This window comes from Coffea eugenioides, unplaced genomic scaffold (assembly GCF_003713205.1).
Source record: "Coffea eugenioides isolate CCC68of unplaced genomic scaffold, Ceug_1.0 ScVebR1_2434;HRSCAF=3460, whole genome shotgun sequence".
NCBI lineage: Eukaryota > Viridiplantae > Streptophyta > Magnoliopsida > Gentianales > Rubiaceae > Coffea > Coffea eugenioides.
Genome location: NW_020862921.1, coordinates 1,512 through 73,600, shown reverse-complemented (window position 1 = coordinate 73,600; position 72,089 = coordinate 1,512). Strand labels below are relative to the sequence as shown.

The following is a 72,089-nucleotide window of genomic DNA, read 5'->3' as shown; positions in this document are numbered from 1 at the left end:
CTGTATACACTTTTCTTCATCCCTTCAATTTCTCGGCTGTTTTCTCTTCTTCTGAAGGATTGGCACTAACCTCTACTAAAGCATAGCCGGACTGCTCCACCTAGAGATGGCTGAAGGAAGTGGAAATGAGGAGACAACTCTTGAGCATACATCAACATGGGCAGTGGTAGTTGTTTGTTTCATCTTGATGAGCCCAAACAATGTACTATATATATACTATACCTCTCGCGGATCGTTGCTAATAATGTACAATTACGTTACCTGACTTTTAGCATTTCTTTCAACTTGTTAGGGATGAGAGTCTTTTTGTTTGTGCACAAGAAAGTCTTTCAAGTTATTGTAAATGAGAATCTTTCGGTACTTTATTGGGATTTTAGTACTTGCTTTGAGCACTTGTTTGCGATTTTAGTACTTGCTATGTTTGTACTTGTTATCGACTTTTAATTCAATGAATTATATTTGAGTATCGACTTCTTCTTTTAAATTGCTATATGCATTCTGCTCTTTGAGATAATTTTACAAGTCCCTTGGGATTCTGGTTGATGGAATGTACAGCAGGGAGGACTAATTGCAGGTTGCTTCCATATAAAAAAAAACAGGGAAAAAACTCCTGGCAATTAAAAGTGTCAGCATAGCTTAACTTCGAAAAGCACTAATGACAAATGGGCATGTCGTCCAAAGCAGTGTAAATTCACATGGCTACGTGTCCTTAAAGTCATATATTAAGACAACTAAAGATGCCTTCATAAATTGGATATACTACTGATCCGCTACTGATGTTCTAATGCTATACGGACACTTTCGATTATCACAAAAAAACGTTTTTGTTGGCAGAGGGAATGCTATAGCAGCATGGTTTTCCTGACACGTTTGAATGTTGCTAAAGATTTGAGGCTATCCCCACATTGGAAGGGACAACACTCGCCCTAGGTGTGAGGATAGATAAAATGTCAGGTTAAATTGTCTATACTGACACTTTTAAATGCCGCTAAAGGCCATTTTTGTTGTAGTGTTATCTACTTACATCTTCCTTTGTCCATGTTTTGCAAATATTACCTAGAAACAAATTGAGTATCACTATCTTGACTTGGGTAATACTACATTGTTTTCCATGCATCTGGAATTTGGGGCTGCTAAAGATATGAATTAAATTCAGCTTTTATCATAACAACTAAATCAGAAAAAAAAAAACACTTAATTTTTGACCTATGAACAAAGCTTGTTTAGCTTGTTCCATAGTAACAAAACTAAGGTAGGTGAATCCATTAGTTTACTTAGTTTCAGGATTCATCATTAGCTTGACATTAATAAACTCACCAACTTTATTGAAGATTTTTCTCTGCTCAGGCTCAGTAGCATATTTGTTCAGGCCCACAAACATCTATTAATGATTGAAACTACCTTCAAAATGTATTGAATCAAAGAACAAGTAGTTGTAGACAACTCAACGTGCAAAATAATTACAAGCTCAAGTAGCACGTATCTCGTTTAAAAGATATCCATTGAAGCCTATTTTGGACGAAGACTTCAATTTATTTGACAAATATACATAATGAAAATTATGAAAAATAACAACTTTTATCAATCAACTTTAGTTTGATTCCTAAATTCATCATAGATCCAAAATTTAGAATAGGAACTAAGTAATAGATCTAAAATTCAAAATAGGAACTAATAGGGTGTAATTTATTGTATATTTTGATGTATAAGTTGCTAGTTAACTATGCTATTTGAGTTTTATATTGAGTAGAAACTAATTAATTTTACTCTTATATTGTTCTAATAGGTGAATAGCTCAACTGGACAGAAAATGGACTAAAAATGTAGCGCGAAGAAGCAATGGAAGAAGAAAACATAAAGAGTAAGATGGGAGTTGGCCAGATTGACTTGCTTCAATATTTTGGCAATAAATTGAGCTACCAAGATCAAATTGAGATGATTCTTAATTCGTTCGGAAGCTAAGAGAGTTCTCTATAATTCTTATTCAGAATTAAAGTTTGGCTCTCATGTTTTCATACCCAAAAGTCCAAATTACTAAATTATAGTTTCGTTGTGATGCTTTTCGGACCAGTTTTTAGTACTTTGGGCAAATCTCAATGTCCATACCTCTAAATGACATTAATCTTGTGGCATTAAAAATCTAATTCAAAAGGCTACAACTTTCATGTTTTGACCAAGAGATGATTTAGCCCAAATAGAGTTTTTTGACTTCAAAAAGGATCTGTGCATCGATCCCAAGAGATCTGCCCGATATTGATTTCGGTCTTCTTGCTAGTGTTTCTCTAGTCCCAATTCCAGCGCCAGAGTTTAGGCAGGAGTTCATTGGAAAAAATGAACGAAATTGTCATTTTTTAGTTCCAATGAACCCAATCCTACCCTGTTTGGGATAATACTTTAAGAAACTATAAATAGGGGCTATTTATGATGTTTTTCGGGAGAAAACACTTGCATATAAACATTAGTTCTAAGATTTTTCTTTGAAATTCAAGAATCAAAGTTAGAGATCAAGGCACAGGACTTAGAGTTTCTTCAACTAGGAAGTTCTATATGCTTTTTATTCTAAGTCTTCTATTTTTCAATATTGAAGTATTGTTTACTCTTACAGGTATGATGAACTAATTTATATTTAGCATTAGGGTTTTATGATGGAGTTTTGATTATTTATCTTAGTTAATTTCTTACCTTTTGCCTTGATTTTTTTTATTTAATTATATATTTGTGATTGGCCACCATGGACATCTTTTTTGGAGTGTATTGAATTGAAAAGCGATGTACAACCATGCACTACATAAATAAACTTACTTAACCTAATCATGACACTAGATTAGAGTTCATATGATGTAACTATATCACCTAAGATCTTAAAGAGTTTAATTAAATACACATGATATCGAGAGAGATGTGAGATTTAATAGGCAAAACTTAGATGTATCGATACATAATTTAAGATTCTTGCGTGTGATACATTCTTACCATATTAAGAAACTAACTGGTTAATTAACTCAAACTCTAGATCAAAATTTGAAACCCTAGTCTTTTGCCGTTTGTTTTCTCACCTCTATCTTATTTGATTTGATTATTTATTTAATTTCGTGAGTAGTGATTAAAACACACTTTGAGTTCAACTTTTGTTATTTTTGTTAGAGTAAATAAAGTAGAAAATTAACTCGTTCCTATGAGTTTGACCTTGAAGGACTCCTGATAATTTATTACTATGATCAATCATGTGTGCCTGTAGGAATTCTTCGATTTGGAACTAAGTAGAAAACCAGAAACAACCAGGCTTCTTTAATATTTCAAACAAACAACCCAAAGCAAAAAAAAAAAACTTAGAAAACAAATCTTTTGCTGAATAACAAATTAAAAGAAATCATAACAAAAGAAGAGAAAGCCAAACAATTCTGAAAAAAGTAGGATGAATATTTTCAACCTATTTGACAAATCAACCAATTGAAAAACATTCAAACTATGACTTTTTGCAAAAGAAATAACAATATTTTATAGAAACGATTTCAGTTTATCACATAAATCAATCACAAATTTTGTAGGAACTAAAATTTTTTGCATTTAAAATCACAAAAGTGAAAAGGGAAAACCAACTTAGAAACCCGAAATATGCACAATTGATGAACCCTGAATCCCAAAAGTAATGACGAAAGAGACGCAATCAAAAGCCCGAAGATAACTAATTTTAGAGCACAATTAGAAGCTAGTGTTCACGTGAACCTTTATTGCTTTTTAGGTTAGGTCTCGAAAAGTTCGGACGTGCATGAGTGGAAACCCTTGGCATGCGCAGCAATGGCGGCTGGTGGCTCATCCACGGCGGCGCTTCCGACCTTGGCGGATGGAACTCCCTGCTCACTAAGTGCGGCAAAATCCTTTGCACAATTGTTCTCTTAGCCTGCCGAATCGCCAATACAGGTGAAGACAGCAACAAGGTATAAAGGTGAGGCGGCTGTTATCTTCTCCAAAGCAGAGGTTGATAAACTAGCAACTCCTTTTCGCTGGGCTCTGGTGGGGAAATTCTCGCACGGACGTCCTAGCCTAGAAGGGATTCGCAAGTTCTTCTCCACACTAAATTTGAAGGATCAAGTCTCCGTTGGGCTCCTGGACTATCGTCATGTTCTTCTCAAGTGTTCCGCCGAACAGGATTTCAACTTGGGATGTGGGATGTGGCAACTTGGGAAGTATCCGATGCGAGTTTTCCGTTGGACTAGGGATTTCCATGTGAAGAAGGAGTCAGCTTTGGCTCCTGTTTGGGCATCTCTGCCGGCCCTCCCCATTCATTACTTTGACAAACATTCGCTATTCTCCATATTAGCTCCAGTTAGAAAGCCGCTATTCCTGGATTCGGCAACCGCAGCGGGCACGAGACCGAGTGTAGCGCGGGTTTGCGTAGAGGTAGACCTGCTGAAACCGATTTGCTCCAGGGTGTGGGTGGCTGTTGAAGGAGAGCTAGGCTTTTGGCAAAACATAGTGCTTGACGATACACCCAAATATTGCAGTGCCTGTTGGAGATTGGGGCATTTGGTGGAGGAGTGTAAGAAGGATGGTGCTGGGGTCATGCACAAGGGTAAGCAAACTCTTGTACAGCAGCAGGAAGCTGCGGATGCAGCCGAGGTGGCCAGGGAAATACCTGCGGGTGCAGCGAAGCCTGGGGGGATTGGGGGGCACTCCCCGTGACGGAAACGATCCCAGCTATGCTGACCGAAGCTCAGCCTCCCACCCCTGCTAGTGGATGTCCAAGCCCAGAATCAGCAGCTGCGGCAGCGGAGTTGGTGAGCAGGGAGGACGCGCTGACACCCCCTAATCGTAGCCAGCATGGTTGTGGGGTTGCTGATGTGCATTTGGTGTGGCTGGAGTCGAGTGGGCAAGGTGATGGCACATCAGAAAGGGTGGTTCGTCCTACATCTCAGGTTGCAAGCGTGGGAACCTCGTCTGAGGTGGTGGAGGCTGGAGCAGAGAAGGCAGCAGGTTATCTGTCTCTGCAACCCAACATTTCTCCCCTGCAGGGGAGTAGGCAAGATGATGGCGCACCTGAACGGGATCGTCCCACAGCTTTGTGTGCAAGGGAGGGAGTCACGGCTGAAGCTGGGGAGAATTTCATGGCAGAAGGGCAAAGTGCGGATGATCAGATTCCAATGGCAGCAGGCAACCTATCCCCGCGACCCAACATTTGTTATGTGGAGCTGCGTATTTCTCCCTTGAAAGAGCTTAATGTTGATCAGTCAAGGGAATTGGAGACATCTCGCAAACAAGGAAAACCAAAGGGAATACGGGCGCTATTTCCGTCCGACAGGGCAGCTGCGTTCCACCTCAACATCTTCCACAGACGTATACCAGGTTCTTTCCCATGATTAACAGCATTTTTTGGAATTTTAAGGGAGTTTCCAAAGCTCCCAATTTGAGACGTTTGAAAAATCTTATTCGGTTACATAATGTTCAGTTGGTGGCTATTTGTGAACCGAAACTTGATGTTGCTAAAATTGAATGCATACGTTTAAAGTTGTCGTTTGATGTTGTAGTTGTAAATTCGTCGGCAGATATCTGGGTCTTTTATAATTTTCCCTTAGTATGCTCTATAGCTGGGAATTCTCAACAATATATCTCCCTTGCTGTCCATCATCCGTGGCTACCTCGCTCCTTGCTGTTTTCTTTTGTACATGCCAAATGTACATTGGAAGAACGCCGGGAGTTTTGGCAAGCACTTTTGGTTGACAAACCATGTGACCAGTCATGGTGTATTTGTAGGGATTTCAATGTGATCATATCCCCTAACGAAAAAAAAGGAGGTCGGCCTTTTTGTAGCTCTGAGGGGTTGGAGCTTATGACCTTCATGGAGGAGGCCGAAGTTTTTGATGTGAGTTTTTCTGGCTCGAGTTTCACTTGGTGCAACAATCGCCAAGGCAGGGCTTGGATCTGGAAGCGATTGGATAGGCTATTGGTTAATGGGGAGTGTTCTGAATTACTGTCAGTCGTGTCGGTCACTCATTTGGCTAGACACCCATCCGATCATGCTCCGCTGAAAGTATCTTTCACTTCACGTACAGATGATAAGCCTCATGCGTTCCGTTTCCTAAATGTGTGGACATCTAGAGCATCTTTACTTGATGTTATTCGAAACACTTGGCAACAGGAGTGTCACGGTTCCCCCTTGAGGGTCTTATGCTCCAAGCTACTTGCTGCAAGGAGAGCTATCCAAGAGTGGAATAAGAACTCGTTTGGGAATATTTTTGCTGCGTCTCGTGAAGCAGAGGCTTCGGTGACTAGGGCGGAAGCAAGGTTGGACAATGAGCCATCGGAGGATGCCCAGGTGGAGCTTAATCGAGCACAAGCACAGCTTAACCATGCGTTGTCAGTGGAGGAACAATTTTGGAAGCAAAAGGCCCGGGTTAAGTGGCTCCGGCATGGTGATCGTAACTCTAAGTTCTTCCATGCCGCCCTAAGGCAGAGAAGGTTGCAAGGGGTAATTCATCGTATTAAGGATATGAATGGCATATGGGTGGAGGCGGAGGAAGACATATCGCGTGAAGCGGTACGCTACTTTTCTAACTTATTTTCTGCACCGACGGAATCCTCGTCAGAATTATTGCACATGATCCCTGTCAGCATCACGGCAGAGGAGAACAGTAGCTTAGAGGCTGATCCGTCTATGGAGGAGGTGAAAAGGACTATTTTTGTAATGGACGGTGACAGTGCAGCTGGCCCGGATGGCTTCACGGGTAAGTTTTTTACTTTTGCTTGGGAGGTGATTGGTCAGGATGTATATAATACAGTTTTGAGCTTTTTCTGCGGGGCTGAGCTCCCTCGATTTATTACATCTACTTCTATTGTCTTACTTCCGAAAAGACCGAACCCTCAGGATTTTTTGAAGTTTAGACCGATTAGTCTTTGCAATTTCTTCAATAAAGTATTGTCTAAGATCCTTGCTGATAGGATGGCTGGTATTCTACCTAATGTTGTTTCACCCCAACAGACGGGTTTTGTTAAGGGCAGGAATATAACCGAAAACTATCTTCTCGCCCAAGAGCTAATGTCAGGGATACGTAGATCGTCTAGGGGAGGAAATGTAGCATTGAAATTAGACATGTCCAAGGCATATGACCGTGTATCATGGGGATTCCTCATAAATGTACTGCGGCGGTTTGGGTTTGGGGAAAGATTTATTGACATGGTATGGAGGTTAATCTCTAATGTTTGGTTCTCGGTTATAATTAATGGAGCTTCTTATGGCTTCTTCAAATCAAGTAGGGGTTTACGGCAGGGGGATCTACTATCACCCGTGCTATTTGTGATTGGGCGGAGGTTCTTTCAAGGGCATTAAACAACCTAGTGGTACATCATGGCTATCGGGGTTTTAAAGTCCCGCTAGGCTGTCCTCCTGTGACACACTTGGCTTTCGCTGATGATGTACTGATATTTGCAAACGGTTATGCTCGAGCCCTATAGGATATTGTGCGGGTGCTAGAGCTTTACCAACAATCCTCGGGTCAGTTGGTGAATGGCCAAAAAAGTGGGTATATCGTGCATCCCTCCGCACAGGCTGCTCGACGGAGGGTAATTGAGCATATCACTGGTTTTCCAAGGCAGCAAACACCTATTCGTTACTTGGGGTTCCCATTGTACTTTGGGAAGAGTAAGGCTTCATACTACAGTGAGGTGAGTCAAGCAATACTCGGCAGAATCCTTTCATGGAAGTCCAAGGTTTTGTCTCAGGAGGGTAAGATCATTCTCATCAAACATGTTCTTTCATCTATCCCATTGCATTTACTATCGGCCGCAGTAATGCCGGTTTCGGTGTTCAGAGTAATTGAGAGGGTTTGTGCGGGCTTTTTATGGGGCTCGACAAAGATGGAGGCCAGGTATTGTATCCGCTAGGAGCAGTTGTGTTATTCGACGGAGGAGAGGGGCGTCGATTTTAGGTTATTAAGGGATGTTTACACAGCCTTCTCTTATAAACTCTGGTGGGAATTCTGTACGGGAACGCCTTTATGGGCACGGTTCTTACGTGCGAAATATTGTAGGCGTTCTCACCCTTGTCAGGTAGAGCTTATTGCGGGTGCATCAGCAACTTGGAAACGGTTAATCAATGTCAGCAGGGAAGCGGAGTTGTCTATGCAGTGGTTGGTGAATGCCGGGACCTGTGACTTCTGGTATGATAACTGGCTGGGCAACGAAGCTCTTTTCCTTAAAGCCCCAGTTAAGGGGGATTTATCGTTTAGGGACTTTTTGGTAGATGGAAGGTGGAACTCGGTGTTGCTAGCACAATACCTCCCAAGGGACATCACAGCCATGATCCTATATCATCCGACCCCGGAGGGTAAGAGGCCAGATGAGGTGGTGTGGGTGTCAATACCTTCAGGAAATTTCTCGTTGACCTCCGCTTTCCAAGAGGTAAGGCAAGCTCAGAACCCTTCTTGGATATTCCCCCACATTTGGCTCCCTCAGCTCCCACTGAAAGTCTCTTTCTTTATGTTACGTCTATTGATGCGGAGGCTACCGCTGGATGATATATTGGGTAAATTTGGCTTTCAATTACCTTCAAAATGTTTCTGTTGCTTCATGGCGGCTGGGGAAGCGATTGACCACATTTTCTCAACGGGCCAACTAGCGGTAGAGATTTGGGACATCTTCAGCACCCCGTGCGGAATAGGTCTACCTACAGTCCCACTGCGGGAGAGATTGGTTGCTTGGTGGCTGTCTGCGCGTTCGGATGCTCAGAGACGTTTTGTGGTTTCTATTCTGCCAAGCTTCATCTGTTGGCATATCTGGAAGGCACGGAACAAATCAATTTGGGAAGGGGTCAAAATGACTAGTGGGGAGATTTGTCATGGCATTCTCCAGGACATTACCAAGGCGGTTGAGGTTAAATTTCTGCATGTGATTGTAGCGCGGAATTTTGATCAGTTCTTTGAAAGGCTATCTCAGCCGTCTTCATTACGTTGGGTCTGTTTGGTTAGGTGACAGGCAGCTGGAAGGGGGTTCCTATCCCTGAATACGGATGGGTGCTCGAAGGGGAATCCCGGAATAAGTGGTGGATGTGGAATACTACGGGAGTCAAATGGTCGGGTGTTAGTGGGTTTCCCTGAGGGTCAATACTAGCTTGCGCGCTGAAGCATTAGCGTTATTAACGGGGCTACGCTTATGCTCTCAACGAGGCTTTGTGCAGGTTCGAGTGCAGACAGACTCGCTGGTACTAGTGGGTATATTACAACGGCAGTTCCAGTGCCCATGGCACATTCAAAGGGAAGTGCAGCAAATATGGCAGTTAGTTGCGGATCCTACACAGTTCTCCCATTGTTTTAGGGAAGCCAACAAAGTGGCTGACATATTAGCTAATGTAGGTATCCTGCATCCGCAGGATCCTGTAAGGGTGTATCACCACCTCTGTTCTCTTCCACGGCTAGCGAGAGGGGAAGTTAGGATGGATATGCTAGGCTTTCCCTCTATTAGAACTATCAAGGGATCATCTTGACGACCAGTCTAGTGCTCGGCTTCTAATTTTTTGATTGAGCAATAAAAGTAGTGTTTTTTGAAAAAAAAAAAGAAGCTAGTGTTCACGTCAAAGTAACTGAATTTGACAGATTATGAGTCCAGTGATGAAATTACCAACCTTATTCAAGGTATATGCAATAAAGCTAGGTTTGGAGAATAACAACAGCCTCACATACAGGGAAAAAAACAAGAGAGAAATTAACAGGTTAAATAATGCAATTCCAGTTACAACCATATATAGTTCATTTGCAGATGAGTATGTAAATCTATTCCTTGTAAACTAAAAAAATACCCAAAATGAAAGTAGGAAAATTGATAAGAGCGCCGCCAATCTTGTGACGAAACTCGTAAAAGACAAGCCCTAAATTTTCAAGATTTCAAGAATTTCAAGATTCGAAAAGTTTGAACACAAGAATTCAAGAAACCTTAAAGATTGTTTCAAGATCTTTAAGAAGTTCTGGAATTTAATCAAGAAATTCAAGAAACTCAAGAAAGATTCAAGAAACAGACATAAACAGCCAAGATTTCCCTAAAAAAATTTCCAGAACTTTAAGAACGAAAATTTAGGGTTTCAAGTATCAAGTGCAAATAGCTCACACAACCCAAGACTCATGAAGAAACCCTAGGTAAGAACTTTGGATTTCCAAGAAATACTTTAAACATAATTTTTTTTCGAGATGAACAATAACACGGATGAACAGTACTATGAATGACTAGTAACTTCTTTTTTTTTTTTGACTCAAAAGACAAAACCCTAGAACTCTAGAATAAGAACGACAAAGACACCAACAAGAAAACTAAAAGAGATATAACTTTGATACCTTCAACTAACTCTAATACCAGCTGATACATTCTTCTCCTTATTTCAAATATAACTTGTAGCACCACAAGCCCCGAGGATCTAGAATGGATATCAAGGTTTAGACAGCGGAAATCAAAATGCTCAAGGAATGGCTCAAGAACATTTGATTGGTAGATGACGCCAGAATCAAAGTGACTATTTGATTAATAAGTCGATAAGCGCCTTAGCACCACTTTAAGGTGTTCAAGGATGGCTCATAAAGAAGGCAAGAAGGAAACAGGCATGTTTAATGTTGGAAAATTGGTTCGCTCTATTGTCTTTATTAATCAAAGCAAAGAGTTCGACTATTTATAGCTAAAGTACAAATCCAAAAGGGCCAAAACTTAACTACTTAACTAACCAACTAAGAACTAACTAATTAAGGCCCAACTTAAGTTTTAAACTGACCAAATTATTTTATTAACCTAAAAGGCCCAAAACAACTCAATTAAAACCACAACTATGTGGTTCCAACTTACATGCAAGCTGGCACAATTTATTATTAACACAATCGACTAAATAACTAAGAAATTAAGGTCCTATTTGATAACCCAATTTAGCATTTAAATATAATGGATTCAGATCTTAATATTTTCAGACATATTTGATAAAAAAAATTGAACATCTAAATTAATTCAGTGATACCAAATTTCCTAGGTAAAACTTACTCTAAAAAATAAGTGATAATGTGATATACACTCAAATGTATTTGATTTAATACTTAACAATTCAATAATTTAATGGAATCAAATTTCAATTTTTATATTTCACTTTTATCAAATGCTCCTAAGAGAAATAGACAATGCCAACTTAGTAAAGTATCTGCTCCTTGATCTGCTTCATGAATTAGGGTTTTGGGCACGGATTTCCCATCAACATCTTCAAAGTCTTGATTTGAAGCTTGGTTTTGCAAAATCGTGAACTTGAAAACCCTAGGAATTTGAGAAATTGATCCCTTTGACTTCACTGAAACGAACGTAATAGAGGACATTTCACCATGCTCGAATTCTAGCAACAGGATCAACACTTGGACAACTTTTGTGCTCCCATTAACAATCATCAATGAACTCACCTCAATTAAAAAGAGAAGCCATACCTGCATCCAAATATCACAAAAGAAGTTAATTTGATTTTAGAGACCCGTGATATATATGAAGCCTAACAAAAGCACAAGAGAGAAACGGCCATAGCCATTCGTTCAACGTGGAGGAGTAACTAAGGTAATGGTTATGCAGAGAATGAATAAGTAATTTGATTGCAATTGCAGTTTAATGGCGAATACTATATATCCATGAAGAGGCAAAAGAAACAGCACGTCCTTCTACTAAAACAGGCTGGAATGCCTGTATACCTAGAGTGGGTGCTCTATTCAGTAATACGAGATGCCCCTACATAACTTCCTGAAGTATATCCCACCAATGAGTGAAAACCCAACTTCTTAATAGTACTTAATAGTATTTAAGAAGAGCTTAATAGTACTTATGCAACTATCTGCAACTAATGTCACATAATAAAGAATCAAAAAGGATATTTCACTTTCTCCGGCAGAAGGAAACAAAGTCAACACTCAAACTTCAACTCCTTCTTATACAGTATAAGGATGATGTTACACTGTTTAGAAATGATTATACTACCCCTTCAACTTTTTAAAGAAGTTAACTCTTAGAATTCAACCTTCTAAAATAGTTCCTCGTGCAACTATTAGTGCCTGATGAATTCAACCTCCTAAAATAGTTACTCGTGCAACTGTTAGTGCCTGATCCCATCAATGACCACTATAAATTCAATGTATACAGTATCCAGTTTGAATGTATGCGACATGTGTAAAATTTAAAATTTAAATTTAAATTAAGATTAGTTCTTTTACATGTAGACCTGATAGTGTATACAATGTCAGTTGTAGTATGAAGGATAAACAGTTTCGGATTTTTGCCTTCTCTATAAAGAAAATTATTATGTAGATTAAATTACTACATTAAGGAATCTGTTATTATCCTCTATTGGTAATTAGTTTAAATTCTTAATAACTACCACACCTACCACACCTACAATGCAGGTGTTGCTTGTAGTATTTATGAAAATTAGCCCTAATAAACATAAATAAAATGGACAAACCATTATGACCATCTTAGAGATTTTCAAAAATGGGACAATAACAATATCTAAAAAGTAATGAAAACTAATAGTATATAAAGCCAAACTACCTTTTATTGATTGCATTAGTGAATTTAACTCTCAAACTTGATGTGTAATTCTACTGTCTAAAGTTCCAATGTTAATTAATCTAGATATTGAGCATCAGGCACAAATAGCAATGCCAAATTCACAATTGAAACGTTATTTGGATTGGAAAACTTACCTAATATTCAACCAGGAAAGGCCAAAAAATAGCTTTCAGATGATGACAGAGCATCTTGCCCCAGTTTGTCATAAAATATTCTGTAATTATATATCTTTCAACAAAAACAAAAGGAAAGAACTTGGTTTTTTGCCCAAAGTTGAAACAAAGACAGTAATGCGTAATTGTTTATATCATCTCTCTTATCTATTAATTAGATAGGCAAAAGCCAATGCAATAACGGTGTATGCCAATTTTGCTAATGTCTTGGACTATGTTGAAGAGGAATGTGGAATTATTTGACTATGTCTCTTTCACCCAAAAAAAAAAAGCAATTTTGTCGCCCAAAGTTGAATAAAAGACAACATGTGTAATTTTTATATCATTTCTGTTATTTATGTAGTTGCAGGACCCACAATTAATACCACAATAGTTAATTAATCACGGAAAAAAAATAGCTTCAAATATCGTAATGTTTAGATAGCCAACACCATTAGCGGCTACCAACTTATGTCACTTTTGCTGCCGTCTTGGACTACTTTCAAGATGAATCTGGTTATAACTCACAGGAGTCATGCTTTTTCTGTTTTCTTTTTAATTTTCTTTTAACACAGGAAGAGTGAGCAGGGAGATTTGAATCCAAAATCTCTAAATTATGGAGTCTCAAGCTTAGCCATTAGACTATAGTCTTCTTAGCATGCGAATCCCATAGCAACACACAATGCAAGCGTTAATGGTGATGCAAAAATTTTGGCTGTCCAGTTTAAAAGTATGGTGGTATTTTTTGTTGCAGGTACAAAGTATATGGAAAATGAAAGGATGTTTAGGCTAAGCATTGTTTAATTCTAGTTTGAAATCTGAAATTATTAGTGCAATTTCTTGTTTCATTTTGATGTCACTATTACATGAACTCCAATCCTATCTCGAAGACAAACCAATTATTAGGTAATAGGTTTGATTTCAATGGATGGCATGAAATTACACAACTTAGTTAATGAAAAAGTTTATCACATTCCAAACCAACTATTTGGCAAACCTAATAGTTAATCTTTAACCAATGAAAATATTTCAAATAAGATCTATGTAACCTACTAATTCCACATTAAATGAAATCCAAATAAAACTTGAGATCCATATTTGTCCAATTGATGATATTTCATTGATCAAAAACCAATTGCTAGATTTGCTAAGCAATTGATATGAACCGTGATAAATTTCTCTCAATCATTAAAGTTCTGTAATATAAATCAACTTGCAAACTTAAAACTGAATGGGAAAAATTTTTCATTAATGAAGTTCTATTTATAGCTTCACCTAATTGTACATTGAAATCCATACGTGCATTTGCAAACCAAGCAATTACAGATGGATGTGCTTATGTCAAACTTGACCAATGTGCCAAAAGCCGCGCCTGAAACATGTCTTTCCTCCAGAATGGAGACCAGGGAAGCATATTCCATACTACAAAGACATGCAAATCAAATAATTACAAATAAATTATACTAAGCAGTGGAAATTTAAATGATTTACCTCCAGTCATTATTGTTGAACAGAGTTTAATCCTTACAACTCCCTTGACTTCTTGCCTTATTCTTGTCTATGTGGACAAAGAAACAATGTAGATGTGTAGAAGAAGAGAAAAGTAGAAAGAGAATTTAGAGTAAGGATCTTCTAACTAATACCTAACCAAAAAGTGTACAACTGATGAAATGCCACAGGCTTTTTGTAGGTTAGGTTAGGGACCCTTATTGGTAAATACAAAAATCCCTAGGATTTCCTTCCATCAAGGAAATCTTGTCAAAATTTATAACTGAAATAATATTTTCTGACTAATTGATTAATTTGATTGATTAATAGATTGAATAAGACATCAATTAACAGTAGATATCAATCAATCATTAACAAATGAAAGATACTAATTAATTATTGACAAAATGTCAATCAATTAATTAGAATATCAATCACCAATCATTATTTAATGAGAGATACTAATTAATTATTAACAAAATATCAATCAATTAATTAAAATATCAACACTTTAAAATCAATCATGTGGGTCATAATTACCAAAGGAGGCAAGTCTTACAAAACATTCCAACCATTGACCTTGAGGAAGTTGCAGGCTTGAACAAGCTGAAGTCATTGAGCAGTTATGAAAGCAAGCCAAGAATTTGGATTCTTTCAGGTTCATAGTACTAGTTATGTTTGAACTGAAAAACTAAACATAATCCTTGATGATGATTGTCTAAGACCATTATTTGGAACGCATTATCAATCTTGCTACTCATAAGTAAATGCTGTCAGTTCAGGTCATTAATCATGGAGTTTCTGAAGGCTTAATGGAGGAGACAATGAATGTTATCCAGGAGTTCTTTAGGCTGCTAGGCTTTTACTCCAACGACAGCGACATCAGCCAAATCTGTAGAATCTTCTCAAGCACTTTAAATTATCACAAAGAAGATTTTTACTACTGGAGTGATAACGTCACACACAGTTGCCATCCTGTGGAGGATAGTATTCAATCTTTGCCCGAAAAGCCTACCAGATACCGGTAAAGCCTCTACATATGACCCAACTTATTTAAATAAGAATAAAGTTAGGAATTCCGTTACAATGATTAGCACCACAATTCATACAACCTTTTTTTAGGGATGTCATAAGTACATAATGTGTTGAAGCACGGAAGTTTCTCTTGAGGATTTTGGATCTGATTTGTGGAGGATTGGGAGTTTGGGACTCATAGGCTACTTTGAAGATGAGCTAATCAAAGTTCAGCTGTTCTTAGACTGGGAATGCCAAAACACTATGGTCTTAATCTCATAACTATGCTTCATCAGGCACAATACTTGGACTTCAGTTCTTCAGGGAAGAAAACAGTGGGGTTGGTTTTGAACTTTTGCTTGATGCATTAATCATCATTTGTGGTCTCCTATTAAATGTACGTATTATCCTGAAGCTCATTGAACTATAATTCTTGCCAACAATCATGTATACCCCTTGCTAGGTATCCATCTTTTTCGTAAATGATACGGGTAATTAGTAATGATTTGTTCATTAGTCCTAAACATCGAGTGGTAACAAACACAAAAGCTTGAACAACCATCGCAATGTTCTTGGCTCCATCTAATGATGTCGCAATAGAACCTGCAACGGCTTTGACTGACAAAGGAAATCCTCCTATTTATACTTTATGGAGCTTTCACATACAAAGAGTTCCGTAGCTCCTAGCTACCTTGGGCAAGATATTAGGAATGCTCTAAATGCTCTAGGATGCTTAAGAATGCAGTGGAATGATCATGGTGTTTGTATGTCATTTGTCTCGAAATAAAATACAATAGGAGTAACTCTGATGTGAAATATGCATGTTTTTCAATTAAATGTTCTAAAGATCAACCTTGCTCTGTTAATTTTCTCGGTACCAATGTTGAATAAGTCATAAAGTTAACTTGGATCAACATTTTTTTCTAAATACCTTCCTACTCCTTCCCATGCCCTTTCAATCTCAATTGTTGTGTACAAAATTTAAATCTTGAATCTGATAGCGAAGAGAATTCAATGAGCCTTCCCCTAATCACTAGGCAGACGCCAATGATAACTTGGATCAATGCATTACTATGAGAATGGTAAATTTATATCACTATATAAGAACGGTAAATATATGATCTCCTAAAGGTGCAAGGAAATCTGTCTTTCAAAGATGTTATTGACAATGGTGAGTGGAATATAATCTTGTTGGGTCAACTGCTGCCAGTGGAGGTTGTTCAAGAAATTGCGGGTATGGCTGTTCCTTCAAGGGATGTTCCAGATGCCATGACTTGGGTTGTATCTACATCGGGCAGGTTCTCTTTATTCTCTGCTTTCCGGGAGATACGGGATGCTTTGTATTCTTCATTCATGTCTAAACAATGTTGGCATACGCAGGTGCCATTGAAAATTTCATTTTTTATGTTGCGATTGATCAGGGGTGGGTTGCATTTGGATGATGTGCTGACTAAGTTTTAGTTTCATATGCCATCCAAATGTTTTTGCTGCGTGGACTCTGAAGCTGAAACAGTACAACAATTGTTTTTGGAAGGGGAGCTGGTGATGGTCATGTGGAAGTTTTTTGGATCGCCTTGTGGAATTCGTTCTGCTGGAGATCATTTGCGTGTGGTCTTGGCTAATTGGTGGTATAAACCAGCCAAGTCCAAAAGATTAAAATTTATCTTTCGTCTTTTGCCTATTTTTGTCTGCTGGAATTTATGGAAGGCAAGGAATATAGCTTTCTACCAAGGAATTCTTGTGGATTTTCATTCGGTGTGTCGAGCGATTTTTAGTGATTTGAGGTCTGCGTATTGGATTAAGTTCAGGGAATTTCACAATATTATGTCTTGGCATTGTTTTTTGGAACTAGTTGAGCAATGATTGGATCATTTAACATCAGGATTTTTTTTGGCAATCCCGCAGTGGGGGGTGTTGAAACTCAATATTGATGGATGGTCGAAAGGAAATATTGAGTATGCAAGGTAGGGAGAAAACAAATGGCAAAAGACTAGGGTTTCAAATTTTGATCTAGAGTTTGAGTTAATTAACCAGTTAATTTCTTAATATGGCAAGAATGTATCACATGCAAGTACCTTAAATTATGTATCAATACATCTAAGTTTTGCCTATTAAATCTCACATCTCTCTCGATATCATGTGTATTTAATTAAACTCTTTAAGATCTTAGGTGATATAGTTACATCATACAAACTCTAATCTAGTGTCATGATTAGGTTAAGTAAGTTTATTTATGTAGTGCATGGTTGTACATCGCTTTTCAATTCAATACACTCCAAAAAAGATGTCCATGGTGGCCAATCACAAATATATAATTAAATCAAAATAAATAAATCAAGGCAAAAGTTAAGAAATTAACTAAGATAAATAATCAAAACTCCATCATAAAACCCTAATGCTAAATATAAATTAGTTCATCATACCTATAAGAGTAAACAATACTTCAATATTGAAAAATAAAAGACTTAGAATAAAAAGCATATAGAACTTCCTAGTTGAAGATATCCTTATTTAACTCGAACTAGAAAATCTCCGTGCGTGATAAATTTCTGAGTCTTCTGGACTTGAAAGTAATTTTTGAAAAATCACCTCTTTTATCACTTTTTGCTCCACTTTCCTACAATTAGCACCAAATACAAAACATAACTAGAATCAATCAATTAATACAATATTTAGCTAAATCAAGGGGACAATAATTATAAATTGAATAACAGTTTTGCACCTTATCAATTCCCCTCACACCTAGATCATGCTTGTCCTCAAATTTGAAAAACAACAAATCAAACAAACAAGTTCAAATAATGGTTATCACTCAAATTACCCATTGCCAAGATACAATTAAAACACATGTCAAGCACTAGTGGTTAGTCTCCAAGATATCTCTTTGGTTAGCTTTTATAACCAAAAGACTCTCCCAATTTCTGACTAACCAATCTAAGGATATAAAATATTCAACTAGAATTTGTTAGCAAATGGTTCGACTATTAAACAAAATACACTTTCACATTTTTCACTATTAGCACATTTTTTTCTTTTCTAAAATATCTCCACACTTGAGTTTTTTTTTTTAATTCGAGAGAAAAAACTTAGTCCTTAGCCATTCAAACCTTTTGACGCAAACTCCGACATCTACTAAATGAAGGAGCCTGGTTACTCAACTCTCATCGCTTAATGACCACATACTCATAACTATCACCACTTTTTGACGCGAAAGTCGACACTTTTGGTGAAAACCACCAATTAATAGGCAACGATAACCAGCGGAGTATGACCAAATATGATTCACAGATTAGCGACAAAATAAAATTAAAGATCACAAGTCCGCTTCATCTCCCAAACATGGAGAACTAAGATTAATAGTTGAACCAATTTACATGAAAAATGACAGACAAATATTTACAATACCTAGAAAAGTTAATCAAAAATGGTAAAAGTCACAAATCTCAAATATTCACCAGAGAGACATGCTTAGACTTAACCATGCCATACTTGATACATTACCACATAAAACCTTAGTAATAGAAAATTTTGAAATATCTAGCCATTGTTAATCAGGAATAACCACAAAAATATGCAAGAAATGGCAAAAATTGGATAAAATTCGACAAAGTTGAACAAAAATTCCAACAAAAATGCCTACACTTATACTTTTCTAATATACTATCATATACTACCCCCCACACATACATCTTACATTGTTCCTAATGTAAGAAATAAAAAAATAAAAGTAGAGAAAGGGAGCAATGAAACTTTCCTGATCATTAGGGGGTGCTGTAGCATAGCTATAGGTGAGAGCCAAAAGACATGTGAAGCTCGACATTGGCCAACCGACCATCCATTTGATGGACTTGTACATGCAAGTGAGAAATCTCCTTTAGTGGTGCACCAATTCGGCCGACAAATTTTAGGGGCTACAATTGCTGACGGTGAAGCAAATTGGAGGGGGATGAAATTGCTCCAATAGCAACGGTGACCTTTCTTGGGACATAATAGTCGATGGTGAAGAAAGATGGACAGCTATGGCAAAGAAAATGGAAAGGGAAGAAAGATAGAAAGAAAGAAGAGAGGAAAAAAAAGAAGAGAGAAAGAAAGGAAAGAGAAAAGGAAAAAGAAAAGGAAAGAAAGAAAGAAAAAAAAATGTTTTTGTCTCTCTGTTTTTTTTTACTTCCCCCTTGTTGGAACAAGACGTGGGCATGTTTTATTGGTTGAAACTCTTCTGATGATAAAGTTGACTAATGACAAGTTACAACGTGCCCTCTAGGCGCGTGCGTGTCATGTTGCCTTGTCGGCCTTCAAACTCGAAACGTGAGCTCTCCAGGCGAGTAGCCGTGGGCACGACATAATGGTGTAAACGTTTTTGATGGTGGAGCGGATTATTATCGCATTACCATGAGCCCTCTACGCACGGGCACGTCCTGTCGGGAGGAAGTCTTCTAACCATTGAAACATCAAAAATGAAAATTAAACACACCAAATATGAAAAACATAAGATAAATATAATGAAACTAATAATAAAAATAAACTAAAAATTGAATTGGGTTGCCTCCCAATAAGCGCCTTTCTTTAATGTCTTTGGCTAGACATTGCTATGCTTGTTCACGAAGGATAAAATCTTATAGCTCGTTTCAATGTTTCATCCTCTATGTAATCCTGGTAACCCTCGTAAATAGAATGATCTTTAAGCATACTAGTTGCTTTCTTCCATTGACTAGTAGCTAGCACCAAATAGTTAAACAGTGACCTTAACTCTTCACTTGCTTCTCCATCACGAGCACTTATCAGTTCAAGATATTTGACCATATCAACTCCTAACTTATTCCTGCCATGAAACTCAAAAATTTCTGATATAACAAAATTTATCACACTAGCAGAAATTATAGAATAAAAGACAGGGTAATGTTGGCTAGAGAATGGAGAAGATGTCACCATATTTGAGAATTGTTTACTGAATTCATCCACTCGAACAATTAGAGATTGGGGTTTTATTTTTTCATTCTCAACTTCCTTTTCAACTACATCTGTAGATCCTTCTCCTAGGGACTCTTGCAGCTCCTCATCACATGTTAGAATAATTGCACTCTTATCTTTCTCAAGATCGATAATAGTATGTGAGGACAATTCTTCACACATTTGAGAAGCCAATCGCATTATTCTTGATGTCAATAAACACACTCGATCCACCAGGTTGTGAATGTTCATTTGTGTCTTTTGATGAAATCGACATGTGTTAGTAGCTAGTGATTCAATCATTTCTTCAAGAGACATACCTGGCGTAGATGATGGTTCTTGAGACTCTTGCTGTTGAAAATCCATTGGCCTTGTCGCATAATTAAAATTGGAATTATCTTGCCATCCTTGATCATATTCATTTGAATAAGGGTCATACAACGTTTGAAATCGGGGTGAAAAATCTCCAAAAGTATCAATTAGGGCATTTAGGCCATCTTGAAATATGGGGCACCTATCAATTGAATGATTTGAGGCATAACAGAATCCACAAGTTGCAACAGCCAATCTTTCTCCAAAAAAGGTCAGTGTATCTAAATATTGATTATTAGAAAATACTGGAGTCTCATTACTCCTTCTAAGAATAAAATCCAATCTATCACAAAAATATTAAATGTTAGCAGTCATAAACTAGTAAAAAAAAATAATAATAAGAGAAAAACAAAAATAAAAATAAGATGAACTCCAAAAGAAACAAATTAATTACGTACCAGATCCCGGCAACAGCGCCAAAAATTGACGGGTATCGATCTTATGCAATAATAATTACCTACACAAGATAAATACAAATTTTTATATATAACAGTGAGTAGGCTCGAATCCACAGGGATTGGGGATAATTTGTTTCTTCTAAAGTCCCGAATAGGGGGAATTTTAGAAAATATAAAAATAACTTAATTAACCGCCTAATATAACAACTAACGGAAATAAATAGGAGTTAATCAACAGTAGATACGATTCTAGTTAAAGGTGCAACTTTTCAGACATAATCCATTCAACTGATCATCGATGGAAAGATAATTCAATTACTCATTAATAGATTGGTTATAGCTATCAACAAACTCTGACAACCAACTTTTCCTTACTTTGTTGATAGGCAAGGTACAACCATTGACTCTTTCTCTAACTAAGAAACAATTCTAGGTACGACCGTAGGATTTAATTCCTTGATTGCATTAAGAATTAGAAAACCCAACCCTGACCAACAAACACGCTACTTAAGTTAGATCATATGTTTTCCTAACATAGGACCAATCATGCAAATCGCCACTGGAATAATTACGGATTCCACCCGTTAATCTAATAGTAGATTATTAGGTTAATTCGAATGTCGGACCCTTAACATTCAAATAACACAACAATCATAAGAAGTTAAATCAGAAAAAGTACGAATACCAATGAATAAAAGAAATAAGTAAAATAATTCGATCTCACAGATGTTTGGAACCGAGTCTCCAAGTTGACTTTCGACTAGAAAAAGAAATTTAGCTACTCTCTATTGAGAACAACCCAATCAATTCCGTTGACGAAAATTGCGTGAATGTTCGGCAAAAGAAGAAAACTCAAGGAAAGACGAATAGAAAGGCCAAGCGGCCGTTCTTCTCCTCTCTAGCAAAAGAGTCATGACCCTTTTTTTTATTGTTTCTACCCTACGAAGTACCAATCAAACGGGAATTGGGCTTCCCTTATTCTTTGTTTCCTACTTCACGTCTACTACTCATAATAAAGGCCTATTGCCTAATTAGAAAAAAAGAAATAAAAACAATAATAACTCATGTTTCCTAATTCAACTCTACAACTAAAAAAGATAATTAAAGTCTTCCAAATTCCACCAAAGATGTCCATATTTAACTCAAACTAGGAAATCTCCGTGCGCGATAAATTCCCGAGTCTTCTAGACTCGAAAGTAATTTTTCAAAAATCACATCTTTTATCACTTTTTGTTCCACCTCCCTACAATTAGCACCAAATACCAAATATAAGTAGAATCAATCAATTAATACAATATTTAGCTAAAATCAAGGGAAAAATAATTATAAATTGAATAACAATTTTGCACCCTATCAACATTCCAACCATTGACCTTGAGGAAGCTGCAGGCTTAAACAAGCTGAAGTCATTGAGCCGATTATGAAAGCAAGCCAAGAATTTGGATTCTTTCAGGTTCATAGTACTGATTATGTTTGAACTGAAAAATTAAACATAATCCTTGATGATGATTGTCTAAGACCATCATTTGGAACGCATTATCAATCTTGCTACTCATAAGTAAATGCTATTAGTTCAGGTCATTAATCATGGAGTTTCTGAAGGCTTAATGGAGGAGACAATGAATGTTATCCAGGAATTCTTTAGGCTGCCAGGCTTTTACTCCATCGACAGCGACATCAGCCAAATCTGCAGAATCTTCTCAAGCACTCTAAATTATCACAAAGAAGATTTTCACTACTGGAGTGATAACGTCACACACAGTTGCCATCCTATGGAGGATCATATTCAATCTTTGTCCGAAATGCCTACCAGATATCGGTAAAGCCTCTACGCATGACCTAACTTAGTTAAATAAGAATGAAGTCAGGAATTCCCTTACAATGATTAGCACCACAATTCATACAACCTTTTTTGAAGCACGGAAGTTTCTCTTGAGGGTTTTGGATCTGATTTGTGAAGGATTGGGACTCATAGGCTACTTTGAAGGTGAGCTAACCAAAGTTCAGCTGTTCTTAGACTGGGAATGCCAGAACAATATGATCTTAATCTCATAACTATGCACAAGACCTGGACTTCAGTTCTTCAAGGAAGAAAATAGTGGGTTGGTGTTGAACCTTTGCCTGATGCATTAATCGTCATTTGTGGTCTCCTATTAAATGTACGTATTATCCTGAAGCTCATTGAACTGTAATTCTTGCCAATAATCATGTATATCCCCCAGATAGGTGTCCATCTTTTTCGTAAATGGTATGGGTAATCAGTAATGATTTGTTCATAAGTCCTAAACATCGAGTGGTAACAAACACAAAGCTTGAACAACCATCGCAACGTTCTTGGCTCCATCTAATGATGTTGCAATAGAACCAGCAGCGGCTTTAACTTGGATTAACATTTTTTTTAACTTGGATTAACATTTTTTTTTTAAAATACCTTCTTACTCCTTCCCATGCCCTTTCAATCTCAATTGTTACGCACAAAATTTAAGTCTTAAATCTGATAGCGAAGAGAATTCAAAGAGCCATCCCGTAATCACTAGGCCGACGCCAATGGTAACTTAGATCAATGCATTACTATAAGAATGGTAAATTTATATCACTATATAATAACGATAAATATATGGCTGAACCCATGATAATCACACCAAAAAGAGGGACTAAGCCACTGCGAAATTCCAACATTGTCAGTAAATTGTATATAACTTAACTAGCATTATTAACTATAGTTACATCTTGCAAACAAGATAACGCCACCCCTTATTCCGTATCCTCAGGGCATAGTGTACAATAACCCATCACTATAGTTACATCATAAACAAAGACATTAGGAAGAATATGGTGTGGCAATGGCATGCAGAGGAAATTTTCTGTGGACTGTGATACCAAATGATTCGGTCATGTCCAACTCGTTTGGATTGATTCCATCAGGTGATGTAAAGTTAAATGTGTTGACCAGTTTTGCCAATGCAAGTTCAGTTACTGACATGGCGAAGTTGACACCCGGGCAAACTCTTCGTCCAGCACCAAACGGAATTAACTCAAAGTTCAAACCATGAAAATCTACACTCGAACCCAAAAACCTCTCAGGTCGAAATTCCTCCGGGTTCTCCCATAACAACGGATCTCTTGCAATTGCCCAAGCATTCACAAGTACCTGCGTGTTCTTTGGTACATCATACCCCATTACTTTGACGTCTTGATTCGATTCTTTAGGACCCAGTAATGGAACTGGAGTATGAAGTCGCAGAGTTTCTTTAATCACTGCTTTTAAGTACTGCATTTTCTCCATATCAGCTCGAGTTATTTCTGGCTTTCCTTGAGTCACATCTCTTACCTCAGCCTGCAATTTGTGCAAGACTTTGGGGTTCTTTAGAAGTTCTGACATTCCCCAATCCATAACTGAATGTGTTGTATCAGATCCAGCACCAAAGACATCCTAAATAATGGAATCAACGAAAGTGTTGCATTAGAACATGTTTCGATTATACAATGACAATAAGCCTTTATTTCTATTATGTACCAATCCAACTTTATTCAAAACCATGTAGTAATCAAACATTATCACTGAAATGATTTTAAAAATCAATAAATATCAGCTAGCTTGGGCTGGCTCATAGTCCAATAAAGAGCCTAAGGTTTGTGAGCTTTTATGGTTCTAATGTATATATAAATATTTAAATGGATTGAGTTTAGGTTTGCCAAATCTCAACTGACAAAAGCCAATATTGCTCCATTCACAACCTTCAGAACTCTTGAAGGTTATGAGTCTTATGACTAGGGGTATCAATTGGCCTTTATTAATCCAGGCTTCATAAGGCTTAACTCAACACACTTAAATATTTATATGTTTGAGTGGTTAAAACAGGTAAAAGATTTAGAATTTGACACAAGTTCGATTGTGATTTATATGTTGTACAACTATTGATTTCTTAGGTAATTTGATTTATACTAATATAACTTATATAAATATCACTTGCGTACGCCAATTTAGTGAGATATAAGTGTATACCAAATTTAAAAAGTAAGAATAAAACGACCGTATGCAACTACACCAAAATCAACCATTGCCTCAATCCCAAAGATTTACTACCAATACAAAGAGATGGAGAGAGAAATTTACCAGGATGATAGCTTTCATAGCATCTCGTTCAAGAGCAAAGCCCATAGTCTTTTCCTCATTAATCTCAATCAAGATATCTACAAAGTCTTGGCATCTTGCCTCAGCAGTAGAGTCACTTTCAGCCTTTCCTTTCCTCTTATTCATGTGCTCTTCTATAACACCCTCAAGAAATCCGTCAATCTGTTTAACTGTTTTCTTCACTTTAGAATCTAAACCATTGAAGCGATTAACCCATGCAAGCGAAGGAATATAGTTTCCTACATCAAAAATACCCAGTAACTCACCAAACACCTTCAAATTCTCCATACTTTTCCTCCCATTTTCTTCCTCGCTATACTTCCTCCCCAAGGCAACCCTACAGATTATATCATTTGTGAGAATTAAAAACATGTCACTTAAGTTTACAGCTGAGGAAGAACACATTCGGCTGATCTTCTCGATCATGAGTGACGTCTCTTCTTCTCTGACATGTTGAAAAGACTGAATCCTTTTGTTACTCAAAAGATGAAGCATAGAAATGCTTTTTAGTTGTCTCCAATACTCACCATATGGTGCAAAAGCTATGTCTTTGCTTCCGTAAAAGAGTTTATCTGGGATGCCCGATTTAGGCCTGCTTGCAAAGGATAAATCATGGGTTTTCAAGATCTGGCAAGCTGCATTAGAGGAAGAGACAACCAGCATTGGCTTGCTTCCCAGTTCAAGCAGCATGAGTGGACCATATTTTCTTGACAGTGATTGGAGGGAGCGATGTGGAAACTGGCCAAGCTGGTGAAGATTGCCAATAATTGGGAGCTTTGGTGGAGATGGTGGTAACTTTTTCTGGGGTTTAGAAGCAGCATGGAACCATTTGAGAAGGGATAGAAGTAATATGAGCGAGGAAAAAATTGAGAAAAATGAAAGATCAAGATTGATCAAAGCCATGTGGTATGTGAGCATGCATTTGGCTGTGATGGTGTTCTGCTTTTATACTAGTTTTTCAAGCTCTTTTACCATAGAAAATCCAATAAATCAGGACCAGAGGGGACGATCAAGTCAATACATCATTTAGGGCACCGTTGTACGAGTACGACCATTGACGGTCCTCGGGTGGTTCATTTTTTGAGCAGTGATATTTGAATCTTCTATATATTTATATCTGTACAAATAAATTTTTACAAAGTAATATGTTTATGCGAATAGTTTTATTTTCACAAGTAGATCAACGCAATTAAAAATCAAACTTATCTACGAACATTTTGTTATTAAATTTGAACAAAATATTTGGACAGCACAAAATAGGTCAAAATAACGATAAAAGTTTTAAAGTTTGATCTAATGGTAAAATTTAATCAATTTAATTTTTATTTTTGCATATACATTAAAATCCTTTTCAGTTAATGGAGAGGAGCTTAATTCTTTGTATATGAGAAAGGTTTCTTTGATCATGTGGTTTATTTAAGAGTTTGATAGTCTTTTTCATACCATTTTATCTTGCTCCTCGTGACTTAAATTGATTTGGCTTAAATTGCTGCATAACTTTTTGGCTATTATTATTTGAGTTATGGGTGAAATCACAATCTGGGAATTCAATTGAAACTTATTACAACGTTTTTTTTTTTTTTTGGTGTTCGGCAAAGAAACATGGATCACGAGAAAGAAAGAAGAAAAGTAAGCAACTCCAGACAGTTGAACATCGAATTAAAAATTCCAAGTCCAAGTCATCTAGATGGCCAGGACTATCAGAATTTTTTTTTGTTATAATTTGGATGTACCGTATATGGACTGGAGGCTGTCAGAATCTTCTCGTTACCGAGTCAGGTTTTACAAAAACAGATTGAAAGTGAGTTTAAGATTAAAAATGTTTTCTAACTAAAAAGAATGAGTGCTCGCATTCATGAGGATGTTTTTTGTTGTATGAGAATGAGTGCTCAGTTCTAATTGTGATATAAAAGATAGAATGCTATTTTTCTGTCTAGCTCTTTCTTTGGTCATAGTTGTTCGACAACTCTGTCCTCTGGCAGTCAAATACAATTATACTAAAAGCTATGCCATAATTGATAACCCTGTACGTAGAGCAGAATGAAGAGGAAAGATTTTTCTTCAATTGAGGCTTGTGGGCAAATTGTTTCCTTTATTTTACTCTTACCTATATTACATCACGTTCGTTTGATTCGTGTAACATATGGGCGTCTTATTAATCTTTATTAATATTTTTTCCGCTTTCGTTTGCTTGATTTCTTTGACTTGTAAGGTTCTGTCACATCGGACCGGGACTTGTAAGATTCTTAGGTACTTCAAACATTTTGAAAGTTCTTGTGGAAAAAGCAGCCTTTACTTCTCATAAACTGATAGCATCCTACACCCAAGTGGATAGTATTATATTTCAACAGGAAATTAAGGACATATGTAGACAAATTGTCTTAAAGGCAAATTAGATAAATCAAAAAAGTAAAAAAAAAAAAAAAAAAAAAAACGATCATTCTACAATTGAAGCACCTCGCATAAGCTTGGCATTCCTACAAGGATATTGTCCACCTTCCAATCGAGCTGCAGTTTTCACTTTTGGATACCTTAATTGCTCTCTATTTGCTTCTCCCTTCACATTTTTTTTGTTTCGTGCTTCAACTTCTAATTTTAGATAGTGATGGATATCTGTTTCGCTCAAGATGTACAATTTAGGGTCATTGCATGCATAGTTATTAAATCCGATCCGGTCTAGGCTGTGGAGGTGAAATTGAGTTTAGATGCATACAGAGCAACCTTTTCTGACCACAATTCCGGCCAGGATCCGGCCACAAATACGGCGAATGTGACCATTTGGTCACTTCTGGTTCAATTTCCAGCTCTGCCCCGATTTTGCAATCACTCCACTGAACTTTTCTTGATGATAAAAGCTGATTTAGCTCTTGACCAAAAACATAATACTGTTCCCTTTTGAGTTAGCTTTCCAAATGCATCATAGAATCACTCCATTTGGATCTGTGTAGGCTGAGAAAGACCGAAATACCCTTACCTGCTCATTGCCTGTTCCAGTTTCGACCAGTACGAAATTTGCTATTGTAATTCGGCATTTTGACCTGGAAAACCTTCAACTGGATTTAGATGTCTTCACCAAAGTTTGTAAGTGCTTATAACCAACATATATTTATCTCAATGTAGAAGGACTTTGAACTACTAATGGTATGGAAACATCTAAATTCCAGTTTGAAGGTTTTCAGGTCAAAAATGCCCAATTACAATAGCAAATTTCTACTGGTCGAAACTGGGCGAACAGGGCAATGAGCAGGTAAGGGTATTTCGGTCATTTCTCAGCCTACACAGATCCAAATGAGATGATTCTTGATGCATTGGAAAGCTAACTCAAAGGGATACAAGTTTTATGTTTTGGTCAAGAGCTAAATCAGCTTTTATCATCAAGAAAAGTTCAGTGGAAGTTGATGCAAAATCGGAGCAGAGCTGGAAATTGAACCAGAAGTGACCAAATGGTCACTGTAGCAATCCGGCCGGAATTTGGCCGGATTTGTGGCCGGATTCCTGGCCGGATTGTGGTCAGAAAAGGCTGCTCTGTATGCATAAACATATGTATCATTTTGCAGAATTGATCGGCTGAGAAATGACCGAAATACCCTTACCTGCTCATTGCCCTGTTCCAGTTTCGACCAGTAGAAATTTGCTATTGTAATTCGGCATTTTGACCTGGAAAACCTTCAAACTGGATTTAGATGTCTTCACCAAAGTTGTAGATCTATCTCTTATCTTCAAATTGGTTCAAGAATCATCTTAATCCGATCATTGTAACTCAAGTTATAGCCGAAATACGAAAATGTGTCAAAACTGTCAAAATACACAAAATCCAAGTAAAAAATGATAAAAACCTCATTTAATCACTTAAAAGCATTTTTCACCAATTATAGCCAAAATGATTCATATTCTACCGATAATATAACTAAAGTGACTAAAAATAATATAAAATATCATACAATTATTACGTAAATTAGTCACTTATCACTAGCAATCGAACTAGTCAATCTGGTGAACCGATCATTGGATCGGACTGGATTTCTAATTAGATTATTTAAACATAGAGATCATTGATTGGTCAATGATCCCGTATTAAACCGGAAATCTGATTGATTTTGTCGATGAACCAGGTTTTGTGGAAAAAAATTTAGTTAGCTTTGTTAAGATTCAAACTTCAGACCTTTGGTATATGCTATAATATACTTACCACTAGGTCACTTTGCCATATGTTAATAGAATAGCTTTCTTATAGTATATAAACATTTTGTCAATTCTATCTTTTTTTAAATATCTCTAAAATAAATTTATTTGGAATCTTTTAATAAAAATTTATGATCACCCAAACTCTATAAGTTATCAAATGGATTTCAAAAATAACATGTTACATAATTCATTTTAAAGATAAATATTATTTTTAATATTTTTTACACTTAAAATTCCTAAATAAGCTAGATAATTACACCATTTTTTTTTGTTGATACGATAAACTATTCTACACTAGAGAGAGGGGGACCTGAAAGGGCCCAAGGGTAACCTAGAGGGGATTGAACCACCACCGGACCAGATAGGTACACTATGCATCCGTATGAATTTTTTAAATAAACTCACATAATGTGGCAATTGGTGGGAGGTAAGGTTTGTACTCTTGACATCCTATCCCACCAATCCTTAATGCTTTGGTGGTGGTCACCAATCAAAAGACTCGTGGTTAGATAATTATACTAAACATAGATAAAATTTTACACTTGAAATTTGGTGAATTACTAAATAAATTTATTTTTTATTGATTCTTATATGAATTAATTGTTCTATAGCAAATTAAATTAACTGAGTATTTGCTACGGCATTGTTTATTACAATTTATATCATATATCTTACATCAAAAAAATATGAAACATAATATTTAAATATATTTAGCAATCCACTGGTTTAATTAGTGGCCTGTTCCATCTCCTTCGCCGTTCCTTCCCAGTCCGGTTTTAATAACCGTGATTGCATGATGACTCGCTTAAAAACTTAAAAAAGTCATCCTGCATGGGTCATGACTTCCAACTCATCCTGCATAATAGGGGTGGCACAATGGAGTTCATACAAAGCAAGTTTAAATGGATTTGTATGAAGGGTAATGGACTTTAGATTGATAACGATTTCAACCCAATTGAATTGGTGGATTTGCATGAATTATTCACATGATCCATATAAATCCATTTAGGAAAATAGATTGCTATGGGAACGAGGACCAACACTCGTCTCACGCCCACTACCAACTCTACAAACAGTTTGCATGCAAGCCTAGTCAGCATCTGCAACTTCTTCTTTCCAGATTGGTGTTCTTGAAGTTCACAATACTAGAGAACGTCATAGTTGAACGTTTGAATAATTGACAAAAAACAAGTGGAGCTAGAAACAAATACTCAAAATATTGATAGCTAACCTCTCCAAGATATTTAAATTTGACAAGAATCTTTTTTGTTATTGTCTTCTACTTCCTTTGTATATTTCCCATTTTTTGTAGATTTTTTTCCCTTAGTTGCTTAATGATCAAATGTTCTCTGTAGATTTTTTTTGTAGATTTTGTTAGATTTTTCCCCTTAAAAAAGCACCAAATTTTGATATTTTGCTAAAAGTACTTTTAACACCAAAAGCCCTACTTCTATTTTTATGAGATAATGTTTACAAAATACCTTAATAGTACTTTTAGCACCTTAATACTACAAGTTCATTTCTTCTATGAAATTACATGAAACAAGTCACTAAAACCACATAGGTGCACCTCTAATCTCGTGAGTGTACTCCCTAGATTTATTACTTCCTTGAATTAGTGTTAAATTCCAATTCTCATTGCAAACTTAACACCTTTAGATAATCACAATTAATGGCCAATTAATCATGATTAGAAAAACAAAGTGATAAATAACTTGCTCGAAATAATATCATCAAATAGCCAAGTAAACATCACAAACAAGATATAGAAAGTTCATCCATAACTCTAGGCATAAATTTTAACTAAACATGATAAACACACAAATCCAAACTTGTATTATAACTAAACATGAAATCAAATACAAAAGAGAAAGCAGTAGAAGAGATATCACCCTTGTCACATGAGATCAACCTCTCCATCTTTGCTCCTCAATCTTCATTCAAATCTAGCTATAAATACAAGAGGATAAACTACACTACTTATAGTATACTACTCTAACTAATGAACTAAGGAAATTCTAGTGAAGACTACATTTTTGGTGAGTTTCTCTAGCCTTCCAAAGTTATGAAAATGTTCTCCAAAGGTCTCTATTTATAGAGGAATTCAAGGTCAAGAAGAGTTGTTAAAGTTGTCATTTTTTTACTCTTGAACTCCTATGAGTTGTCTCTCCAACTTTCCACCCTTTTCTTGGTCAGATACAGCCGGAATTGCTAGCTAGAATTGAGCTGGAAAGTTGTGTAAAAGTAAGGTAAGTTGATGAGCAAGTTGCAGAAATCAGGCAAGAATACGTGACTTGAGCCATGTATTCATGAGTCGCGTATTCACTTATGTGAATTTGGTACCAATTCAACTGCTATTTTCATGATGATGGAGGCCGAACTAACTCTTGTGAAAAACAAGAAAGTTGTATCCCTTTGAGTTATCTCTGCAATGCCTCAAGAATCATCCAATTTGGAGCTTTGTGGACCGAGATATGATCAGAATACCAAAGACTGGTCAGAGCTCTATTTCAACTTTCGACAACAGAGTTGAACTTCTGTATTTTGACTTTTTGACAAGGAAAACAACTGAACTAGACTTCAATGTCTTCATACGAAATATATATCTATCTCTTAGTATCAAAATGGTTTAAGAATCACCTCAATTCAATGCTTGTAGCTCAAGATATTGTCAAAATACCACAAGGTGTCAAAGCTGTGAAACCTGCTTCCTTTTGTTCTTGATTGCATTTCCTCTTTTGCACTTCATATTCTCTTTTTATCACTTTAAACCATCATCAATCATCCAATTATCTTCTCAATTCATACCATTTGATGATTGAATCATTAAACCTACAAAAACATGAAGTTTTCACCATTAAAATCCACAGAAATGCAATTTTCACCAATTAAATCACAAAATGCATATTTTCACAAGATTCCTAGTTAATTAGCTATAAAACTAAGTAAAATACACCAAAACTAACCAATAAAACACGTAAAATATCTACTTGTCAGGTTTATAGGGCGTTCTCTTGTAAGTTGTAGTGGAATTTTAGGAGTGGTTCTTCCTTGTGGGCAAAATTTATGCACGACAAGTACTGTTTTGGAATTCTTCCTTGTCAAGCCCCCATTTCTTCAACAAGCTCGCCTACATGGAGAAGGAAGTTGGACATTAGGGGGTATTTATAGTCTAGCAACTTCACAGTGGAAGTTGTAACTTTTGGTATGACAACTGGGTAGGATCAGGAGCTCTGTCTCTTAAAGCTGAGGTGCAATGAAATCTGTTTTTCAAAGATGTTATTGACAATGGTGAGTGGAATATTATCTTGTTGGGTCAACTGCTGCCAGTGGAGGTTGTTCAAGAAATTGCGGGTATGGTTATTCTTTCTAGGGATGTTCCAAATGCCATGACTTGGGTTGTATCTACATCGGGCAGGTTCTCTTTATTCTTTGCATTCCAGGAGATACGGGATGCTAGGGATTCTTCATTCATGTCTAAACAATGTTGGCATACACAAGTGCCATTGAAAATTTCATTTTTTATGCTGCGATTGTTTAGATGTAGGATGCCTTTGGATGATGTGCTGACTAAGTTTCAGTTTCATATGTTGTCCAAATGTTTTTGTTGTGTGGACTCTCAAGCTAAAACGGTAAAACATTTGTTCTTGCAAGGGGAGCTGGCGATGGCCATGTGGAAGTTTTTTGGATCGCCTTGTGGAATTCATTATGCTGGAGATCATTTGCATGCGGTCATGGCTCATTGGTGGTATAAACCAGCCAAGTCCGAAAGATTAAAGTTTTTCTTTCGCCTATGGAAGGCAAGGAATATAGCTTTCTACCAAGGAGTTTTTGTGGATTTTCATTCGGTGTGCGGAGCTATCTTTAGTGATTTGAGGTCTGTGTATTGGATTAAGTTCAGGGAATTTCACAATATTATGTCTTGGCATCCTTTTTGGAACTAGTTGAGTGACGATTGGATGATTTTAATGTCAGGATTGTTTTTTGGCAACCTCCGTAGAGGGGGGTGTTGAAACTCAATATTGATGGATGCTCGAAAGGAAATCCGAAGAGTGGTGGTGTGGATGAAGGAGGGTACTTACCTTAGTAGATTTCAAGTCTGGGGGTGCTTATATGTTTGCCTGTTCTGCCTCTTTCTCTTCGGCTAATGGGTACTAGTATAATCAGGCGGAGTGAGGTGAAGCAGGTTTTTGAGTTGCCTAGAAGTGGTTTCCAACTCCAGCATTGTTATAGGGAGGCTAATAAGATGGCAGATTTGTTGTTGAACGAAAGTTGTTCTATTTTGGAAATCAGGGTTTGTTAGTATGAACGAGTAGCTGACTTACCGATGACGGCGAGGGGAGAGTGTAGAATGGACAATTTAGCTTTCCCGTCTTTTCGTAGATGTAGGATTGCTTATCAATATCCTTAATTGGTCATTTTATCATGTAGTATGTGAGGTTTTATCGTGTATTATATGAGGTAAGGTTGATGTCCCCCTCGTATTTGGTTTGTTTCTAATAAAATTTGGGCTGGCATTAAAAAAAAAACCCCATCATAAGCACACCAAAAAGAGGGACTAAACCACTACGAAATTCCAACATTATCAGTGTGAATTATTAACTATAGTTACATCAGGTATACAATAACCCATCACTATAGTCACTAGAAATGAAACAAAACAAATAAAGCTGAAACATCATAAACAAAGACATTAGCAAGAATATGGTGTGGCAATGGCATGCAGAGGAAATTTTCTGTGGACTGTGATACCAAATGATTCGGTCATGTCCAACTCGTTTGGATTGATTCCATCGGGTGATGTAAAGTTAAATTTGTTGACCAGTTTTGCCAATGCAAGTTCAGTTACTGACATGGCAAAGTTGATACCCGGGCAAACTCTTCGTCCGGCACCAAACGGAATTAACTCAAAGTTCAAACCATGAAAATCTACACTCGAACCCAAAAACCTCTCAGGTCGAAATTCTTCAGGGTTCTCCCACAACAATGGATCTCTTGCAATTGCCCAAGCATTCACAAGTACCTGTGTGTTCTTTGGTACATCATACCCCATTACTTTGACGTCTTGATTCGATTCTTTAGGACCCAGTAATGGAACTGGAGTATGAAGTCGCATAGTTTCTTTAATCACTGCTTTTAAATACTTCATTTTCTCCATATCAGCTCGAGTTATTTCTGGTTTTCCTTGAGTCACATCTCTTACCTCAGCCTGCAATTTATGCAAGACTTTGGGGTTCTTTAGAAGTTCTGACATTCCCCAATCCATAACTGAATGTGTTGTATCAGATCCAGCACCAAAGACATCCTAAATAATGGAATCAAAGAAAGTGTTGCATTAGAACATGTTTGGATTATACGATGGCAATAACCTTTATTTCTATTGTGTACCAATCCAACTTTATTCAAAACCATGTAGTAATCAAACTTTATCAATGGAATGATTTTAAAATCAATAAATATAAGCTAGCTTGGGCTGGCTCATAGTCCAATAAAGAGCCTAAGGTTTGTGAGCTTTTATAGTTCTAACGTATATATGAATATTTAAATGGGTTGAGTTTAGGTTTGTCAAATCTCGATTGACAAAACCCAATTATTACTCCATTCACTCATCAATCCAGGCTTCATAAGGCTTAACTCAACACACCTAAATATTTATATGTTTGAGTGGCAAAAAATTTAGAATTTGATGCAAGTTCGGTTGTGATTTATATGTTGTACGACAATTGATTTCTTACATAATTTGATTTATGCTAATATAACTTATATAAATATCACTTGCGTACTCCAATTTACTGATATAAGTATATACCAAATTTAAAAAATAAGAATAAAACGACCGTATGCAACCACACCAAAATCAACCATACTTGCCTCAATCCCAAAGATTTACTACCAATACAAAGAGATGGAGAGAGAAATTTACCAGGATGATAGCTTTCATAGCATCTCGTTCAAGAGCAAAGCCCATAGTCTTTTCCTCATTAATCTCAATCAAGATATCTACAAAGTCTTGGCATCTTGCCTCAGTAGTAGAGTCACTTTCGGCCTTTCCTTTCCTCTTATTCATGTGCTCTTCTATCACACCCTCAAGAAATCCATCAATCTGTTTAACCGTTTTCTTCACTTTAGAATCCAAACCATTGAAGCGATTAACCCATGCAAGCGAAGGAATATAGTTTCCTACATCAAAAATACCCAGTAACTCACCAAACACCATCAAATTCTCCATACTTTTCCTCCCATTTTCTTCCTCACTATACTTCCTCCCCAAGGCAACCCTACAGATTATATCATTGGTGAGAATTAAAAACATGTCACTTAAGTTTACAGCTGAGGAAGAACACATTCGGCTGATCTTCTCGATCATGAGTGACGTCTCTTCCTCTCTGACATGTTGAAAAGACTGAATCCTTTTGTTACTCAAAAGATGAAGCATAGAAATGCTTTTTAGTTGTCTCCAATACTCACCATATGGCGCAAAAGCTATGTCCTTGCTTCCGTAAAAGAGTTTATCTGGGATGCCCGATTTAGGCCTGCTTGCAAAGGATAAATCATGGGTTTTCAAGATCTGGCAAGCTGCATTAGAGGAAGAGACAACCAGCATTGGCTTGCTTCCCAGTTCAAGCAGCATGAGTGGACCATATTTTCTTGACAGTGATTGAAGGGAGCGATGTGGAAACTGGCCAAGCTGGTGAAGATTGCCAATAATTGGGAGCTTTGGTGGAGATGGTGGTAGCTTTTTCTGGGGTTTAGAAGCAGCGTAGAACCATTTGAGAAGGGATAGAAGGAATACGAGCAAGGAAAAAATTGAGAAAAATGAAAGATCAAGATTGATTAAAGCCATGTGGTATATGAGCATGCATTTGGCTGTGCTGGTGTTCTCTTTTTATACTGGTTTTTCAAGCTCTTTTACCATAGAAAATCCAATAAATCGGGACCAGAGGGGATGATTGAGTCAATACATCATTTAGGGCACCGTTGTACGAGTACGACCATTGAAGGTCCTAGGGTCGTTCACTTTTTGAGCAGTGATATTGGAATCTTCTATGTATTTATATCTATACAAATAAATTTTCAGAAAGTAATATGTTTATGCGAATAGTTTTATTTTCAGAAGTAGATCAACGCAATTAAAAATCAAACTTATCTATGAACATTTTTGTTATTAAATTTGAACAAAATTTTGGATAGCAGAAAATAGGTCAAAATTACGATAAAAGTTTTAAAGTTTGATCTAATGGTAAAATTTAATCAATTTAATTTTTATTTTTGTATATACATTAAAATCCTTTTCAGTTAATGGAGGGGAGCTTAATTCTTTGTATGTGAGAAAGGTTTCGTAGATAGGAAAATTGTTGGGTAGATCATGTGGTTTATTTAAGAATTTGATAGTCTTTTTCATACCATTTTATCTTGCCCCTCGTGACTTTTTTATGTACTTAGATTTTGAATATCTACGTGAAATTTCAATACATTGTCATGGTTTGACTTTTGAATATGTCACAATCTACATGTGCCTGACTTTTGAATTGCGAATGAACTTCTCTTGAGTAAAATTTCTCATTTGCTCTAATTGATTTGGCTTAAATTGCTGCATAACTTTTTGGCTATTATTATTTGAGTTATGGGTGAAATCACAATCTGGGAATCCAATTGAAACTTATTACAACGTTTATTTTTATTTTTATTTTGCTTTTTTTGGGTGTTCCGCAGAGAAACATGGATCACCAGAAAGAAAGAAGAAAAGTAAGCAACTCCAGACAGTTGAACATTGAATAGAAAATTCCAAGTCCAATTCATCTAGATGGTCAGGCTGTCAGATTTTTTTTTGTTATAATTAGGGTGCACCGTCTATGGACTGGAGGCTGTCAGAATCTTCTCGTTACGAAGTCAGGTTTTACAAAACAGATTGAAAGTGAGTTTAAGATTAAAAATGTTTTCTAAAAAAGGAATAATCTCTTGGTAACTAAAAAGAATGAGTGCTCACATTCATGAGCATTTTTGTTGTATGAGAATGAGCCCTCAATTCTAATTGTCATATAAAAGATAGAATCCTATTTTTTCTTGTTAATGAGTATAACTTTGCCACAATTGATAACCTTGTGGGAAAGACTAAATATTATTCTTAGACTCTCTCTCTTCTTAGGATCCTCTCTATCTTCTCTCTTCTCGCCACTAGTGATCGTAAGGTTTCATGGCAGCCCTTCAGCCATCGGCTGAGGGGCAAGAATTTTCCCCTACAAAAAAAAAAAATCTTTTTCTCAGCTTTTCTCACAGCCGGCAACATCTCCAATCCAGATTCGGCAGGCTTCTGTTTACAAGGGTGAAGCGGCGGTTATATTTTCCAGAATAGAAGCGGACAAACTTGCAGCACCATTTAGATGGACTTTGGTTGGCAAATTCTCTCATAGACGACCTTCTCTGGAAGATATTCGAAAGTTTTTTGCCTCTTTAAATCTGAAAGACCAAGTCTCCATTGGATTACTGGACTATAGGCATGTCCTTATTAAATGTACAGCTGAAGCAGATTTCAATAGAATTTGGACAAGAGGAATTTGGCAGTTGGGTAAACATCCAATGCGTGTGTTTCGATGGACCAGGGAATTTCATGTGCATAGAGAATCATCTCTAGTACCGGTTTGGGTAAATCTTCCAGCTCTACCTATTCATTATTTTGACAAACATTCTTTGTTTTCCATACTGTCTCCAGTAGGAAGACCTTTGTTTCTAGATTCGGCAACGGCTGCTGGGATTCGTCCTAGTGTAGCCAGGGTGTGCGTAGAGATAGATGTTGCGAAGCTTGTTGTGCCAAGGGTGTGGGTTGCTGTCGAAGGGGAATCAGGTTTTTGGCAACGTATTGAGACAGAGAATCGTCCTCCGTATTGTTCTTTTTGTTCAAGATTAGGACATTCTCATGAGCACTGCAACAAGAATTTGAAAAAAGATGGGTCTCGGCTGCAACTGAACAACCAGCAAAACCCATACATAGATAGAAATCAGATGATTACTCATCAACCTGGGACTAATCAAACTGATTTGGAGAATAAAGAGGCAGCAAATATATCCAATGTTATTGCAAATGAAATGATAGTGAATGGAGTTGCTGCTACTGCGAATGAAACTGTGATAAACGAGTCTACTTCACAGGAAATTTCAACCACTGCTACGGTGAAAAATGGGATAAAAACTTCAGCAGCAAAGGCCATGGTTGCTGAACCTGCCGTGCTAGTCGTGCAAAAGGAAGTAAAAAATCTGCAACACTGCATTATTGATGATGATCCTGCTAATGAAGAAGGAGTAGTAACCCATTTAGAAATTTCAGATGTCAACGTAAACATGGAGACATGTAAGGTGATGAATACGGTTTTGCATGGGGAACATGTAGCAATGGAAAACCAGCTGGAGAAACATCATGGCAGTCAAAGTGAAGGGTCCCATGTCCTCAAAGAGAAGCCTTTGAGCACCGAACAACATCATCTGGATGAGAATGCTTTAACATTGGCACAACAGCATCTGACCGACAAAGCTACAACATTTACACAAGCAAATCAGGCCCACAACAACGCAAGGAGTGACCATGAGCAATTGGCCGACAAAACCAATGTTGAACTGCAGCTGCTGGCCGACAATAATGTTTTGGAGAATCTCTATGTTGAATTGCGAGGGGTGGAGGATGAAGTTTCTACACAACAGTTGGTAGAAGCAAATCAAATGCCTACTAATGCTGGAAATCTGTCCCCCCGAATTGGTGTCCTACAAGAAAAATTGCTGGAATCATCAATGAATGGCCTAAACATTGATCAAATAGGTGAGGCTGGTGGTGACTTCCGACAACCGCACAGAAAGGGTATGCGGGCTTCAATCCCATCTGACAGACAGTTAAGGTCACAGACATCATCCAAAAATTCATTCCAAGTTCTTTCTTATGATTAATGGATTATTTTGGAATATTAGAGGGATAGCAAAAGCACCAAACCTAAGAAGATTGATTAAATTAGTTCGGATTTATCATGTTCATTTTGTTGTGATTTGTGAGCCAAAACTAGACGTATCTAAAATCGAACTCATTCGGTTACGTCTATCTTTTGATTATGTGTTTGTTAATTGCTCTAGCGATATTTGGGTTTTCTATAATAATCCTTTTGTTTGCTCGATCGTTGGTAGTTCGGATCAACATATTTCTCTAGATGTTCAAAATCCATTACTACCAAGTTCCATCATTATGTCTTTTGTTCATGCAAAGTGCTCAGTGGATGAGCGTAAAGAGTTATGGACATCATTATTACATGATAAGCCTACTTTACTTCCTTGGTGTGTTGGAGGTGATTTCAACGTTATATTAGCAGCACATGAAAAGCGAGGGGGGCGTCCATTTGCTATAGCGGAAGGAGTGGATTTTATGAATTTCATGGAGGAAGCTGAGGTTTTTTATGTCGGTTTTTCAGGATCTAAATTTACATGGTCTAATAATCGACGGAGTAGAGCTCGGATTTCAAAAAGGTTGGACAGATTTTTAGTCAATGGATCTTGTTTGGATTTTTCAAATGACATTTCGGTACTTCACTTGGCAAGACACCCCTCCGATCATGCACCATTGAAGGTTTCTTTTGCAACTCGGTCAGATAACAAACCTCGGCCGTTCCGATTTCTGAATGTTTGGACTTCCAAACCAGATCTCTTGGAAGTGATTCGCCATGTTTGGAAACAAGATGTGGGTGGGCCTCCGCTACGCGTATTGTGTTCTAAATTATTGGCAACAAGGAGAGCTATTCAATCATGGAACAAGCAACATTTTGGGAATATTTTTGACGCTGTCCGTTCTTCAGAAATGGCGGTTCAACGAGCTGAGGAGTTGCTAGACCACGATTATTCCGAAGAGTGTCAAATTGAGCTTAATAAGGCACAAGCAGAATTGCGGTATTCAATGTCAATTGAAGAACAGTATTGGAGACAGAAGGCCAGGGTCAAATGGCTTCGTCATGGAGATAGGAATACAAGATATTTTCATGCGGTAGTAAGGCAGAGAAGAGCTCAAGGAATGATACACCGCATCAAAAAGTCCAATGGTGCGTGGGTGGAAAAGGACGATGATATAGCAAGTGAGGCAACGGCATATTTCAATGATCTTTTCACGGGCTCTTTGGAATCATCTACTGATATGCTACATTTAATTCCGCACTTGGTTACGGAAGAGGATAATGGAAAACTGGAAGCATTACCTTCAATTGAGGAGGTATATGGAGTCATAAAGTTAATGGATGGAGAAAGTGCAGCTGGCCCAGACAGGCAAATTTTTTACATTTGCTTGGGAAGTGATCTCTCAAGATGTTTACAATGCGGTACTGAGCTTCTTCTGTGGGGCGGAGCTACCACGATTCATCACTTCTACTTCAATTATACTAATTCCAAAGACGCCAAATCCTCAGGAATTCTCTCAATTCAGGCCTATCAGTCTATGCAATTTTTTCAATAAAGTGTTATCTCGGATTTTGACAGACAGGATGGCTTGTTTACTGCCAAAAATCATTTCCCCACATCAGACAGGTTTTGTGAAGGGCCGCAATATAACTGAAAATTTTCTACTAGCTCAAGAGATGGTATCAAGCATGGGGAAAAAGAATAGAGGTGGAAATGTTTTAATGAAACTAGACATGTCCAAGGCATATGACCGGATGTCATGGGGTCATATTATTAATATTCTAAGGAGGTTTGGATTCGGGGAAATATTTATTGACCTTATATGGCGGTTACTCTCTAATGTCTGGTTTTCAATCATTATAAATGGTTCCTCCTACGGTTTCTTCAAGTCTTCGAGAGGTCTTCGTCAGGGAGACCCATTATCTCCTGCATTATTCATTATAGGATCTGAGGTTTTATCTAGAGGACTGAATAACCTCACCATGCAATCGAGGTTCCTGGGTTTCAAAGTTCCATATCGGTGTCCGACTATTACTCACTTGGCATTTGCGGATGATGTTCTTATATTCGCAAATGGATCCTCTTCTTCTCTGAAGGCAATCATGCAGGTGTTACAGGCATATCAAAGGTGTTCGGGGCAGCTCATAAATGTGCAAAAAAGCTGTTATTTGGTCCACCCATCGATGCCACCGGCGAGACGAAGGGTGATTGAACGTATCACTAGGTTTGCCTGGCAGTCATTTCCGATACGTTATTTGGGATTCCCTCTTTATTCTGGAAGATGCAAATCTTCATATTTTGGAGAAGTGTGTCAGTCTATTCTAGGGAGGATTTTGTCATGAAATCAAGGCTGCTTTCCTTTGGAGGCAAAATAGTTCTAATCAAGCACGTGTTGGCTTCTATGCCAATGCATCTAATGTCAGCTGCTGTGATCCCGGCCAAGGTGTTCAAAATTATAGAAAGTTCGTGCTCGAACTTCCTGTGGAGATCATCAACCGACGACTCGAAATTCCACTGGATACGATGGTCTCATTTGTGTTACCCGGTTGAGGAAGGGGGAGTCGGGTTCCGGAGACTACGAGACGTATATCAAGCTTTTTCATGCAAGCTTTGGTGGAATTTCCGAACAGGATCATCCCTGTGGGCATCGTTCATGAAAGCAAAATATTGCGGAAGCCTTCATCCTTGTCAGATCGAACTCAGAACAACGGACTCGGCAATCTGGAGAAGGATGATCAACGTAAGTAGACAAGTGGAGCTCTCAATGTTATGGGATGGAGCTTGTCATTTTTGGTATGACAACTGGTTGGGAAGTGGTGCGTTATTTCTACATGCAAAAGTTATCCCAAATTTGTCATTCCAAAATTTTATCACCAATGGTCACTGGAATATAAATCTCTTACATTCGACGATGCCAAGCGAGAAACTTACTTCCATTTTGGCACACCCGGTACCAGAGGACGGGAGGGAAGTTGAAGTCTTTTGGATGCCCACGACATCTGGTAAGTTCTCTCTCCAATCGGCTTTTGGGGACGTCAGGCAGACCCGACACAAGTCAATGGCTTTTACTTACATTTGGCATCCTCAGATTCCTTGGAAAGTCTCATTCTTCATGTTAAGATTGTTTCTGAGAAGACTACCATTACCAGATAGGTTAGGTAAGCTTGGCTTCCAACTTCCCTCAAAGTGTTTTTGCTGCTCCTCGGCATCTGTGGAGTCTATTGAGCACCTATTTGCCAACGGACATATTGCCTCGGTAGTTTGGAACTGTTTTGGAGGCCTATGTGGATTCAGGTGTCCAGGATCTTTTTTACGTCCTCGCATCGTAGGATGGTGGCTACGTTTACATGACTCTGAGACACGACGACTTATCGACCGCATTCTACCTAGTGTACTTTGCTGGCAGATTTGGAAAGCAAGAAATAAAGCAATGTTTGAGGGTGTCCAGATGCAATCGTCTGCTATTTGTAAGAACATTTTCTCAGAAATACAGTCTATGGTGGGGATTCATTTCAAACAAGAACTTCAATTGCAGTCTTTTCATCATTTGTATGATCGATCGCATGTATCTGTCGGTAGAATTGCATATAAATTGGTTCGCTGGGAAATAAAGGAGACAGGGAGGTTGATACTCAACACGGATGGATGCTCTAAAGGTAATCCAGGAGTGGGTCCCACCATGGTGGAGTTCTCCGAGATTCATTTGGCGTACCAGTGATTGCTTTCTCGGCTTATCTTGGACAAACTACATCTCTCCGTGCAGAGACTTGGGCCCTTCTTATTGGTCTTCAAACATGTAAAAATAGGGGCTTCGAAAATATAAGGGTTCAATCAGATTCATTGCTTTTAGTTGAGATCATTCAGCAGCGTATTCAATGTCCATGGGAGATTCGAAGGGAAATCAGACAGATTTTGAAGCTCTTGGAAGATCCTGCTCATTTATCACACTGTTATCGAGAGGCTAACACAGTTGCTGACGCTTTATCCAATGTCGGAACATCTCATCCCCACCAACAAGTCAAGATTTATGACAGCTTCACTATGCTCCCAAGGGTAGCTCGTGGGGCAATTTTTCTAGACAAGTTGGGTTTGCCCTCAGTTCGGAAAATTAGACGTCTGTAAGGAAAAATATTGTGTATATCTCTTTCATTAATAAAATAAAAAAAATAGTTACTTTTCTAAAAAAAAAAAAAAAAAAAAAAAAAAAAAAAAAAAGATAACCTTGTTATGTACTTAGAACAAAAAATGAAGAGGAAAGATTTTTCTTCAATTGAGGTTTGTGGGAAAATTGTTTCCTTTATTTTACTCTTATCTTTATTACATCAGGTTCGTTTGATTCGTATAATATATGGGCGTCTTATTAATATTTATTAATATTTTTTCCCCTTTCGTTTGATTTATTTCTTTGACTTGTAAGGTTCTGTCACATCGGACTGGGGCTTTGATTTATTACTTAGGTACTAAAAACATTTTGAAAGTTCTTGTGAAAAAAGCAGCCTTTGCTTCTAATCAAAGTAAGGGTGAGTATCAATTCTCTTTCTCTCTCTAGGAAAAAACTCTCTTCCTTCTCTCTATTCTTATTCTCTCTAATTTCTTAACTAGTTCATGGCTGCCCTTCAGCCGTCGGCTGAGGGGCAAGGATTATCACCTACCAAAAAAAAATCTTTCTCTCAATTATTTTCTCAGTCGGCAATATCTCCTATCCACATTCAGCAGGCTTCTGTCTACAAGGGAGAAGCTGCGGTAGTTTTTTCTAAAGCAGATGCAGACAAACTTGCAGCGCCGTTTCAATGGGCTTTGGTGGGAAAATTTTCACACGGCCGACCTTCTTTGGAAGATATTCGAAAGTTTTTTGCTTCTTTAAACCTGAAGGATCATGTTTCTATTGGATTGATGGATTATAGGCATGTTCTCATTAAGTGCATGGCTGAAGCTGACTTCAACAGAATTTGGATGCGAGGGATTTGGCAACTGGGTAAATATCCGATGCGTGTGTTTAGATGGACAAGGGAGTTTCATGTGCTTAGGGAATCATCTCTGGCTCCGGTTTGGGTAGTTCTTCCAGCTCTGCCTATTCATTATTTCGACAAACATTCATTATTCTCCATACTTTCTCCAGTAGGAAGACCACTCTTCCTAGATTCGGCAACCGCAGCTGGGACTCGACCAAGTTTGGCCAGGGTATGTGTGGAACTCGATGTAGCGAAATCTTTTACACAAAGAGTTTGGGTGGCTGTTGAAGGTGAGTCTGGATTCTGGCAACGTATTGTGCCAGAGAATATGCCATTATATTGTTCATCTTGTTCACGTTTGGGTCATTCCCAAGAGCAATGCAAGAAGAATGTAACTGAGGTTGGGTCTCGGTATCTATATAAGCAAAACATGAAGCTGCAGAGGGATCTACCATTAGAAGTTAATAATATTCAAGTGTCAAATTTAGACCTTGTAAACAACCCAGATGCTAACTTGAACAAAACAACAGATGCCGTGACTGATTCCGACGAAGTGCAGCATCCTGAGATGGGCAATTATGCTGAAAAACTCAAAGGTGCAGTGGTGGAGGAAGTCTGTACTGCCACAAAGGTTCAGGAAGTTAGTCAGCCTGATGATCACCTTAGTAAGCTTGGAGTATCTAAGTTGTCGTCCAATGCTGAATTTGAACAACCACACAATGATCTTGCATTGGAGCTGCCGATACGTGAGGATCGAAGGGAAATGGAAAACCAGCTGGACAAGGCCCACGGGAATGAATACCAAGGGACCCGTTCTGAAACTAATATAATTCCCACAGACAAACTTCTTTGTAAGGCTGACAGAAATTCTCTTCATCATCTATCTGATCACCAAGTGGTGATAGTTGCTGCATCCAAGCCGACAACATCTGATGTGCAAGGGAATTTTAATACGACTCATATGAGGGAGCAAACACTTGTTGGGGAACAATTGACTATGCAAAAGCAGTTAGAACAGGTCCACGAAAATGATGAAGGGACCCAAGCTACATCGTCTGAAGCATCAAAAGTGAAACTTCAGTCCACTGCCGACAATAACTCTTTGGAGCATCTCTATGTTGAGTTGCGAGGAGTGGAGAATTACGGTCCTACAGAGCATGGGATAGTGGAGGTTAATTCACCAACTGTTGCAGGAAATTTGTCTCCCAGACCGGGTGTCCCACAAGAAAATTTGCCGGAATCATCAGGTCCTTCTTTAACTATTCATCAATCAGGGGTGGCTGACCGTAATCCCAAACAAAAAAGGACAAAAGGTTTGAGGGCTAATTTGCAAACCGACAGAATTTTGCGCTCACGGTCAGAGACATCTTCCAACAACTCATTCCAGGTTCTTTCTCATGATTAATGGCATTTTTTGGAATATTAGAGGAGTAGCTAAAGCACCTAATCTACGAAGATTAATCAATTTAGTACGGACACATCATTTCCAATTTGTTGTGATTTGTGAGCCAAAGTTAGACGTATCTAAAATACAGACCATTCGTCTACGTCTATTATTTGATTACGTGCTTGTTAATTGTTCAAGTGATATTTGGGTGTTCTACAATAATCCTTTCCTTTGCTCGATTGTTGGTAATTCTGATCAGCATATTTCTCTACATGTACAAAGTCCCCTAATTCCTTCTCCAATAATTATGTCCTTTGTCCATGCTAAATGCTCAGTTGACGAGCGGCGTCACTTATGGTCCTCATTGTTAGCTGATAAGCCTAGTTTTCTTCCTTGGTGTATTGGGGGTGATTTTAATGTTATTGTGGCACCTCATGAAAAAAGGGGAGGTCGTCCATTTGCTATAACAGAAGGAGTGGAATTTCTGTCTTTCATGGAGGAGGCTGGAGTATTTGATGTTGGCTTCTCAGGACCCAATTTTACATGGTCAAACAATCGACGAAGTAGAGCTCGGATTTCAAAGAGGTTAGACAGGTTCTTAGTCAACGGGGCATGTCTGGATCTTTCTTATAACATTTCTGTCCTTCACTTGGCTAGACATCCATCTGACCATTCACCGTTAAAGCTCTCATTTGTTGCTCAATCAGATGCTAAGCCGCGTCCATTTCGATTTTTGAATGTGTGGACGACTAAACCACAACTCTTGGAGGTGATAAGCCAGGCTTGGAATCAAGATGTCAATGGATCTCCGATGCGTGCTCTATGTTCTAAATTATTAGCAACAAGAAAAGCTATTCAGACATGGAACAAAGAACACTTTGGAAACGTGATCGATAATATGCGATCTGCGGAAATGGCGGTGCAACGGGCAGAAGAAGTAGTAGATCAAGATGATTCCGAGGAGTGCCAGATTGAACTCAAAAAGGCTCAGGCGGAGCTGAGACATGCATTATCAATTGAAGAACAATTTTGGAGGCAAAAGGCCAGGGTGAAATGGCTTCGACAGGGAGATACCAATTCAAAGTATTTTCATGCGATAGTAAGACAAAGACGGGCTCAAGCTATGATTTATCGTATCAAAAAAGCCAATGGTGTTTGGGTGGACAATGAAGCTGATATAGCAAGTGAAGCAACCACCTATTTCTCTAAACTTTTCTCGGATTCTTTGGGATCATCTGCAGATATGCTACACCTAATTCCACCTATGATTTCGGGAGAGGATAATGTGAAGTTGGAAGAAATCCCTTCAATTGAAGAGGTTTTTAGAGTCCTGAAGGCAATGGATGAAGAAAGTGCTGCTGGCCCAGATGGATTCACGGGAAAATTTTTTACTTTTGCATGGCCAGTCATCGCCCAAGATGTCTACAAGGCGGTACTCAGTTTTTTCTGTGGAGCAGAACTTCCTCGTTTCATCACCTCTACTTCAATTGTTCTAATTCCAAAGGTGCCAAATCCTCAAGATTTTTCTCAATTTAGACCCATCAGCCTATGTAACTTCTTCAACAAGCTATTATCAAGGATCTTGGCAGACAGAGTGGCGGAAATATTGCCAAAAATTATTTCTCCCCAGCAGACAGGATTTGTGAAGGGTCGTAATATAACCGAAAACTTCCTACTTGCACAGGAGGTGATATCGGGTATGGCGAAAAAGAATAGAGGTGGTAATGTGGTTATGAAACTAGACATGTCTAAGGCATATGACAGAGTGGCATGGGGTCATATTATCAATGTTCTGAGAAGGTTCGGTTTTGGTGAGAGATTCATTGATATGGTTTGGCGACTGATTTCTAATGTCTGGTTTTCCGTCATTATAAATGGATCCTTATATGGTTTTTTCAAATCTTCGAGAGGACTCCGTCAGGGTGACCCATTATCACCAGCATTATTTATTATAGGGGCAGAGGTGTTATCTAGAGCACTGAATAATCTTGTCATGCAACCAAGATTTGTGGGTTTCAAAGTTCCATATGGATGCCCGTCTATTACTCACTTGGCATTTGCGGATGATGTTCTTATTTTTGCAAATGGATCCTCATTTTCCCTGAAGGCTATCATGAAAGTGTTAGATGATTATCAAAGATGTTCGGGCCAATTAATAAATGTACAAAAAAGCTGTTATCTAGTTCATCCATCTGTATCAATGGCAAGACGACGGCTGCTTGATCGCATTTCTAGGTTTGCCCGCAAGTCATTTCCAGTACGCTATTTAGGGTTTCCGCTCTACATTGGAAGATGCAAATCATCTTATTTTGGAGAAGTTTGTCACGCAATACTAGCAAGGATTCTGTCTTGGAAATCAAGGTTACTTTCCTTTGGAGGAAAAATTATTCTAATCAAGCATGTATTATCATCAATACCAGTTCACCTAATGTCAGCTGCAGTTATTCCCAGTTCGGTGTTAAAAACTATAGAAAAGGCATGCTCGGCATTCCTGTGGGGATCCTCACCCGAGGAGTCGAAGCTTCATTGGATAAGTTGGCCTCAATTGTGCTATCCAGTTGAGGAAGGGGGAATTGGATTTCGGAGATTATGTGACGTCTACATAGCCTTTTCCTCCAAGTTATGGTGGAAATTCCGAACAGAATCATCACTGTGGTCAACCTTCATGAAAGCAAAGTATTGTAAATGTCTGCATCCTTGTCAGGTAGAACTCAGGCCAACGGATTCGGCAATTTGGCGAAGGATGATCAATGTGAGCCGACAAGTGGAACTCTCAATATTATGGGTGGCCAAATATGGGGCGTGTCATTTTTGGTACGATAACTGGTTGGGGAGTGGTGCATTGTTTCTAAAGGTTCCGGTTATCCCAAATTTGACGTTCCGAAACTTCGTAAGCAACGGCCATTGGGATTTGAACCTTCTATACCATACATTGCCAAAGGAAATTGCTTATTCCATTTCAGAACAAATGGCCCCAGAAGAAGGAAGTATAGCTGAAGTCATTTGGATGCCCACAACAACTGGAAATTTCTCTCTACAATCGGCTTTTGGGGACATTAGGCAGGCCCGACCCACGTCTATGGTATTTGCTTCCATTTGGCACCCTCGGATACCTTTGAAAGTTTCATTTTTCATGATGAGACTTCTTCTGAGGAGAATACCGACACCGGATAAGCTTCGTAAATTTGGTTTCCATTTGCCGTCAAAGTGCTTTTGCTGCACTGAGGCTTCTGAGGAGTCTATTGAGCATTTATTCTCCAATGGACACATTGCGTCATTACTTTGGAATTATTTTGGAGGGTTATGTGGAATAAAATTCTCAGGATCTTTTCTACGAGCACGCATAGTAGATTGGTGGTTGTATTCACAGGATTCTGAGTTACGAAGGCTTATTTGTCGTATTCTTCCTAGTGTAATTTGCTGGCAGATTTGGAAGGCAAGGAACAAAGCAATGTTTGAGGGTGTCCAGATGCAATCATCGGCCATTCGCCAAGCCATCTTCTCAGAAGTCCAATCCATGGTAGGAATACATTTTAAACAACTGATAAGACTACAATCTTTTTGTCAATTGTATGATTGGTCAAATGCACCTGGGGGTACAGTTGTATATCAAGGTATCCGCTGGGAAACCAAAGAGACAGGGAGGTATACTCTTAACACGGATGGATGTGCTAAGGGTAATCCAGGAATAGGTGGAGGTGGGGGCATACTCCGGGATTCCACTGGATTGCCAATGATTGGTTTTTCGGCATATCTGGGAGAAACTACATGTCTCCGTGCAGAGGCTTGTGCTCTTCTTATTGGTCTTCAGATCTGTATACATAAGGGTTTTGGAAACATATGTGTACAATCAGATTCATTGGTTTTAATTGGGATCATTCAACGTCGTACTCAATGTCCGTGGAAAATTCGAAGATACGTCAACCAGATTTGGCAGTTATTAGATGATCCACCTAGATTCACGCACTGCTATCGGGAGGCTAACACAATTGCTGATGCTTTATCTAATGTGGGTATATCTCATCCAGATAAACAAATTGAGATTTATGACACCTTCAGTACATTCCCAAGGTTGGCTCGTGGAGCAATCCGTTTGGACAGAATAGGGATACCTTCAATTAGAAAAATGAGGATTATGTAAGAGGAATATTTTGTTATATTTTCCATGAATAAATAAAAAATAAAAATAAAAATAAAAAAAAGTAAGGGTGAGATATCATATATTATCATATAGAGTCAACTCATTTGCTATGCAAAAATTTTTTTTATTATTTTTCTTTGACTAGAGTGGAAAAGAAAATTCAAAAGAACTAATCACAAAATATTTTCCTTGACTTTTCTGCTCATTTTTATTAGAGCTTTCTATTGTATCTTTTGTTCTTCGTGTGGCATGCTTTTCGTACGCATATAGACCAAAGTAGCATGAGTCATTTTCTTCTTAAAAGGCTGATTTGTTATTATTTGCAGCAATTGCGTCACATCTATTTACAAAATGACTACTACTAGCCTCAGAGTCTAACATAGTTAGAAACATAGCATCCTACTCCCAAGTGGATGGTATTAGTATTTCAACAGGAAATTAAGGGTATATGTAGGCAAATTGTCTTAAAGGCATATTAGATAAATTTACATTTTGTGATTTTAGTATAAAAAATTACATTTCTATGGATTAAAATGGTGAAAACTTTATGTTTCTGTAGGTTTCAATGACTTAATCATCAAATGAAGTGAAGTGAGAAGATGATTGAATGATTGTTGATGATTTGAAATAATTTAAAGAGAATATGAAGAGCAAACTGATCAAAAGATTCAAATGTAATTAAGTACAAAAGAAAGAGAGTTTGACAGTTTTGACACCTTATGGTATTTCGACTATATCTTGAGTTACAAGTATCGGATTGAAGTGATTCTTGAGCCATTTTGAAACTAACACATATCTGTACATTTCTTATGCAGACACTGAAATCCATTTCATGAGTTCCTAGTCAAAATGTCAAAATAGTCGGTCATTTAGGGTCATTGCACAATTTAGGGGTCATTGCATGACTTAAGTGAAAACTTAAAAAGTCATTCTGCATTTTCTACATCACAATTGCGGGTCATGACTTCCAACTCATCCTGCAAAATAGAGGTGGCAAAATGGAGTCCATACAAAGCAAGTTTAAATGGATTTGTATGAAGGGTAATGACTTTAGATCGATAACGATTTCAACCCAATTGAATTGATGGGTTTGCATGAATTATTCACTTGATCCATATAAATCCATTTAGCAAAATAGACTGCGATGGGAACGAGGACCAAAACTCGTCTCACGCCCACCACCAACTCTACAAACAGATTGCACGCAAGCCTAGTCAGGATCTGCAACTTCTTCTTTCTAGATTGGTGTTCTTGAAGTCCACAATACTAGAGAACGTCAAAGTTGAACGATTGAATAATTGACAAAAAACAAGTGGGGCTAGAAGCAAATAGTCAAAATATTGATAGCTAGCTTCTCCAAGTTATTTAAACTATTAGAGCGAATAGTCTGTTATGAATTTTACTATTTTCTTGATAGTTTTTTGGGTTATAACCAAATAGTTATAAGTCCAAAGGATCAAGAGAAATCCACATTTACTTGCTCTTACGGCACCTTTGCCTTTAGGAGGATGCCATTTGACTTATAAAACATCCCTGCTACATTTCAACATTGCATGATGGTCATATTTTTTTAATTACATTGAGAAAATTATAGAAATATTTATGAACAATTTTTCGGTATTTGGTTCATCATTTAACCATTGTCTCCACAATTTAGATTTAATTTTGCAATAGTCTGAGGAAACAAATCTTGTTCTAAATTGGGAGAAATGCCATTTTATGGTTCGTGAAGAAATTGTCTTAAGGCACAAGATTTCCTCTAAAAGAATTGAGGTGGACAAGGTAAAAATAGAAGTCATCGAGCGAATACCACCTCCAAAAAATGTCAAGGGATAAAAAGTTTCTTGGACAGTTGGCTTTTATAGACGATTTATTAAAGATTTTTCTAAAATAAAAAAGTCATTGTATGATTTATTAGGTAAAAATACCCCTTTTCATTTTGATGACAAGTGTTTAATTGCCTTTGATAGGTTGAAGAAGGAATTGAATTCCACATCAATTATAACTTCACCAGATTGGTCGCTACCATTTGAATTGATGTGTGATGCAAGTGACTATGTGGTTGGAGATGTTTTAGGTAAGAGGAAGGAAGGAAGGTTGCATGTCATCTATTGTGTGAACAAATTGCTAAATGAGACACAATTCAACTATGAAACCATAAATAAAGAGCTATTGGAAGTGATATTTGTCTTAAATAAATTTAGATCCTATTTAGTAGGGTTTAACATTATCATCTATATAAATCATTTAGCTCTTAAATATTTTCTCCATAAAAAAGATATTAAATCTCATTTAATCTGGTGGATTCTCTTATTACGGGAATTTAATGTTGAAATAAAGGATAAAAAGGGATCGGAGAATCTTGTAGCGAATCACTTTTCGAGATTAGAGTATATCCCTGACAGGATTTTGATATATGTACAAGTTTAAATCCAATTTATACCCATTTTGACTGCAAGTATACAGGTCAACTAGTAGTTTAGGGCATATATCGGGTCGATCCCACAAGGAAAATTGGACAATTACCGGCACTACTAAAGCTTCTCTATTATTTAGACGATCGATGAATTAAAAGATATAAAACTATGCTAAACTTATACAAGATAATAACAAATGAAAGCTTCTTAGGTTATGGTACTCCTAACTACTCATGCAAGTGCTATTTTTGGATCATTGAGTACTATTATCTTGGCTAGATATGGCATAATTTCCTTATATATGTGAAACCTACTCTCGTAGTGAAATAACTATACTTATAACTAATCCATACCTACTCTCGTGATTTTGAAATTAGCTACAAGTTTTTTTCTTCTATGAAATTCCATGAAATGAATCACTAAAGCCACATAGGTGCACCTCTACTATCGTGAGTGTACTCTCTAGGTTTAGCACTTCTTGAACTAGTGTTAAATCTCAATTTTGATTGAAGAAGCAACACCTTTAGATAATCACAATTAATGGTACCAAGTTAATCATAATTTAAAGAGCTAAAGTGCTAAATAACTTGCTCAAAATAATAGCATTAACTAGTCAAATAATAAACACTAACAATCATAGAAAGTTTAACCAAATCCAAAGCATAAACTTTAGAAACACATAATAAACATAGAATCCAAAACTTGTATATTAACTAAACTTAGAATCAAGTACAAAAGATAAAGAGTTTGGAAAGGTAAAGTAACCCTTGTCACATAAGTTCTTTCCTTGCCTTCTTCATCTCCATCTTTATCTTCATGTAACTAACATGCAAAAAAGGATAAACTATCTAAAACTAAACTATCCTACACTACTCTACACTAAAGAACCGAGAAACTATATTTTTGTGGTGCTTCTTGTACTCTCCAAGCTCTCTTTTCCTTGCAAGTCTATGGCTATATATAGATGAATGTAGTCAAGAAATGAGGCTTCAAACATCACTTTTACAACTGTAAAGTGGTTGTCACACGTCCATCAATAGCTGTTAATTATTGGAGGAGGAAATAACTTGTGCAAGGGGAGAGCAGCCATTTCTGACCAGAATCCGGCCACAAATCTGGCCGGATTGTAGGCCGAATTGCTCCCCTACCATTCTTAGCAATTTCTGTCCAATCTTCAATGTTGCTCCAATTTTGCCTCAATTTCAACTGAACCTTTCTTGATGACATAAGGTGAATTAGATCTTGACCAAAACATAAAACTTGTAGCCCTTTGAGTTAGCTTTCCAATGCATGAAGAATCACCTCATTTAGATTTGTGTAGGCTGATAAATGACTGAAATACCCTTCCTTTCTCAATGCCTCGTTTCAGCTTCGACCAATAGAAATTGGCTACTGTAATTCTACTTTTTGGCTAAGAAAACCTTCAAACTGGATTTTGATGTCTTCATAGGATTTGTAGATATATCTCTTATCTTCAAAATGGTTTAAGAATCATCTCAATCCGATCATTGTAACTCAAGTTATAGCCGAAATACAAAGCTATGTCAAAACTGTCAACTTCCTTTTCATTCAAATGAAGTATATTTCCAACTTCTATACAAATTATGGACAAAATGCAAGTAAAAAGTGACAAAAACCTCATTTAATCACTTAAGAGCATTTTACACCAATTAGAGCCAAAATGATCCATTTTCTTCCTATAATATTGCCAAAGTAACTAAAAATAACATACAAATCATACAAATATAGCATAAATTAGTCACTTGTCAATCCCTACAAATGACCAAGTTCCAATTAAAGAGAATTTTTCGGATGAATTTGTCCTAACAATTATTAATTCTCCATGGTATGTAGATTTTGCCAATTATTTAGTAAGTGGAATAATGTCAAAGGGTTTTAATTATAATCAAAAGAAGAAATTTTTACATTATATGAAAAGTTACTTTTGGGAGGAACCTTTACTTATAAGTATTGTGCAGATAGTATGATGCGTAGATGTATTTTCGAAAATGAGGTATCTGGCGCGATTATCTGGCTTCACTTTTTCAAACCCATCACATTCATAGTTTTTTCCATTTCTCTTAGTTTATGGAGTAGAAAATCCCACACAAGTGCCAGATAATCGCGGGAAAAATTAAGAGTGATGAGCACAAGGAAAATTAAGACTCCCGATTATTAAGCATAAGAACCATTGGAGTAGAACATCTTACACAAGCACGAGATATACATATAACAATTAGTTTATCCATAACCAAGTTTTACATTTATAGCTGAACTAGTTCTTGTGCAAAATATTTGAGTTAGCTTTCCAATGCCTCAAGAATCACCCAATTTGGAGCTCTGTGAACAGAGAAATGACCAAAATACCCTCGACTGGTCAGAGCTCTATTTTAGCTTTCGATATTAGAATTGCACTTCTATATTTTGATTTTTTGACAATGAAAACAATTGATATGGACTTCGATACCTTCATATATCTATCTCTTAGCTTCAAAATGGTTCAAGAATTACCTCAATCCAATACTTGTAACTCAAGATATAGTCAAAATATCACAAGGTGTCAAAGCTATAAAACTTGCTTTTCTTTATAACTTAATTGCATTTCATCTCTTGAACTTCATATTCTCTTTTGATTACTTTAAACCATCATCAATCATCCAATTCTCTTCTCAATTCATGCCATTTGATGATTGTATCATTAAACCTACAAAAACATGAAGTTTTCACCAGAAAAATCCATAGAAATGCAATTTTTCACACTTAAAAAATAAAATGCATATTTTCACTAGAATTCTAGTTAAATAGTTATAAAACTAATTAAAACACACCAAAACTAACTAATAAAAGACACTTAAAACACGTAAAATATACATTTATCAGTAATGTTTAGATAGCCAATACCATTAGCAGCTACCAACTTATATCACTTTTGCTGCCATCTTGGACTACTTGAGGATGAATCTGGTTATCTCTCACGGGAGTCATGCTTTTTCTGTTTTCTTTTTGGTTTTCCTTTAGCACAGGAAGAGTCAGCAGGGAGATTCTAATCTAAAATCTCTAAATTATGGAGTGTCGACCTTAGCTATCAGACTATAGTCTTCTTAGCATGGGAATCATACTTATACTGACATAAATTACTAGTCAGAACAAAAACAAAAAATAAATTAGTTTCAGAATTTGTAAGGACAACCAATTTCTATGATTTTTTCAGCGTAATGAGCCACATTCCGCAAGAGAGGGGGTGGGGCGGATGGCACTTTATGTTGAAGATGATTTTTTCACACGACCCTTGCATCCTTCTTCCAACTAGTAGCTTTTGCCAGAGCAACACAAAATGCAAGCGTTCATGGTGATGCAAAAATTTTGGCTGTCCGGTTTAAAATTATGGTGGCATTTTTTGTTGTAGGTACAAAGTATATGGAAAATGAAAGGATGATTTGGCTAAGCATTGTTTAATTCTAGTTTAAAATCTGAAATTATTAGTGCAATTTCTTGTTTCATTTTGATGTCACTATTACATGAACTCCAATCTTGTCTCGAAGACAAACCAAATAGTAGGTAATGGGTTTGATTACAATAGATGGAATGAAATTACACAACTTAGTTAATGAAAAAGTTTATCACAGTCCAAACCAGCTATTTGGCAAACCTAATAGTAATCTTTAACCAATGAAAATATTTCAAATAAGATCTATGGAACCTACTAATTCCACATTAAATGAAATCCAAATAAAACTTGAAATCCATATTTGCCCAATTGATGATATTTCATTGATCAAAAACCAATTGCTAGATTTGCTAAGCAATTGATATGAACTGTGATAAATTTCTCTCAATCATTAAAGTTCTGTAATATAAATCAACTTGTAAACTAAAAACTGAATGGGAAAAAACTTTTATTAATGAAGTTCTATTTGTAGCTTCGCCTAATTGTACATTGAAATCCATACCTGCATTTGCAAACCAAGCAATTATAGATGGATGTGCTTATGTCAAACTTGACCAATGTGCCAAAAGCCGCGCCTGAAACATGTATTTCCTGCAGAATGGAGACAAGGGAAGCATATTCCATACTACAAAGACATGCAAACCAAATAATTACAAATAAATTGTACTAAGTAGCGGAAATTTAAATGATTTACCTCCAACCATTGTTGTTGAACAGAGATTAATCCTTACAACTCCCTTATCTTCTTGTCTTGTTCTTGTCTATGTGGATAAAGAAACTATGCAGACGTGTGGAAGAAGAGAAAAGTAGGAGGAGAATTTAGAGTAAAAATTTTTTAATCTATGCCTAACCAAAAAGTGCACAATTGATGGAATACCACAGGTTTTTTATAGGCTAGGCTAGGCTAGGCTAGGGACCCTTACTGGCAAATACAAAAATTCCTAGGGTTTCCTTCCATCCAGGAAATCTTGTCAAAATTCATAACTGAATTAATATTTTCTAACTAATTGATTGATTTGATTGATTAACTGATTGAATAAGACATCAATTAATAGTAAATATCAATCAATCATTAACAAATAGAAGATACTAATTAATTATTAACTAAATGTCAATCAATTAATCAGAATATCAATCACCCATCATTATCTAATGGGAGGTACTAATTAATTATTAATAAAATGTCAATCAATTAATTAGAATATCAATCACTTTAGAATCAATCATGTAGATTATAATTGCCTCTAAAGGAGGCAAGTCTTACATTCTCGCACTTGACCCACATGCCATAGTCAAATAACCTTTGAGTGACTAGATGCTTAAACGGCCATAAGTCTTTATTATCGCTGAATAGACTTGACAGCTATGAACAGTTGTTTAATTAGAAAATGATATTACTCGAATCATGACGGTTATGTTCTTATTGCGAACACTTCCTTCCACGTATTACTGACGGGTTTTTACTTTAAGTGCAAGTTTAATTCCGAATTTACACCCGTTGGACTGCAAGTATACAGGTCGCAATTGTAGTACAAGATGTGTATCGGGTCGATCCCACGAGGAGCAATTAAAACAATTATTAGATACTAATTTACTCTATTATTTAGACTTACAATTAATTTGAGCAGAAACTTCAGATTTTAATTCAACTACAAAAATTCTTAAATAGATAAATGCAATTTCACAATAGGAGTAGAATTCACTAAATATTAAGATCTAGGGATGTAGATTCCACTTATGACACAAAAGATCTAAAATGAATTAATTCAACACTTGTTACTGCTCTTGTTTAACCAAGGATTCATTTCCAGAAATACCAAAATCACATTCTCATGATAATAATGGGTTAAAACAGATTAGTTTTTCCTAATCTCTTGGTAAATACTAAATCTGTTCTTATTCACACATGAAATGCAGATTTCATCCACTTGAATGTATTTCTATTCTCATGAATATACTACTCAAGCTCTACTTATGTCATTCCATTATTTTTACCATTTCTCAATGAGTAAAAACAACTATAAACCTGCTATTGGTGATCAAGCAACAACAAGTAATCCAACATACACAAGTAGATAAGTTAATACAAGACATAACAAGCATAAATCACAATCACTTCATATCATTTGGCCATAAGCTTCATCTACTCCCTAGATAAAGGAAATTAGCTACTCATGAATGATTTAACAATCAAACTCACAAGTTTATTAATGCAAAACATCATGAAGTACAAGTATAAGAAAGGTAATAGAAAGCTTAGCCAATTGAAGGTAAAGCTCTCCAATTCCTGCTATGTTCTTGTACAAGATGGTTACAAGTGAAAAACCAAATGCTTCTCTAAGAACTCTAGAGAGAAAACTTGTTGCAAGTAGGAAAACTAGCTACGTATGGTGATGCCAGGCTTTTCCCCTGTGTTTCTGCATAAAAGGTGGTAGAAATTTCATTCCTCTCACTTCATAATTTCCTCCACTCAGATTTTGTAAAAAGAAGTCAAAGATATGATGTTTCCTTTTGTCCACACTCATTTGGTCTTCTCTTTTATTGCAGAAGCATGTGCACCGAATTCCCTTGCATCTTATAGCTGGAAAGTGGTATGAACACGAGAATTGACTGAGTCAAATTGCAGAATTTCGGCTATAAAACGCGCCTACACAAAACGCGGCATAACTCACGTTTTGTCTACTCGCGTTTTCACTCTGGCCTTATTTCAACTGCAATTTTCTCCATGATTCAGGCCGAACTAGCTTTTATGCAAAACACAAAAGTTGTAGCCCTTTGAGTTAGCTTTCCAATGTTCAAGAATCATCCAAATCGGAGCTTTGTAGCCTGAGATATGATCAAAATACTGTCACCTGTTCAAACCTCTGTTTTAACTTCCGACCACAGAATGCAGCTTCTGTATTCCAACGTTTTGCCCATGAAGATGGCAGAAATGGATTTCGATGTCTTCATACGAATTGTAGGTCTCTTTCTTAGCTTTAAAATGGTATAAAGATCACCTCAATCCGATAAGTGTAGCTCCAGATATGGTCAAAATACTGAAGAGTGTCAAAACTGACTTGTATTGCATTTCCTCACTTGAACGTTTTTCACTTCATTCTTCTTGTTGCCACTTGAATTCATCACCAAATCTCTATTTTTTACCTCATTTGACATCCTTTGGTGATTGAATCATCATTCCTGCATAAAAATGAAGTTTTTACCATTAAAATCAATAGAAATGCAATATTATCCACTTTTACCAAAAATATATAATTTTACCAAAAACCTCTTTATTTTATTTATAAAACTAAATAATCAACTCAAAATTAACTAATAAAATGCACTTAAAAATACGTAAAATAAACTCTTATCAATTACAATATAATATACTTCCTAATCAAGAGTTTTTTTTAAAAAAAACTTTATGAATAATTTCATATAAGTTATTTAGGGTCCAACTTCATGGATCAAAAGATCATTTCTTTATACATGTATTAATTTTAATGCGTACAAACATTATAACAAATATCTTGATACAAATGGTCAAGAATATAGAAATAATGTAGTATGAGCCATTGAGTCCCATATGAGTTGCATGATCCTGAAAGATTTTTCCTGGCAATCCTTTAGTCATAGTATCAGCAATCATTAATTCAGTATTAATGTGGTCAATGATTACTTCTTACTTTTTAACATGATCTCTGACCATTAAGAACTTGATGTCGATCTTCCAATGCCTTTTCTTTTCGAGCCACTTCTTGTACTTGAGGCAATCTTTCTTCCAAATGCCTTTTCTTCTTGCAAAAATGGTATTTGTCTTTATTGCTATCTTTTTTCATAGGAACACTCTTGCCTTTTCCTTTCTTTGCATTTCCATTACCATGAGTCACAAGATGAACACTTTCTGGTGTCTCATGTTTCAATCTCTCCTTCTCTTGAACACACATGGTCATGAGTTCATTAATTGATCTTTCTTCTTTATGTGTGTTAGAAGAGATCTTAAATGGAGTATATTCTGATGGAAGGGAGTTGAGAATGAAATGTATAAGAAATGACTCAGAAATCTCAACTTTAAGTGACTTTAGTTTAGCAACAATATCTCTCATTTATATAATGTGCTCGCACACATATCTACTTTTGTCAAGTGTCATGCTTGCAAATTTCTTCATAAGGGTACTAGCCAAATCTATTTCATAATTTACAAATTGTTCATCAATTGCTTTCATATAAACTTTGACTTGGTTACAATCAGGGATTGAACCCTTAATGCTTTGACTAATATGTGACTTAATGAGCATCAAACTTAAGCAATTAGATTGCTCCCACCGCTCATAAGTAGCCTTTTCATTTGACGAACTAGAATCTGTGGGAATGGATGGTTCATTCTCACGAAACGCCAAATCAAGATCCATGCACCCCAAAGTTAGAAGAATCTTGTCTTCCATTCGGTGTAGTTTTCGCCGGATGAGCATCAAACTTAAGCAATTAGATTGCTCCCACCGCTCATAAGTAGCCTTTTCATTTGACGAACTAGAATCTGTGGGAATGGATGGTTCATTCTCACGAAGCGCCAAATCAAGATCCATGCACCCCAAAGTTAGAAGAATCTTGTCTTCCATTCGGTGTAGTTTTCGCTGGATAGCATTGAAATATGAGATGAATCATTAAAAAGAGTAGCGGTAGGAAAAATTGCAATATCCAAGATTAAACATACATTATTGCTATGAAATTTAAGACATAAGGATTGAATTAATCAATGTTAATTCAAATAATAAATTCAAACCTTCTTGGGGTAGAGGCTACCAAACATGCATTGAATTTTTTTTTTTTTTTTAAAACAAACCTGTTTTATTCATCAAAACCAGAACACAACGCCAAGGAATCATCCAGATCCCTACATCCTACGAGAAAAATGAAAACTACAAAAATTCTGCATGTCCAGAGATAAAAGCCCCCTGGAGCGCAGGGGCAACTGAGACGCTGACGTGAAAATAGATCGAGAGCCACACTCCACCCCAAACGTTGCGAGCGAGTCCGCCACCATGTTCCCCTCCCGGTAGCAATGACCAAACTGATGGCCAGCAGAAGTAACCAGACGAACAGCACGAACAACTGGCCGAATCACCGCAGGAACCCCCCAAACCCCCTTTAAACAATTGACTAAGACCAAGCAATCAGATTCAACAAACATCTGCGAAATCCCTAAGCTGTACCCCAGCTGAAGCCCTAACAAGAGAGCCCGAGCCTCAGCCTGCAGGGAATCCAGAGAGCCAAAAGAATCCGCAAAAGCAATAATGAGTTTTCCCCTCGAATCCCTAATCACCCCACCGCCCCCACTACCACCGACCGTAGAACAACCGTCAGTGTTAAGCTTAAAAGAACCCTCCACAGGAAAAGTCCACCTCACCGACTTAGCTACTAACACCCTTCTGGCTGAAGACAAAACCTCTAGGAACCCCTCCCACTGGCAAGGCAAAAGCGCGATCCCTGGAAAGTGGATTTGAGCTAACCTTTGCAATTCGGAACAGATAGAAACCCGAACCCGAACCCCAGAAACCTTGCACCCCTCAAACCTGGATGCATTCCTGGCACGCCATAAGAACCATAGAATAAGGACCGGAAGAATCCGGGACACCCAGCGGAGCGTCTTCCCTTTAACAGGGGACATCCACTAATCAGAACATCGAGACCTAACGGCCACCCCTCGTACAGACACTCCTAAGGAGCGCTCAAAGAACATCCAAGTCACACCCGCCAATTGACTAGTAGAGAACACATGCTGCAACGTTTCACCTTGGGCCGGCAAGCAACAATGACACTTAGAAGGACCATGAATCTGGAATTTCCGCAGCACATCATCCACTGGCAGATGGCCATTTAGTAAACGCCACATGAAGAAGGAAAATTTCCGTGGAACGGAGGACTGCCAAATATAGGAACACACCCAGGAGCGAGCCCGAGCCGGGCGAACAAGCTGATAAGCAGACCTCAACGAAAAAACCCCTGAGGGATCCAAGCTCCAGACCAAAGCATCTGGGTCCGATCCAAAACAAAAGAAGGACCCCTGAACCATTTCTATAATCTCCGAGGGGAACCCCGCTAAAGCCAAGTAGTCCCATTGACCCTCTCGTAAAAAATCCGAGACCATCGCATTTGACGCCAAATCAGGATACCGCCATGCCAAAGGGCCCAAACCACTCCAGTTGTCCCACCAAAAAGCCACCTCTCCCCTAGACAGATCCCACTTTAACCATTGCTCCATCGACGACCGGACCCCAAGCATACGCTTGCAACTAGCAGACAGCTGAGCAGGAAACGGAGCTTGATTCGGGTGTCGAGACCCAAAATATCGTGCTCTCATAAATTTCGCCCAAAGAGATTGACCACACCGAAACATCCACCATAATTTACAGGAGAACGCCACAACGACCGCCTGGAGGGACCGAAACCCAACCCCCCCTTCCTCCTCCGGGAAGCAAATCTTCTCCCACTTCGCCCAATGACGTTTGGCACCAAATTCCGATTCGCCCCAAAAGAATCTAGCAACCATCCGCTCGAGGTCAGAGATAACCCCCCTTGGAGGTTCCAAAACTGCCAGCATATGAATCGGCATGGACGACAATACATGCTTAATAAGCAATGCCCGCGCACTCATTGATAACCATCGGCCCTGCCAAGATGAAATTCGGTGAGATACTTTGGAGAGTAACTCAGCGAATAAAGACCTCACTCTTCTCCCCCCAAACAATGGGCAACCCAAATAGGTTACTGGCAAACTCTTAGCGGGGAACCCAGTGACCTGCGCAATTAACCTCCTACGGACCAACGAGACCCTCCTATCTACCAAAAAACAGCTCTTCGCAACATTCACCAACTGCCCAGACACCCCCTGATAGCCCTCCAGCACCCGCATGACACACCCAAGGGACCGTTTACCACCGTTGGAGAAGATTATTACGTCATCTGCATAAGCAAGATGCATGAGAGGAGGGCATTCCCGCGTCACGAAGAACGGAGCAAACCTCGACTCCCCCGGTAACTCATTCAAGCTTCTAGACAACACCTCAGCTGCTATAGTAAATAAAGCCGGAGATAATGGGTCCCCTTGCCGTAGACCCCGAGACGAACGGAAAAAACCACACGGCTTTCCGTTAACCAATACTGAGAAGTGGAACGAAGAAATTAACCTCCAAACCATATCCAGCCATTGCTCCCCAAACCCAAACCTACGCATGACCTGGATCAAGAAATTCCACGATACCCGATCATATGCCTTGGCCATGTCCAATTTAAGGATAACATTGGATCCCCGTACCTTCTTCCCCAAGGCTGAACACATCTCTAAGGCCAAAAGTATGTTATCCGATATCTGGCGACCCTTCACAAAGCCACTCACGCTCCAAACGTCGCGCCAACAGCTTAGACATAATTTTATTAACAAAGTTACACAAGCTGATAGGGCGAAAGTCTGAGAAGGATGACGGCCCAGGAGTCTTAAGGATCAGGGCCAACCACGTAGCAGTGTACCCCCAAGACAGCTCCGCACCTACAAAAAAATCACAAACAGCCCGATAAACCTCCCCCTTCACAATATCCCAACATGAAGTGAAGAATGATCCTGTGAAACCATCCGAACCCGGACTACTACCACCATCTAGTTGAAAAACCACAGCCTTGACTTCCTCCTCCGTCGGAAACTGCTGGAGCTCCATGTTATCTTGCACAGTGATAACCGAAGGTATAACCTCTAGCATTGAAAGATCCATCGGCCCATGTCCTGGTTGTGACAAAATGTCCGCAAAGAAAGTGGTCGCCATCTCTTCAATCCTGGAGGGCTCTTCCGTCCATACCCCATTTGTATCCTTCATCCGATGGATGAAAGACCGAGCCCTCCGCTGCTTTACTTGCGCATGGAAGAATTTGGAATTGGCATCGCCTTCCCTAAGCCACCGAAGCCGTGCCTTCTGACGCCAGTAAGCGGCCTCCCGTAACAGGGACATCTTGAGCGCCCCTTGCGCCCAGAGGAGCTGGAATTCACCCGCCCCCGAGGGACACTCCTCCAAAGAGCGTTCCAGTGCTAACACTGTTGCCTCATCTTCCTTGACACGGTCAAAAATGTTGTCAAATGTCTCCTTATTCCATGTACGCAAAGCCTGCTTGACCGCCTTTAACTTCGCGAGTAGAACCCGAATGGGCCGCCCATCACACTCCACCTCCCACGCTTGACGAACTACATTATGAAAATCCACATGTGACCTCCAAACGTCCAAGAAACGAAAACTCTTAGGCGCCCCACCCATGGCCAAAGAACAAGACAATAACAAGGGGGAATGATCAGAGGCAACCCTATTCAAATGAGCCACCGTCGTGTTCACCCCTAAACTCAACCAATCCTGGTTAACGAGTACCCTGTCCAGGCATTTCCAAACCATGGCTCTGCCCCAACGATTATTGCACCAGGTGAACTGAGACCCAGAGAACCCTAAATCTGTTAACTCAGCACCCTCCATGAAACTCAGGAAAGGCTCCGACTCCCTAGCACGAAATGGGCGACCCCCTTTCTTTTCATTCGCCCCGACAATGACGTTAAAATCCCCTAAAAAAATTGCCGGCATCCCTTGAGGGCACACCTCTCCTAACTGTTGCCACAGCGCCTCCCTATCAAGAGAGGCACACGACGCATGGACAAAGACCGCTACAACAGAGCAACGAAAAATAGCATGTGTAACCTCCAACGCCAAGAACTGGTGTGAGGCGACCAACAAATCACACCTATAGTCTTGCCCGTACATCACCCAAATCCGACTCTCATCGTTGGAGATAGCATGACGAAAACCCAGCCTATTCCGAATAAAATCAAGCCGCTCGCGACCCGCCTTTGGTTCGCACATCGCTAACAAAGAAACCTGATGCATCCGCTTCAACTTCCTCAAACGTGCAATGGTGAGAGCATTATCCACTCCTCTGACGTTCCAAAACATAGCCTTAATCATGATCGTGGTCGTAGAAAGTAAGGGGGGGGTGAATCACCTTTTCTCCTATTGCGACGGCTCACCACCGTTTGCCACTCCTCTGGGTTTTCCAAAGCATCCAACCGCGTCTGCACCACATCCCTAACATCCGCCTTGCGAGGAGAAAGATTAAGGTTAGCGACCATAGCCCCCTGTTGCTCCCTCACCTCCACCCTGACCTGCTCCATTGAACCCGCCAGCTCAAGACCACCTCTCCCAAGCTCCCCCAATTCCAGGTCAGCCCCTATGGACGACTCATCGGAGTTGTCGATTACTTGATCAGCCAACCTGTGAATGAGGTTGTCAGCAGCGGAAGCAATCGCCTCCTCCACCAGCTCCGCCACCTGAAACGGGGACGACGGTGGATTGGCAGGCAGGACACCCAAATCTATTGTCAAAACTGGCGCAGCAGCTGACCCCAAACCTGATTCTAACTCACCCCTCGTCACAACCATACGTTCAAGCCCAAGCTGTTGGGGTTGTGCAGAAAAGATCTGCTCTACATTCGCAGGCAACAGAAGAGCATCCGAGCACAACTTGCCTGATAATGTTCGTTCTAATGCCCGCGGCACAACCACACCTGCAAGCCCAGGTTGTTGGGACTGAGCCAAAGTGATCTGCTCCGCACCTTCAGTCGCAGGTAATAACGGAGCATCAGAGCCCATCCCTGAAACTGCTCCCTCCAAAGCCACAGGGAGCTCCTCCACCCCAGGTAAAACTGCAGCCCCACTGCCATCAGCCGCATCTAGCGACTCCCCTGCACCCACCAGAGGCTTTGAAAATGCAATCAACTTACCCCCATCATCCAATTCTACAGCACAACCAGGGACCTTCAGAGTCGGCCCCTTTGACACTCGCATCTCTGGGAACTTCACATGGCAGTGGCCCTCCTCATGCCCATGACGATAGCAAAAACCGCAATACTTTGGAAGGCTCTCAGGGATCAATGGTTGCCAGAATCCATCTCCATCCCTCATGTCTACCCAAACTCTAGAGGGAAGCGACTTCAGCAGATCCACCTCCACACACACCCGCGCCACATTCGGACGAATAAAAGACGATGTTGCCTCAACAACAAACAGCGGGTTCCCCAGGCAGGAGACAATGTGAAACAAACATGGCTTGGCAAACAAATGGATAGGAAGCTTGGGTAATCTGAACCAAACGGGAACTAGGGACGATTCCCTATCGACATGAAACTTCGAACTCCACTTGAAAACCCGCATAGGACACCCATGAACATACCACACATTTCTTGTCCATACACGAAGAAAATCTGCCTCTCCATTAAATCGCAGCAAAACATGTCTAGCGTCTAATAAACCAACAGACACTGAGTCCTTCAGATCAAGCATAGAGAAAAACATACGCAATTCAGGCAAAAGGGGACGGCCCGTGGAAAACTTCCCAACCAACGTGAAGCGGAACGGCGACGCCACAACAGCAATATCTGCCGCATTGAAGACCACCGCAGGCTCTCCATGATGGGTGGAGACAGCCGCCTGGACCTTCACCACCTCCGGCGGCAACCGATCTTGGAACAAAGCAGAAAATGCCTTCTTCTTGAACGTAGGGGAAGAAGACAGACCCCCACCCTGAGATGAGGGGGCAGCCGCGGCTGCCATGCACGAGGAACCAGAGAACCCTAAATTTCTAAAACAGGAAACCCGAGAGAGAAAAATAAAATATTTTTTTCGTCTCTTCCCATTAAGTTCTTGATTATTAAAACATGCATTGAATTTACTTTCTTTATAATAAGACCGGTAAATTTAAATTATAAAAGTATAAATTTTCCATACCCGTGGTTTTAGGAAAATCTTTTAACACAATGTTAAATTTACCATCTTATTTCAACTAATCTTATTAAAACTACCACTTTCCTGCAGGCCAAGTGATAATTTTAACAAATTAATTGCTTACTTAATTAGATGTTATTCATTTAATCACTAGGCATTTATATGATTAAAATTCTAAGCAACACGCATATAAGATGCTGTGGCCACTCTTAAATACAAGATGCAAAAATCTTTATGATAGCATCTAAATAGGTGACAAAAATGAAAGGTTGATAGATATCACAAATTATACTTTTAAATAATTAGGTGAAAGTGCAGCAAACAAACAAACTGCCAATGCCAATTTCAGGAGGCATGGAGTCATTTAAATAGAACTCATAAAATGCCCCAAAAGTAAAGTTCAACCTTTATGATATTTTAGCATACATAATGCAAAGTCAAAAGGCAAAAATATACTAACCATAACTCATGCAAGATATAATTAGTTACGTTGTCATATACAAGCATAACCAAATGAAGATAAAAAATCATACTAACAATATATGTACGATACACACTTGCATGACCAAATAAATCATCACAAGGATGATACATATACATGGGATTAGCCATTAATTCTCAATCATTGAGATAATGGATACATAGATCCCATGGCAAATTGGATTTGATTCTCACATTGCCAACAAACCATGAAGTTATATGTTAGACAACATGGTTAGAGGGCGGCTCTGATACCACATGTAAACCAAATAATTACAAATAAATTGTACTATGTAGCAGAAATTTAAATGATTTACGTCCATTCATTGTTGAATAGAGATTAATCCTTAAAACTCCCTTATCTTCTTGCCTTGTTCTTGTCTATGTGGACAAAGAAACTACGTAGATGTGTAGAAGAAGAGAAAAGTAGAAAGAGAATTTAGAGTAAGAATCTTCTAATCTGTGCCTAACCAAAAAGATGAAATACTACAGGCTTTTTATAGGTTAGGCTAGGGACTCTTACTGGTAAATATAAAAATTCCTAGGATTTCCTTCCATCGAGGAAATCTTGCCAAAATTCATAACTGAAATAATATTTTTTAACTAATTGATTGATTTGATTGATTAGCTGATTGAATAAGACATCAATTAATAGTAGATATCAAGTAATCATTAACAAATGAAGACACTAATTAATTATTAACAAAATGTCAATCAATTAATTAAAATATCAATCACTTTAGAATCAATCATGTGGGTTATAATTACCAAAGAAGGCAGGTCTTACAAAACATTCCAACTATTGACCTTGAGGAAGCTGCAAGCTTGAACAAGCTGAAGTCATTGAGCAGATTATGAAGGCAAGCCAAGAATTTGGATTCTTTTAGGTTCATAGTACTGGTTATGTTTGAGCTGAAAAACTAAACATAATCCTTGATGATGATTGTCTAAGACCATCATTTTGAATGCATTATCAATCTTGCTACTCATAAGTAAATGCTATTAGTTCAGGTCATTAATCATGGAGTTCTTGAAGGCTTAATAAAGGAGACAATGAATGTTATCTAGGAGTTCTTTAGGTTGCTAGGCTTTTACTCCAATGACAGTCACATCAGCCAAATCTGCATAATCTTCTCAAGCACTATAAATTATCACGAAGAGTGATAATGTCACACACAATTGCCATCCTGTGGAGGATCATATTCAATCTTTGCCTGAAAAGCTTACTAGATATCGGTAAAGCCTCTACGTATGACCCAACTTATTTAAATAAGAATGAAGTCAGGAATTCCGTTACAATGATTAGCGCCACAATTCATACAACCTTTTTTCAGGGATGTCATAAGTACATATTGTGTTGAAGCACAGAAGTTTCTCTTGAGGATTTTGTATCTAATTTGTGAAAGATTGGGACTTATAACTATGGGCTAACCAAAGTTCAGCTATTCTTAGACTGGGAATGCCAGAACACTATGATCTTAATCTCATAACTATGTTTCATCAATGCACAATACTTGGACTTTAGTTCTACAAGGAAGAAAGTAGTTGGTTGTCATTTGTAGCCTCCTATTAAATGTACATATTATCCTGAAGCTCATTGAACTATAATTCTTGCCAATAATCATGTATACCCCCTGCTAGGTATCCATCTTTTTTGTAAATGGTACGGGTAATTAGTAATGATTTGTTCAAAAGTCCTAAAAATTGAGTGGTAACAAACACCAAAGCTTGAACAACCATCACAAAATTCTTGGCTCCATCTAATGATATCGTAGTAGAACCTACAATGGCTTTGACTGTCAAAGGAAATCCTCCTATTATACTTTATAGAGCTTTCACATACAAACAGTTTCGTAGCTCCTAGCTACCTTGGGAAAGATATTACCAACGCTCTAAATGCTCTGGAATGCGTAAGCATACAGTGAATGATCATGGTGTTTGTATGTTGACAAGTGTCTGTTTTATCCAATAGTTTGTACATATTTTAGTTTATTCATAGTTAATTTCGAGCTCATTAGACAATGTGAATGACAATTTTGACAATATTTGATATCCTTGAATAACTTTGAGAAGACTTGTGAATTCATCATTTTTACTTGTTAAACATTGTCATTTTTGGTAGGGATGAATGAGCAAAGACTATATGGGGCCGTTTACAAAAAGCCATCACCGGATTGGATGAGAGTATACGGGACCAAATAGTGAATTCAAGTCAGATACCAAATCGGATACCCGTTAGAAGGTTTTGCAAGAGAAAGGGTGTTCAGTAGTATACAACGTCAGATTGAAGAAGTGAAGCTAGATAATCACGCCAGATACTCGTCAGAGGATTTTTCGAAGAAGAATGTTTAGCAGTATACAGCATCAGATAGTGAAATTCGTTTTAAATACTGCATCGGATATTTAGGTGGAAAAAAGCTGTAACTTGCACAACTTTTAATCCTTCTTTCTTGTAGCATCAATGATGATTTGGCAGCTACTTTTTGGACCTAAGACATCAATTTTTGTCAACTTTATGTCATTCCATCTCAACTTTGTGACTCTTCAAGACAAAGAGGCTTCTTGTGGAAGATTAGAAGGGACGTGAAAAATATAAATAAAGAAACCTTTAGTCTTAGAAGGAGTTTTTTGAGATTTTTAGTTTTCTAGTTAGTTTTAGAGAGGGAGAGAACTTTAGAGTAAAAGAGAGCAACAAAAGGGGTTGTGTCTTGCCCTTTGAGGCAAGACACAAACCCACAACACTTATAGCTTTCTTTTTTATTTTTATTAATTTATAGGATTGGTTATAGGACTTGTGCTGTGCATTCACTCTTGTATTGGTTCAATAAGGAGGCCGATGGAGATGAAGATGGAGATGCTCAAGAAGCTCAAGTGACAAGGGTTTTTCTTCTCTCCACCTCTTTATCTTTGTATTGGATTATAAATTTGTTAATGCAAGTTTTGGATATTATGTTTGTGATGTTGTTTTAAAATTTATGCCTTGACTATTTGGTTGAACTATCTATATTTTCTATGCGTTGATTTTTTAATTATTTTGGGCTAGTATCTTGATTAAATTATTTAGCACTTTTGATCTTAAAATCATGATTAATTGACCATTGATTATGATAATCTCAAGGTGTTAGATTTGTAATAAAAATTGAAATTTGACGCTAATTCATAGAAGTGTTAAACTTAGGGAGTACACTTGCGAAAGTAGAGGTGCACCTTTGTGGCTTTTTTTGTAGTAATTTCATATAAGTAAATGAGTTTATAGTTGATTTCATAGCCACAAAAGTAGATATGGATTAATTACAGATATAGTTGGTACATTGACGAAAACGGGTGTCACATACACAAGGAAATTACTCGATGACTTAACCGAGATTTTAGTATTCAATTAGTTGAAAAGTTGCACTAGCATGAGTAGATAGGGATTCCACTAGTGGGGGAGCTTTTATCTGTATTTTCTTCATATTAATAATTTAGATTTGTTGATTTTAATTTGTTAGTAGTCTAAATAATAGAGAAACTTTAGTAGTACCAATAATTGTCTGTCTTCCTTATGGGTTCGACCCTAATTACCCTATACTCGCTCACGACCCTTATGCTTGTTGAAAATCGCGTGTGGGATAGTTTAGGAAATAATAAATTCAAAACTTGACTGTGAATTGAGATTTATTATTGTATGTATATCCCGCGCACGTCAAGTTTTTAGTGCAGTTGTCGGGGAAGATTTATAGCAATATCAGCATGAAGAGTGACTCTATTAGTTTAGATATTTTTACTTGATTTCTTGTACTATTTTGTCCTTTTTTTTTTTTGTTTGTGTGTGTGTATTTCATTTTGTTATATTTTATTTTTATTTTTGTCGAGTGTGTTACTAGTAACTATATTTCTTGCCTAATCTTGCTTTTGAGATATTTGAAAGCATTTTTAGGAAATGAGAAGGATAAATTTTTTTGGAGGACAATACTTGAGAGGAGGAAGAGAAGAAATGTATCCCCCGTGCTTTCAAGGCTATAACAATAAAGGAATTCATGAAAATCTTGCAGGTATGTCCTTTGATGATGACACGTGGAGGTTGAATGCTAAATTGGACAATTTGATGCATTTTGTTGAGCAATATAGGAATGTTAATGTTTTGAATTCCAATTATGTGGTTTGCATCTTGTGTGGAGGTTATCATGCGGATTATCAATGTATGCAAGTACAACATGTAGATTACTTTGATGAATTTGAGTATGGCACTTCTTATGTTGATCACCATGACCCTAATTGGGGTAATATGCATTATTATGGTTGATATGATCATTGTGCTTCTAGTGATTTTAAATTTTTTTATGATTTCCAACTTATTATGTCCAATATGATTCTAAACTATCTTGGGAATTGGCAATTGAGAAGTTGGCTAATACACTTTTTCTTGGGAAACTTTCTTGGGAGTTAGGTATAGAAAAATTGCTAATGAAATGGATCCAAAACTTGAAAAGCTAGTGAATGACATAGGCAACCATTTTGCTAGGATAGAGGATAGAATGGAAAAATTGACTTCATCCTTTGGTAGAATATATGACCAATTGCATGTTTTCTATGAAGTTGTGTCTTCAAATGAATGGAATACTAGCATAAATGGTAGAAATGTCATAAGTGAAGGTGGACGACATGTTGATGATCATGATGAATCTAATTGTGGTATTAATGAAGAAATGTCCACCTTGCATAATAATTTTTTTGGAACTAACCTTGAATCTCAAGGGATGAGTTTTAGTGGTTCATTTTTAACCCCTCTTGAGGAGTGCTTAGAAAATGCAAGTTCCAAAGATAAAATTGTCTAGTCAGTCCCTGTGGCAAGTCTATTGATGAGTCTTCAAGTGGTGCACATTCAAGGTGATATTTACCAAACACTTGAGATCGACATACCCCTTCCTACTCTCGTATCTTTTGGATATGTGGTTCATCCACTCGAACTACCATTTATAGATCCACCACGACCTAAATTGGTGGATTACTCTCTAACAAAACCTCCTTGGCAATGAGGCAAATTAGTCAAGCTAATGACTATAAATAAGCGTTTGTTGGGAGGCAACCCAACGATTTGTTAAATTTCTTGTCTTTTGGTGTATTTTAAGTGTGTTTGTTTTCATTTTATAAGTTTGAAGAATAAAGGTAAAATGAGCATTTTTAATAGATATTTAGAAACTAATGGCGCCCATCCACGACAAATCACCTACTATGTTAGGGGAGTATTCCTTTTCTTTCCTTTTACCTTTTTACATTGAGGACAATGTGTAAATTAAGTATGGGGGTAAGATTGGTTCGAATT

The 72,089-nt window shown here is 37.8% G+C and overlaps 5 protein-coding genes and 1 long non-coding RNA gene across 6 annotated transcripts in view; 3 read left to right on the top strand and 3 right to left on the bottom strand.

Annotated features, from left to right (window-relative positions):
* Nucleotides 1–228, top strand: part of LOC113756631 — a 1,541-nt gene extending 1,313 nt beyond the window's left edge. Inside the window, exon 3 of the long non-coding RNA XR_003465988.1 lies at nucleotides 58–228. This is a non-coding gene — a long non-coding RNA (uncharacterized LOC113756631). The remainder of the gene's footprint in view (nucleotides 1–57) is intronic.
* A 3,570-nt stretch (nucleotides 229–3,798) lies between these two features.
* On the top strand, nucleotides 3,799–4,683 carry LOC113756637. Its single transcript, XM_027300267.1, has 2 exons — nucleotides 3,799–3,870; nucleotides 3,922–4,683. The coding sequence occupies exons 1-2, from the start codon at nucleotides 3,799–3,801 to the stop codon at nucleotides 4,681–4,683; spliced, it is 834 nt and encodes a 277-aa protein (XP_027156068.1).
* Nucleotides 4,684–23,700: 19,017 nt separating this feature from the next.
* LOC113756636 (cytochrome P450 71A2-like) lies at nucleotides 23,701–25,970 on the bottom strand. Its single transcript, XM_027300266.1, has 2 exons — nucleotides 25,050–25,970; nucleotides 23,701–24,365 (listed from the first exon to the last, which is right to left on the bottom strand). The coding sequence occupies exons 1-2, from the start codon at nucleotides 25,968–25,970 to the stop codon at nucleotides 23,754–23,756; spliced, it is 1,533 nt and encodes a 510-aa protein (XP_027156067.1). The 3' UTR covers nucleotides 23,701–23,753.
* A 7,905-nt stretch (nucleotides 25,971–33,875) lies between these two features.
* LOC113756635 (cytochrome P450 71A2-like) lies at nucleotides 33,876–36,096 on the bottom strand. The gene is made up of 2 exons (XM_027300264.1): nucleotides 35,176–36,096; nucleotides 33,876–34,557 (listed from the first exon to the last, which is right to left on the bottom strand). The coding sequence occupies exons 1-2, from the start codon at nucleotides 36,094–36,096 to the stop codon at nucleotides 33,946–33,948; spliced, it is 1,533 nt and encodes a 510-aa protein (XP_027156065.1). The 3' UTR covers nucleotides 33,876–33,945.
* A 3,378-nt stretch (nucleotides 36,097–39,474) lies between these two features.
* On the top strand, nucleotides 39,475–40,725 carry LOC113756634. Its single transcript, XM_027300263.1, has one exon. The coding sequence runs from the start codon at nucleotides 39,475–39,477 to the stop codon at nucleotides 40,723–40,725; it is 1,251 nt and encodes a 416-aa protein (XP_027156064.1).
* Nucleotides 40,726–62,855: 22,130 nt separating this feature from the next.
* LOC113756632 lies at nucleotides 62,856–64,490 on the bottom strand. Its single transcript, XM_027300262.1, has one exon. The coding sequence runs from the start codon at nucleotides 64,488–64,490 to the stop codon at nucleotides 62,856–62,858; it is 1,635 nt and encodes a 544-aa protein (XP_027156063.1).
* Between the last annotated feature and the right edge of the window lie 7,599 nt (nucleotides 64,491–72,089).

Coding starts and splice junctions, on each gene's coding strand:
- LOC113756637 (XM_027300267.1), top strand. CDS start 3,799: ATGGCGGCTGGTGGCTCATCCACGGCGGCGCTTCCGACCTTGGCGGAT. Junction 3,871..3,921: donor CTCCCTGCTCACTAAGTGCG/GCAAAATCCTTT, acceptor TCGCCAATACAG/GTGAAGACAGCAACAAGGTA.
- LOC113756636 (XM_027300266.1), bottom strand. CDS start 25,970: ATGGCTTTGATCAATCTTGATCTTTCATTTTTCTCAATTTTTTCCTCG. Junction 24,366..25,049: donor CTATGAAAGCTATCATCCTG/GTAAATTTCTCT, acceptor TCCATTATTTAG/GATGTCTTTGGTGCTGGATC.
- LOC113756635 (XM_027300264.1), bottom strand. CDS start 36,096: ATGGCTTTAATCAATCTTGATCTTTCATTTTTCTCAATTTTTTCCTTG. Junction 34,558..35,175: donor CTATGAAAGCTATCATCCTG/GTAAATTTCTCT, acceptor TCCATTATTTAG/GATGTCTTTGGTGCTGGATC.
- LOC113756634 (XM_027300263.1), top strand. CDS start 39,475: ATGTCTTTTGTTCATGCAAAGTGCTCAGTGGATGAGCGTAAAGAGTTA.
- LOC113756632 (XM_027300262.1), bottom strand. CDS start 64,490: ATGATTAAGGCTATGTTTTGGAACGTCAGAGGAGTGGATAATGCTCTC.